Here is a 66417-nt window from a genome sequence, read left to right on the forward strand (position 1 = left end):
ACCCAGTGCACACCTTGTCCCCAGGTGTTCTTCAAGGCTGGGCTGCTGGGACTACTGGAGGAGATGCGAGATGAGAGGCTGAGCCGCATCATCACGCGCATCCAGGCCCAGTCCCGGGGCGTACTCTCCAGAATGGAGTACAAGAAGATGGTGGAACGGAGGTGAGTGATCATCTCACCTGGAGGTGCCCAACCTCCGGGGAAGGAGCCCCACAGTGCTTCACACAGACAGACAGACTCAGGGTAGGGCTGGAGGATGGAGATGGGGAAGAACCAGATGTGAAGGAGGCAGCAAGCCCTCTCAGCACCCCTCTTCCTCCTCTACCTCCTCCTGCCGGGCCCCTGCAGAGACTCCCTGCTAATAATCCAGTGGAACATCCGGGCCTTCATGGGTGTCAAGAACTGGCCATGGATGAAGCTCTACTTCAAGATCAAGCCGCTGCTGAAGAGTGCCGAGACAGAGAAGGAGATGGCCACCATGAAGGAGGAGTTCGGGCGCGTCAAAGAGGCACTGGAGAAGTCCGAGGCTCGGCGCAAGGAGCTGGAGGAGAAGATGGTGTCATTACTGCAGGAGAAAAACGACCTGCAGCTACAAGTGCAGGCGGTGAGGCCCCCCGGCCTGCCCTACCCCCAGCCCACACCAGATATCCCCTCAGAAGCAGACAGCTGTGGCAGCATACCTCAAAACCCTCTAATGAGGTCCCTCCAGAGGAGGAAAGAGAACAACTGATGTTTTTAAGTACAAGCTTTCCATCGGGTTCAATCTGGTGCCACAGTTCAATCATCAGGCCTTGTGCAAGCCATGCTTCATCTTGAAGCCTCCATCTCCTCATCTCTAGGCAGAAGTTGCCCTTTTCCCTTTCAGTGGGACAAGTGCTTGGGTACCTGTCAGCACACAGATGATTTCCCCTTGTCTCTGTGTTAAATAGATGCTTTTTTACAAAAGCTGTCCATCTAACTAGGTTGAAAATATGCAAAGTGTAGGCATCATCAAATGCATTTTCCTTTCTTTAATTGAGGAAAAAACCCAAATAGACATCTGGTTCTCTTCTTTGTCCCTGTCCTTAATTCTCCATCCCCATCCTTTTAGGGGTTCTTCTCCCCTGGGGGTATCCTGGAGCTCCCATGCTGTTGGAGAGGATGCCCTTCTCCCTTGCTCCACCTATAAGGATGAGGACCTGGTCCCTTGAACACTGCCTCCCTCCCCGTTCAGGAACAAGACAATCTGGCTGATGCTGAGGAACGCTGTGACCAGCTGATCAAGAACAAGATCCAGTTGGAGGCCAAGGTGAAGGAGATGAATGAGAGGCTGGAGGATGAGGAAGAGATGAACGCTGAGCTCACTGCCAAGAAGCGCAAGCTGGAAGACGAGTGCTCTGAGCTCAAGAGGGACATTGATGACCTGGAGCTGACACTGGCCAAGGTGGAGAAGGAGAAGCACGCCACAGAGAACAAGGTGAGGGCGGCTTCCTCTGCCTCCAGCCCTGGCTCACTTGAGGAGGCCACAGCAGCATGCAACCCTGATCCTTGATATGGACAGCTGTCCCCAAGGTAGGGACCTTGGGTTCTAAGGGGCTGGGGTTCTTGGCTGGCAGGTGAAGAACCTGACAGAGGAGATGGCTGGGCTGGATGAGATCATTGCCAAGCTCACAAAGGAGAAGAAAGCACTGCAGGAGGCCCACCAGCAGGCCCTAGATGACCTTCAGGCTGAAGAGGACAAGGTCAACACACTGACCAAGGCCAAAGTCAAGCTGGAGCAGCAAGTGGATGATGTGAGTAGATGAGAGTTATATAGCCCAGCTGTCTTGTGTCCTTGTGTCCTGCTGTTCTCAGAGGATGTGTGTATGCACGTACATGTGTGTGCATTTGGAGGTGGGTATGTTGGAAGATGTTCATGTTCCTGATAGCTCCCTATAAGCAAGTTGAGGAACAGTAAGGTGGGGGATGAATGGTCCATTCTGCGCAATGTGTCTAATGCCTGGATGCAATGGTAGCAGAGAACGGCTTGCTTGTTTCAATTTAGGTTCAAGCCAGTATGTATCTGCTTTTGACCACAGGAATTAGAGGGTCTCTCCTAAGAACAGGAAGCATTGCTGTCAGCACTGGGTGGGGATGCTTAATGAAGACCTTTGAACCTTGAGGGTTTGAGACAGGACCTGGTCCTGAATGATCCTTGTTCCCTCAAATGCAGTCACCTTCATGTACCCACTTAGCATTCTGTGTTCTCCTAAGTTAGTAACCATCTCAGCCCTAACACTGGGCACTCCCTTCACACAGAGACATGGATTTATTCCAGTTTGTGTCTGTGGTGCTTTAGTGTGGAGCTTGGTATTAGTAGGTGCTTAGAGGATGCTGAATGAATGAATGAATGAATGCAGCCTCGGGGTTCCATCCCGCTCTCATTCATTCATGTATCAGATATTTACCGAGCTGGTGGTAAATACTTTGGTCTACTCTGGAGTAGATTCCACTCGGGTGAAGACTTTCCTGGGATTCCTCAGCCCTGGAGGCACCGAGTATAAAATCAGCAAGTCAGACACTTAGCCCCACTTGGTGTGACTGGTCCTTCTCTCTGCAACAGCTCGAGGGATCCCTGGAACAGGAGAAGAAGGTGCGCATGGACCTGGAGCGTGCCAAGCGGAAGCTGGAGGGCGACCTGAAGCTGACCCAGGAGAGCATCATGGACCTGGAGAACGACAAGCAGCAGCTGGATGAGCGACTGAAAAAGTATTATAGTCCCTCCCCAAAGACCTTCCCCTCCCTATCCAGCAGTCTGTTCTGCCCACGACAGCAAAGCTGACCCAAGACAAGGAGCCCACAGCGGGTGACTGATGCAGCTGCCATTAGTGAAAGCTTGAAGGGCGGATGTGGTCCACCAGGAAGAGAGCCTTTTGGGCTTCTCTCAGAGAGCCCGGAGGACCACAGAGAAGCAGGTGTGCCCTTGTGCTCGCCAAATGGAGGGGTCAGGCCAGTTTTTGGTTCTGATTCACCTGAGATTGCCTTTTTACAACACCTTTCCTCCACATGACTAGACCCATTCCCAGACTCAATGGAGAGTGAGCTTGCAGCACATGATATGGTCATGGAGGATCTTTCAGATCTCTGAAGCAGCCTAGTCCAGCCCCCTCATCTTCCAGATGAGAAAACAGAGACAAGAGAGGGATCAGGCCTACAGAGCCCAGGTCCTGCCGCTCTGCCTCCATGGCTCTTCCCTTTACCTTCTTGTTGGACTGCAGCCTAGGGCAGGGACTACACCTCGGGAACTCTGAGGCTGTTTTCCTGGTAAAATCCTACTTTTAATTTTATTACCATCTCTAGTTGCTGGTGGACCCTCTGGGCCAGTCCAGCCTCCTCTTTCCCCTCAGCCTCTCTCCTTCCCTACAGGAAAGACTTTGAACTGAATGCCCTGAATGCAAGGATTGAGGATGAGCAAGCCCTGGGAAGCCAGCTGCAGAAGAAGCTCAAAGAGCTTCAGGTAGAGTTTGGGAGGCCCAGGCTGGGTCCTGGAGCCCTTGGGTGGTCCTCTGCTCCCCTGCAGGGCATTTGTCCCCCAGCATCACGGGAGCTTGCTGTGTGTACCAATGGAAGGTACAGAACTATCACAGTATTTAACCTGAGCCTCCAAGAGGACCAGGTGAACTAAGGAGAATGTAGAAAGAGACCAGGGAGAAGTTTATAGATCTAGAGGGTACAAGTCCCAGTTTCCTGTCTAGGGGCTATTTGGCTTCAGAAGAGGGACCCGCTGCAGGTCTTGGGGTCTTCATTCCTTGTCTATTACCAGTAACTTTAAGGGATGGTCAGCAATTCAGTTGGTCAATTCTCTGGTCATTGTGGTAGGTTCCAGTCTTCCAATGTCTGATTAGATGGACATGAACTTCACGTTTTGTATTGCTGGCTTTTTTGATCCTCACCATTACATTGCTTGAAATATGCCTAGAACACATCTTTTGGTCTCTCTTCAAAAGCAAGTTGCAAACACTCTTCTGCCAGAAAGAGAAAGATAATGACCTGACCTACAGGAAGGCCACTTTGGCTGCCCAACCCACCATCCCAAGGCCTTCCTTTGCCCCCTCTACACTGGTAGAAGGATATGGACTTGTGCTCAGACAGGCAGGAACTCTGAAGCACCCTGGGGTGGGGACTCTAGGGAGGAGCATGGGCAGGCAGTGCAGGGCTCTGAGTGCTCTGCCACCCGGGACCCCAGGCTCGCATCGAGGAGCTGGAGGAGGAGCTGGAAGCTGAGCGCACCGCCAGGGCCAAGGTGGAGAAGCTGCGCTCTGACCTGTCCCGGGAGCTGGAGGAGATCAGTGAGCGGCTGGAGGAGGCAGGCGGCGCCACATCCGTGCAGATCGAGATGAACAAGAAGCGCGAGGCTGAGTTCCAGAAGATGCGGCGGGACCTGGAGGAGGCCACGCTGCAGCACGAGGCCACGGCCGCTGCCCTGCGCAAGAAGCACGCAGACAGCGTGGCTGAGCTGGGCGAGCAGATCGACAACCTGCAGCGCGTGAAGCAGAAGTTGGAGAAGGAGAAGAGCGAGTTCAAGCTGGAGCTGGATGACGTCACCTCCAACATGGAGCAGATCATCAAGGCCAAGGTGGGCCCAGCCAAGCCTCACCCCTGCTTCCACCCCCTCCACCCGGCTACCTCCACTGGCGGTTCACATCTTGTCAATTTCCCACTTCCCTGTGTCTACCAGATCATGCAACCCCTACTTCTCTTCTGCTTTCATTGCTCCCTTTGCCCTCCTTCCAGCCCCTCCTGCCCCACGGTATCACCCTCCCTCCTCTCTCAGGCCAACCTGGAGAAGATGTGCCGGACGCTTGAGGACCAGATGAACGAGCACAGGAGTAAGGCTGAGGAAACCCAGCGTTCGGTCAATGACCTCACCAGCCAGCGGGCCAAGTTACAAACAGAGAATGGTGAGCCTAGAGTCAGGGCCACCCCACTCCAGTCTTCCTTACCACCTGAGCCACCACCCCAGCTTTGAGTGCTGGCACGTGCACACACACACACACACACACACACACTGGCTCTCTCTCCAGATGTGTTGGGGGACAAAGAGGAGGGTCTGATCACCAAGAATTGACTATTCCTTGGTGCCTCACCAGGTGAGCTGTCGCGGCAGCTGGATGAAAAGGAAGCGCTCATCTCCCAGCTGACCCGAGGCAAGCTCACCTACACGCAGCAGCTGGAGGATCTCAAGAGGCAGCTGGAGGAGGAGGTGAAGGTGAGACCTTCACTGGGGACAGCTCCCCCGCGCAAGAAGCCCACCACCTGGCCTTGTGTCTTCATCGCTTCGTTTCCTAGACCGAGTCTTGCTGTCTGGCCATGATTCTTCGAGAATCACAGAAAGAAATAAGAGCACAAACCCTAGCACAGACCTCCAAAATCTATTCTGTACCCCATGAGCCCTCTGCCTTCCTGCTGTTATCCTGGGTGGGAGATGGAGAGTGAGGAGGAAGAAGAGAGGAAATGTTCTAGGGAGGCACAATGTGGCCTTTTCCAGGCACTGTAGGATCTGCAGAGACTGCACACACAGATCCTGGGAGTAGCAGGTGCACCTGAAAACTGGAGAAAGAGACAGGAATCTAGTCCATTTGTTGCCAGACTTCTCAAACAAGAGGGAAGAAACATGAATTTCAAATAACAATGCAGGAGCAGGTGTTTAACATAGATGTGAGACATATTCATCCCATATCAGGACCTGCTTCCTGGCTCAGGCTCTTGACTCCAGCTTCCTGCTAATCCATCCTTTGGGAGATCACAGGTTTCCTGCCCCTCCCATTGGAGACCTGGATGGAGTTCCCATCTCCAAGGACCTCCCAGCCCAGTCCTGACCCCTGCAGGCATTGGTGGTAGTAAACCAGCAAATGAGATAGCTCGCTGTCTCTCCCTCAAGTAAACAAACAGTAAATGCCAGCACTCAACACTAACCTGCCTCTTGTAGACTGTGATTTTGGGGACTATTAACCACCATTGTAAATGGGTGGTGATGGGGGCCAGAGGACCACATCCAGGGGCATTCTTGGTGCTTAGTGCTTAGTTGGCAGCTTTCACACTGGGGACATAGACATAGGTCAGGAAAAAGAGGATGTGGAGATCCATGGCCAGAAAACAGGCAAGGCCTAGAACTGCCTCTGCAGAAATCTAAGCCCGGCTCCCGGTGTCCATCTCTCCCCAGGCTAAGAACGCCCTGGCACACGCACTGCAGTCAGCCCGGCACGACTGTGACCTGCTGCGGGAACAGTATGAGGAGGAGACAGAGGCCAAGGCGGAGCTGCAGCGGGTCCTGTCCAAGGCCAACTCAGAGGTGGCACAGTGGAGGACCAAGTATGAGACGGACGCCATCCAGCGGACAGAGGAACTGGAGGAGGCCAAGTGAGTCCCAGGCACTGTCTCTAGCTGAGGCTCTGGGTGCAAGACTGGGCCCAGCCACATCTTGGTGGATCCCCCACCAGGGGTGCTTAGTTAGGCTAGCCAAGGCAGGAGGCCTCCCGCCCTGGCCCCACTTCCTTCTCCCCTCAGGGAAGCTTTTTGCTCGCATTATGTTTCTCATCCAAATATAAGACGAACAAAAGGTTTGTCTGAGAGCAGACAGCGCCCACCAGGGGCAGGGCAATGCAGCTGAGGGAGGGTTAGCACAGAAGGCCACGCCTCTTTCAAACCATAGCCCTCCTGGTGTCCCCAAAAATGCTGCTTGGGCCTCCCAGCCTTGTCTTCTGCAATGCTCACAGTGTCTCCTGTCCAAATCCACGTCCTCCCTCCACCTCACCCTCCAACACCCCACTTCACCCCCACCACCCTGGGCAGGAAGAAGCTGGCCCAGAGGCTCCAGGATGCTGAGGAGGCCGTGGAAGCTGTCAATGCCAAGTGCTCATCACTGGAAAAGACCAAGCACCGGCTACAGAACGAGATCGAGGACCTCATGGTGGATGTGGAGCGCTCCAACGCTGCCGCTGCCGCCCTAGACAAGAAGCAGAGGAACTTTGACAAGGTGAGGGCTGCTGGCCAACAGGGCTGGGCCCTGGGGTTGTGGGAGCATCTCCCTGCAGGCAGGGCAGTGGGGGGTGGCTAGGCCCTGGGGTTGTGGGGGGCATCTCCCTGCAAGCATGGCAGCAGGGGGGTGGCTAGGCCCTGGGGTTGTGGGGGGCATCTCCCTGCAGGCAGGACAGTGGTGAGGCTGGGCCCTGTGCTGGGGGACAAGGTGGGGCCTGCCCAGTGAGCCCAGCTTCTTGGGCAGATCCTGGCCGAGTGGAAGCAGAAGTATGAGGAGTCGCAGTCAGAGCTGGAGTCATCACAGAAGGAGGCGCGCTCGCTCAGCACTGAGCTCTTCAAGCTCAAGAATGCCTACGAGGAGTCTCTGGAGCACCTGGAGACCTTCAAGCGAGAGAACAAGAACCTCCAGGGTGTGTGGCTGGGTTGGCCCCCCTCCCACCCCGAGGGCCTGGGAGGCGCTGGTGACTGGGAGGACCAGGCAGGTCAGTGGCAGCCAGGCTCTGAGCTTCCTGTCCCTCTGATCCGCAGAGGAGATCTCGGACCTCACAGAGCAGCTGGGGTCCAGCGGGAAGAGTATCCATGAGCTGGAGAAGGTCCGCAAGCAGCTGGAGGCTGAGAAGATGGAGCTGCAGTCGGCACTGGAGGAGGCTGAGGTGTGTGCCGATCACTGCCTGTCATTGCCACCGATCTTTTCCCAGAACCTAGCACACCATGCCAGTGACATTGGAGGCGCTTAGCAACACTTGTGCAGTCAACGAATGAGCTCCCTTCCTCCAAACATCCCCCTACCCGCCCCCATGGCTCCTCGAGGAGTGCTGGCTTTCTGCTCCCCTGCTCTGCCTGTCCCTTGTTCCCTTGGCAACACCTCTCCCAGCATTTTTCTCTTTGTCCTCCTAGCCTGCTCTCCCCAATCAAATTCTCTTGGGCCTGTGTTTATTTTCTTTCTCAATACTCCCCTTCTCCCACACCCTTAACATTTTGCTCCACACTTATGGCCAGACAGACTCCTGCCCCATGTCCCAGATTAACCTCCACCCTCCTCTCCCTATCTCTTACAGGCCTCCCTGGAGCATGAGGAGGGCAAGATCCTCCGGGCCCAGCTGGAGTTCAACCAGATCAAGGCCGAGATTGAGCGGAAGCTGGCAGAGAAGGACGAGGAGATGGAGCAGGCCAAGCGCAACCACCTGCGGGTGGTGGACTCGCTGCAGACCTCCCTGGACGCGGAGACGCGCAGCCGCAATGAAGCCCTGCGAGTGAAGAAGAAGATGGAGGGCGACCTCAACGAGATGGAGATCCAGCTCAGCCATGCCAACCGCATGGCTGCTGAGGCCCAGAAGCAAGTCAAGAGCCTGCAGAGCCTGCTGAAGGTACACGAGCAACCCTGAAGTCAGACCCCTCCACCCAGAGTGCAAGCTGATGATGAGTCTTAAGTGACATTTCTGGCCAACCTCTTCCTGAGCCACCATAATGAGCTTGCCACCCACATCCACACAAGAGTCTTAGGAGGGCACCGCTGCCAGCTCCCTAGCTCATACCCTTTCCCCTGGTCCTCAGGACACCCAGATCCAGTTGGATGACGCAGTCCGGGTTAACGATGACCTGAAGGAGAACATCGCCATCGTGGAGCGGCGCAACAACCTACTGCAGGCTGAGCTGGAGGAGCTGAGGGCCGTGGTGGAGCAGACCGAGCGGTCCCGGAAGCTGGCTGAGCAGGAGCTGATTGAGACCAGTGAGCGGGTGCAGCTGCTGCACTCCCAGGTGAGCAGTTCTTCCTGCACCTTCCCAGAGGGCTCAGCAGGTGAAGTCTGGGAGCTCCTCATGCAAGCTCATGCTTCTGCCCCTCCCATCCCAGAACACCAGCCTCATCAACCAGAAGAAGAAGATGGAAGCAGACCTGTCCCAGCTCCAGACAGAGGTGGAAGAGGCAGTCCAGGAGTGCAGGAACGCTGAGGAGAAGGCCAAGAAGGCCATCACGGATGTGAGACCTCTCCCCATCCTCCCTACCCCAGCCCCAGGCAGTGAGCCTGGCAGGACCTGACCAGTCCGGGTGCCACCTCTCTCTCCCACGCAGGCCGCCATGATGGCAGAGGAGCTGAAGAAGGAGCAGGACACCAGCGCCCACCTGGAACGCATGAAGAAGAACATGGAGCAGACCATCAAGGACCTGCAGCACCGTCTGGACGAGGCAGAGCAGATCGCCCTCAAGGGCGGCAAGAAGCAGTTGCAGAAGCTGGAGGCCCGTGTGCGAGAGCTGGAGAATGAGCTGGAGGCCGAGCAGAAGCGCAATGCTGAGTCAGTCAAGGGCATGCGCAAGAGTGAACGGCGCATCAAGGAGCTCACCTACCAGGTGCGGGCAGGGCCATGACTTACCGTGGCCAGAGCTCTTGGCCTATGATGAAACCGGAAAGCCAACCCACCCCAGCAAGGAGAACACAGGGTCTGCTCATAGTATCTTCCAGGACATATTGGGAGAGTGACTGCTGACTCTTGGAGCCTTTCCTTCATGCTCCAACCTCAACATCCACCTGCAACCCATCTCTTGGGGACATTCACCCAGAACTCCATCCTGGCTCCCCCAGAACAGGTCACTAGCAGGCAAATTTGTGGCCAGGCTCAAGATGCCAGAGCCCTGCCTGTGCAGTGTAGATTCTAGCTCTCCGTGGCATTTTCTAGAATCAGACTCTGGTGAGAACATGTTTCTGTTCCAATCTAGGATGTCATTGTCCCTCTCAGTACACTTTGTCCTCTACCTAGATCAAGTTCATGTCATCTCCCATTGCAGCCCAGGAAATTCCATCACGCTCATAGCCCCAGAGCCACCCCCAGCACGTGCTGGGCTCCAGAATAGTGGACTTCATCCTCCCTGTTGATGCCAGGATGCTCTAGGGGTTACTCCCTGGCAAGGTGCACACATATACACATATACACACACCGTTGTGTGCATAATTGCAAGAACCCTAATCAGCTCCTGCTACGCATTATTTAAAATATTATACTTTGAGGGCCTAGAACTATAAAAAGGGGTCAAGTATTTGGTGAGGACTATAAAGTCGAATTGGGTTGGGATATTGGATTCAGTGGAGGGAGGGAAGATGCTGAAGGGCAGGGGGCTGCCTCTTCTGGCTGGACCATGCTCAGTCTTACCCACCCCTGACCGCCCTAGACGGAGGAGGACAGGAAGAATCTGCTACGGCTGCAGGACCTGGTGGATAAGCTACAGCTGAAGGTCAAGGCCTACAAGCGCCAGGCTGAGGAGGCGGTGAGTGACCCTGCTGAGCACGAGGCCTGGGGGAGGGAGGCACAGAGAAGAGTCAGGGGTGACTGTGACTTGTACCCCTCTTACCTCACTTTCTCCCATCCCCTCCAGGAGGAGCAGGCCAACACCAACCTGTCCAAGTTCCGCAAGGTGCAGCATGAGCTGGATGAGGCAGAGGAGCGGGCCGACATCGCTGAGTCCCAGGTCAACAAGCTGCGGGCCAAGAGCCGCGACATTGGCACCAAGGTGGGCTCCGTCCCTCATCCCCACAGTAGGCACACCCCCTCCATGGGCCTCAGGCACAGCACCCAACACTGGGGTGGTCTCCTCACTGAAGTCCCACCGAGGGATCCACAAAGCCCCTCCAGGGACTTGGCCAGGTCTCTGGTTGCTGAGATTCCTGCAGCTCTCCCTCTCTGCATGAGTCCTTGCAACCCTGAAGGATCTCGGTTCATCTCCATCCAGGGCATTGCAGCGGTCGTCCAACTGCTAATGTCCACTCTCCTCCCCAGTTATGGCCTGCAGCCTTATTGCTCACACCCAGAGTGGACCTTGTTCTCACGCAATTTCCCTCTGGATGACCCCCAGAATGTGCATCCCCCACCCCAGTTCAGACCCTGCCAAGACCAGGGAGCTCTTGTCAGGCCTTGCAGCTGGGCTCCACCCCACCTCAACTCTGTCTTCCGTACCTCAGTGCTCTGCTCGTCTGAGTCTAACTGGACCCTGTTTCCTTCCCAAAGGGCTTGAATGAGGAGTAACCTGGCCACGCCTGGAGGGGCCCAACACTGAGGTCAAGCTCAGCAAAGGCCTTTTCTGGGAGCCCAGGAGAGCAGCCCCCACCTTGGGAGGAATCAGAATAAAGCAATTTTCCTCCAAACCTTCAGATGCTGCCTTCAGAGTCTTCTTCACCACCTGCCAGCCCAGGGGTGGGCCCTTAGGGTAGGGAAGGTGGGAGAGGTTGGGAAGTAGGTGTGTCTCAGGGGAAGAAGGACACCTTCTAAGGGCAGATCTAAGAGCCCCCATGCTGGGGATTTGGGGACTCTGTAGGCTGTGAGCCCCCTGGGGAGCAGGACTGGCCTACTGACCCCCTTCACCCCTCTCCAGCACCAGACAGCAAAAAGGTGATGCCTCTCCTCCCAGCCCTCTCCCTGAGTTTAAGGAGATTGAGGCACACCCAGTTCTCCCTACCCTGGACTTCCACCCTAACCCCTCACTGATAACATCCAAGGGCTGGACCCTGGGGTATAGGTTGGGTGTGGCAGGGCTCAACAGTGCCCTTTCTGAGACCTTAGAGATGTGACCCACAAGGGCAGGTGAGGCCCAAGTCCCAGGAAGCCTCAGAAAACACAAACCCTTCCAGATACAGCCTCTACTACCTCCCCCAACCATCCCTGGAGGCCAACACCCACCACCACCACTACAACCGGAAGCAACACCCAGCCCCCAACCCACTTTTCTGTGCCCCGGGGCACCTGCACCCCTCTGGGCAGGGTGCCCCTTCCTCCTGCCTCATTACATCCATTCCCAAGACCTTCACCCTCCAGGCTTGCAGAGAGGTGGAGTTCTGTGGTCCCTGCATGACAAGATAGGCAGGAGAGATTGGGGAGGGTCAATATGTGAGCAGGAACTAGGGCAGGAGGGGAAAGGACAGGTCGCTAGAGGCTGTGGCAGGGATGCAGAGGCGAATGGGACAGAAGAAAGGGCAAACCACCCCCCAACACAAACTCTCTGTGCCAACTCAGCCCCTTGGAGTGGCTGCCGCAGCTAGGTTATTAAATATGAGTCAGGGGCTGTGGGCTGCAGAGGGCAGAGGCTTAGGAGGTCATGGGACTGTCTCACCCCACTGGGAACCTAGGGGACTTTGGATGAACCCTTACGTGAATTGCCCCTCAATCCCACCCCACATATCCAGGCAAAGCCCAGCTCCCACTTCACACCCCACTCTGAGCCCTAAGTTGCAAACACAGCAACCAGTGCAAGGGCCCGTGCTGGTGGCAGAAAGTAGCAAGAGAGGTGACAGAGAAAGAGGAAACAGGGGGAGCTGGGAGGAGAGACCCAGCGCAGGTGCAGTGAGGAGAGGGATAGAGAAATAGGCATGGAGTGACTAAGGAGAGTGAGGAAGAAGGAAGCTGCTGGGAGGTGCTGGTGAGGCCTCATAAGCCTGCCCCGGTCTCCCACCTCCCTGCATGTCTCGTCCAATTCCCTTCCCACACCACTCCTCTTCCCAGGACCAGGCTCAGTAGGCTAAGGAGAGATGGAGGTCAGAGAGGACACACTAACAAAAGGAACTGTGTAGGGACAGCCCAGGCACCTAAGCAACCATGGCATGCAGGAACAGCAAGAGGTAGGGGACAGCGGTGTTAGGAGAGGTCTGGAGAGCTGGTCCCTGGGGAAGGAGGGATGCTGAGAGGCCAGAGAGCCCAGGGGAGAGAGGCCGGGACTGAGGTGCCCAAGGGGTCAGAAGGAGGTGTGACACTGGGCAGAGGAGGAGATGCTGTGGCACATTCACAGGCAAGGACAGTCAGGAGCATGGAGGAAGCAATAGGTGGAAGAGGGAGTTGGGTGGCCAAGGAGCCCGGAACAAAACTAGACAGGGAGCTCAGAGCCTCGAGTCAGGCCCAAGGACAGGCACAACAAGCAGAGCAGGGGAAGTAGAGGGCAAGACTGCCTCAGGGGATCAGGCAGAGTTTAAAAGGAAACTGACCCAACGACGGACAGACTAGGGAAGTTAAGCACCATAGGGGCGGCCAGCGCCACCTCCCTGTACCCCTACCTGTGACTGGAGCCTCTGTTCCAAGCCCTCACGCTCCAGGGCCTCCTGCAGAATGTGGAGCTGATTTGGAAGGCAGTGGAAAAAGCGTGGCTGGCAGAGGGGTGTGTGAGTGCCAGGATAGGGGAGGGGGTCCAGGAAAGGAAGAAGGCAAATGGGGCCATACCTGGCCAGAGCCCAGAGCCATGCTCACCCCTGCCTTTCTGCCTCCTTCCCTAGGAGGCAATGGGAGCTGCCTGCCCACCCCTCTGTCCCGCCCCCTACCATCTTGCCCAAGTTTGGTCTGCTGGGGGGCACAGAGTTTTCTGAGGACGAAGCCTGGTTTTTGTCACCTGGACCTTACCCAGGCTGACCCAGTGTTCCCAACCCCTTATCAGGTCCCCAGGGGGGTGGGAACCAGGCAGGCAGTGACGCATGGGGACACCAAGCCATGGGCTAACTCCCTTCACCACACACGCGCACACACACACACACACACACACACACACACACACACACACACACATACACGCTTGCATACTGGGGCCTCAAGTGACCTGGAGTTGGAGACAGGTGGCCTGCATCCCCAGGGCCATGATTTGGCACATGCACGTGCCAGACAGGGAGATGCAGGTCAGCTAGGGCCCCTCCAAGGTCACTGAGTCCCCTCGAGAGCTGTGTGCCTGAGACCACTCTCACAAGGCAGCCAGTGTCCTCGAGAGCCTGCTGACCTTGGATGGGAGCACTGCATCTCTGTGGAAAGTGCTCCTCCCCCACCCCAGAAGCTGACCCCTGCCTGTCCTAGCCACCTCCACACCCGCCCTAGAGCTATATTGAGAGGTGTCAGTAGATGGGGTAGGAAGGGAGCTGGGGGAATGTTCCTGGGTGTGAGGGTGTAGGGGGAAGCCAGAGCAGGCTTTGTCTCCTGAACACAATGTCCACTTAGTCAGAACAGGCACGGCCTGCTGCAGACCCAACACCTACCGCCTCTGAGAGGTAGTAGCCTGTGGGATGGGGTGTTGGGTGGTGGAACCTCGAGGGCCTTGGGGTACTTGAAGACACCCACAAAGATGGGCTTGTGAGTGTAGATCCAGGAGGGCCAGAAGAGCATCACCAGGATTCCACAAGGGGGAGGGGAGGCAGAGTGCAGACTACAGAGCCCAGCCCCCCACCCCACCCCTGCTCCCCACAATCTCATGGAAGACAGAGCCAGAGTCCAATTGGTGTAAATCCCCAGGCCTGCCAGCGGCCCCAGCCAACCATCCTCGGCAGCATCTGCACCCTCTGGCACCCTGGAGAGGCGGAAGGGAGCTGCTCCCCCCTCCACCACCCCCACCCCTGCTCCCTCAGGCCCGGAGGATTAGAGCAGAGGGTGACAGCAGGTGGCTTTTGTGTGCAGATGTGAGCAGGGGCAAGCCAGCAGCTGCAGCAAAGCAAGCCGGGACCTTTCTGTCACTGGAGTGTGAATGCTGTATGCGGCTGAACATGGGCATGGATGTGTCTGCACATGAGGGTGCCGGTCCCAGGGTCTATGTGCACATCCACCCTCCGGGGTTTGTGTGCATATCCACCCAAGATGGCGTGGAGAATTCAGGCAAGGGATTGGTTTAGATGAGTGTCACTGGGAAGTAGTGGGGTCCTAGCTCTGTCCCCAACGCAAAGCAACAACCTTGGGTCTTTAGGGAGATACCTGCTTGGACACGGCGTGTGTGCACACAGGGAAACTGAGTCATGGAGCTGGCCATTATGCTCCAGCTGGCAAGGCCCTAGCATTGGGGAACTCTAAGCCTGAGTGTGCCAGGAGAAGTTTGCAGCCTGGCTGGTGTGATGCCAGGTAGGGGTACAGAGCAGAGGGAAAGGGACAAGCATTTGTCCTACACAAAAAGGTGACCCTCACCCAATGTGCTCAGTTCACCCTTCAGGTTAAAAATAACCGAGGTAAAGGCCTCTGTGGGGCGGGGGAGGCGGTGAGGAGGCCCTGTCTCTACACTATCTGTCCATCGACTGTTCTGGAGGGGCGGAATGTGACCAAGGACTAAAAAAAGGCTCTGGAGCCAGAGGGGCTGGGGTAGCAGACCTTTCATGGGCAAATCTGGGGGCCCTGCTGTCCTCTTGTCACCTCCAAAGCCAAGGGATCAAGGGAGGAGGAGCTGGGCAGGCAGAGGGGTGGGAGGGGGTCCCTCCGGAAGGGCTCCAAATTTAGGCAAGGGGGTGGGGGGGTGAGCTATAAAGGAGCTGGAGCTTCCAGGCCAGCCAGAGATTCCTGCAGCCCAGGTAAGAGCAGCTTGGACAGGCGTACTGCATGGCCATCAGCAGGGTCCCTGCCTGCCTAGGAGTATGCTGTTGCATGACCATCCGTGGGGCTGGAACTGCCCTTCTCTGGTCCCAATCCCTTGGCCCCTGCCCTGTTCTCAGTGCGTTTTTTTCTCCCTCTTTGGAGTGCTTTCCTGCCTTTGTCCCTGTGGTCGTTTGTCAGCCCTTGTCCCAGTCCTGGTTCTCTACCTCTCTTCGCTCTTCCTTCTTGACTGTGGGTGCAAACCTCCCCCCTCCACTGCCCACTATCTGTTTCTATCCCTTACTCCATACCCATGCCCATCCACACTCACTCATTTATCCTTTCCTTTCTGCCACTCCACCCTGCTGGTACCTGGATCGCTATATTGGGCATCCTTCTTGCATCACCACATCTCTATGATTCTTCTCTGCACTTCCGTGGCTCTTGCTCCTCCAGCAGTTCAGATTCTCCAGGATTCCCTGCGTGGAGGTAGCCAGGTGAGAAATGTCCCCAGCCCCCTCTTCAGTCAGCAGAGCAGTCTTCCTCCAGGAAGACGGTTGCTGGACCTGAGGCTGCCATGTCACCTGCAGGAACTCAGGGTCTCCCTCTTGGGCACTCCTACCCTGGGCTGACCACTGACTCAGATCCTCTTGACAGCCCCAGTCTGGGGATTCAAGGAAACAGAGCTCTGAAGGGGAGTGGGTGGCCCCAGGCAGGTGACTCTTGCTGGCAGAGAGAGCAGCAGATACTAATGGAGAGAAAGGGAGGCACGAGGCAGGAACAGGAAAGACAGGGCCACCTCCTGGAAGCCTGAGCCTACCTCTCAGAGTAACGTAACCTCTTGGCTCCAGAGCAGTGACAAGATGGATGACTCCCAGATGGCTGAATTCGGGGCAGCGGCCCAGTACCTCCGCAAGTCTGAGAGGGAACGTCTGGAGGCCCAGACACGGCCCTTTGACATCCGCACTGAGTGCTTCGTGCCCGACGACAAGGAGGAGTTCGTCAAGGCCAAGATCGTGTCCCGGGAGGGAGGCAAGGTCACTGCTGAAACCGAGAATGGCAAGGTGCGTGGGGCATGGGGGGAGCCTGGAGGGTGCCAGGGCCCAGGTATAGAGCTAGGATCACTCACAGCAAGAGCGTAGGGGCTGCAGAAGAGCAGGGGCTGGCAGCAGTGCTGGGATGCACTCCCTCGAGGAGCCCCAGCATTGGAACTTTCAGAGAGCTGAGTGCGTGCAGCAGGTGCAGCAGAATGCTGGCCCCACAAGCTTTTACCAGAGAGAAAGTCACAGAGGGAAACCTCAGCTGTTTCCCTCCGCTAAAAAGGACCTTAAAGACAAAGGGGGCAGAGACCCAGCCCTAAGTGAAGCTTCCATCCTGCCACTAGCACTTGCCTCACTGTGCCTCAGTTCCTCCCACGGATTTACTTCCTTAAGCCTGGAACAAGTACTCAAACCCAGATGAATGCAAAACAACAGGAACATGTGAGTCTGGGCCTCAAGTTCCGGCACTCAGAAGCCCATGGTCCCTGGGTCACTCATGGCAGTTATACAACTCAATGCTGTGTGCCTAGACTTCTTGGCCGGATATTGCAGCCTGCTGAGGTGTGGGATGGCCAATAATCCACTGTGGGCCTTGACTCTGATTGCAGCTTCGCCACTAGCTGTCCACTGTGGGCAAATCATGATCATTTAGAAGCCACAGCTACCCTCTACTTCCAACTGGCAGGCTCTCATGACATCAGGGCATGGTGACAAGTGCCAATCAAACCACATGCCAGGGACTGATGGGGAATGCAGGTGGATGGATAAACTCCTCTTCCAGTAGACTGTAGATCTGCTCTGAACTAAGGATGTTCTCAAGGCTGGCCCCAGGGGGAGAGCCTGAGGCCTGGCCCTAGTTGCAGGCAGAGGAGGGTCATGGGCACAGGGTCTGGGGAAGCGGCAAGAAGAAGGGGCCTGAGCATATTTTGTAGCATGGGAAACACGGCAGCAGGTAAACTACCTAGGAAAGTGTCCTGGGGGAGGGGGACATGGGAGAAGGACAGTACTGGGGGAAGAGCTGAAGCCCAGCTAGGCAAGAGCAAGGCCCAGCTGGTTGGGAGGGGGTCAGTGGGCCAGGCTGATAAAGGCTTGGGGACAGGCATAATCAGTGCTCTCCTGTCCCTGCACCCTCTCCAGACTGTGACCGTAAAGGAAGACCAGGTGATGCAGCAGAACCCGCCAAAGTTCGACAAGATCGAGGACATGGCAATGCTGACCTTCCTGCATGAGCCCGCGGTGCTCTTCAACCTCAAGGAGCGCTATGCCGCCTGGATGATTTACGTGAGTGCTCCCACACCTGCACTCAGCGTCTCCCCACCTGGGAGGGAGGCCAAGGTAGCCCAGAGGAGAGGGACTTTCCCAAGGACAGGAGAGCTATCTTCCCAAGAGCCCTCTCACCCCATCCCTGATCACCTGCAGGAAGAGAGGTGCTGGCTGCCAGGGAAGCCCCTGCCTGCCCACTGCCCTCCCAGGCTCCCCATGCCCTTCACACTGTCTTACACCCAGCCCTGTCTTACGCTCCAGACCTACTCAGGCCTCTTCTGTGTCACCGTCAACCCCTACAAGTGGCTGCCGGTATACGATGCCGAGGTGGTGGCCGCCTACCGGGGCAAGAAGAGGAGTGAAGCTCCTCCCCACATCTTCTCCATCTCCGACAACGCCTATCAGTACATGCTGACGGGTGAGCCCAACCCCATGATCCCATGATCCCATGATCCCATGACCCCTGACCTGGGCCCTGATCCTGACACCTAGCTGGGCCCTCTGCCATGACCCCATTGTCTCATCTCCTTTCTCTTCCAGATCGGGAGAACCAGTCCATCCTCATCACGTGAGTGACCACTCTTACCCATGATGGGGTGGGGAGCTGGCAGACTCTTGCGGAGGTGTGGGTGGGCAGCACGGTTTTGAGAGTTTGAGGCTGTGACGGTGGGGTACTGGGAGGCAGGAGGAGTTGGCAGGGGCTGAGCGCCCTGGAGAGCACACGGATTCTGAGGCCCTGTGGTCCCACAGCGGAGAATCCGGGGCGGGGAAGACTGTGAACACCAAACGCGTCATCCAGTACTTTGCCAGCATCGCTGCCATCGGGGACCGTGGCAAGAAGGACAATGTCAATACTAACAAGGTGCTGTGCAGGCTGCAGGCTTTCTGGAGGGGAGGCCTGGGCAGCGTGATGTTGCATGGTACCCCTAGCCCCTCCTCTGGAGCCATGCTCCCTGAGCCCAGGGCACAGACCCAGGATCTGTTCATTCAGCCTTAATTCTTTCCTTCAGATCCGGGCAGCCCTCTGCCTGCTTCCCCGCCACCTCCAGGAAAAGGGACGCAGGATGACACCCTCACTGCTGTTCTGTTCTTCCCCTCACAGGGGACCCTGGAGGACCAGATCATCCAAGCCAATCCCGCCCTGGAGGCCTTCGGCAACGCCAAGACCGTCCGCAATGACAACTCCTCGCGCTTTGTGAGTACCCTCAGCCATTGCCATTACCTGCTGCCGGCCAGCGAAGGGGGCGTTGAGTTGCCCACAGTCAGAAGACCTGGATGATTGTTCTCTACCTGACCTTGACTTAGCCACAAGGACACATGCCCCCAAACCCTCCCACCCAGCCCAGCCTGGCTCCCTGAGTTCTGGAAATGCCCAAGCTGACCATCGCAGCCGGGTTTGCTCCTGTCTTGGGCGTTTCCACACCGGAAGTGGGAAGAGAGCACCTCTAGAAGTGTGACTCGAGCCCCAGCTCCCCAGTCTGTAGAGCAGGGCTGATGAACTTGCCCTGGCAGGCTGTTGGAAGAGGAGCTTGTCCTTCCTAGAGATACAGCCTGGGTTTCTACTCTGAGATCCCAGGGTGTGTGTGGTGGGGTGCGGAGTGTCCCCCACCCTTTTTTACCAATACCGAGTACACCAGGCCCAGGTACACATCTAAAAGCTTCTTGGGTATTCTGGGTTGACTTGAGGCCCAAGACTTCATTCTGTCACTTCAGGCCATATGCCTCAATGCTTCCCTTCTACCACAGGGGAAATTCATTAGGATCCACTTTGGAGCCACTGGAAAGCTGGCTTCTGCGGACATAGAGACCTGTGAGTGTCACACGTTGCCTGCCCTCCCTCGGGGACTCCCTCCCTCCTCCTTCCCCAGCTTCCTTCCCTGTTCCCTTCCTCGTCTTCTGTCTCCATGCATGCTGGTGTGTCCACCTGAGCACACGTCCTTGTTGGAATCATCTCTCTGCCTGTGCTCGTGCCATGAGAGTCTGTCTGCCGAGTCTCCACCCTTGCTTCTTCCTTTCTCCTCTCTGTCCTCAGACCTGCTGGAGAAGTCCCGGGTGATCTTCCAGCTAAAGGCTGAGAGGAACTACCACATCTTCTACCAGATCCTGTCCAACAAGAAGCCAGAGCTGTTGGGTGAGAGCGTAGCCCTCCCCAAGCCCACCTGCCTACCCCCTGCTCACATCCCCATCCCCTTGGTTCCTGGGACTGCCCACCCGGCTCCTGACCTCTGACAGGCTCTGTCCCACACCTGATCCCTCCTCCATGTCTCCCGGGAATCGTCTCTCCTTGACTTTCTCCTGGTCCTCTTTGCTCACCTCACCTCCCTGTGGGCATCATTCCCCTCACCATCTGCCCATTTCCTTTATCCTTGGGGTAGAGGAGGACCTTGCCTCTTCCCTCCCAGGTGCCCTTCTCCTCTCTCCTTGCCACTAAAGTATCTCTTTGGTGCTCACATATTATCTTCCTCCTCTCTACCTGCTTCCTCTCTGCCTCCTCCACTCCCTGCATCCCCACTCCCCGGGTCTTTCTCGCTCCTCTCCCCCGTGCTGCCCTGGCCCTGTCCTTGCCTGACGCAGACATGCTGCTCGTCACCAACAACCCCTACGACTACGCCTTCGTATCCCAGGGAGAGGTGTCTGTGGCCTCCATTGATGACTCTGAGGAGCTCTTGGCCACTGATGTGAGTGAGGAGGCTGGTGCTGGGAGGACAGGGAGGAGTCGGGGGACGAACACTAGGGGGTTCACTAGCCAACTCTGCTGTCCTTCATTGCTTCTGTCCCTGTCCTAGAATGCCTTTGATGTGCTGGGCTTCAGCCAGGAGGAGAAAGCCGGCATGTACAAGCTGACAGGCGCCATCATGCACTATGGGAACATGAAGTTCAAGCAGAAGCAGCGGGAGGAGCAGGCGGAGCCCGACGGCACCGAAGGTGGGAGGGGGACCCTGAAGACGTGTCCCTCGGCCTACCTTCAGGGAACCTTCCTCCAAGTCTAGGCAGATAAAAAATGACGAGCCTGGGTTTCATGATACCATATCAATAGTTACCACAAAATTGTTGAAATGAAATCCAACAAACCCCCTTCTAAATAGAGAAATCAGCATATTGGATGGCACATTGGGATGCTGGGTGTCTGGGAGGGCTTCCCATCTGCTGCTAGAGCCTTTATTTCCCTGCCTGCTCCAGGGGTCAACAGGTGTATGGAGGGCAGTCCCTGACTGGGTACTGGGATAAGGGACAGAAGAGATGGGATGCAGCAGACTCCTAGTCTGTCAACCACACCCCTGCCCAGCAGAGTTCATAGTGGACTGACCCAGAGACACCCAGTAGATGACGAGGCAGATCTGGCCCGCAGCTTGGAAAAGGACCTTATAGCACAGCCTGGCTCCAGCATGTCCTGATTGCATCAACACAGACAAGCCTGGTGACCTTCTGGCTTTCAATATCCTCCTCTTCAATGAGAGGAGGTTGGATCAGAGAATGTTACAAGTGCTCACGTTTTCCTTCCCTTCACACCCAGATGCTGACAAGTCCGCCTACCTCATGGGGCTGAACTCGGCTGACCTGCTCAAGGGATTGTGCCACCCCCGGGTGAAAGTGGGCAATGAGTACGTCACCAAGGGGCAGAATGTCCAGCAGGTGTACTACTCCATTGGGGCACTGGCCAAGGCAGTGTACGAGAAGATGTTCAACTGGATGGTGACACGCATCAATGCCACCCTGGAGACCAAGCAGCCACGCCAGTACTTCATAGGGGTCCTGGACATTGCTGGCTTCGAGATCTTCGATGTGAGTTGGGGGAGCTCCCAAAATGGAGAAAATGATCCCTCACTCTCTGGCACACTCAGTTGTCACTCAGGGAAGACAGTGGGAACAGAACCATGTCAGAGGCAGTTGTCCCAGTCTTCTTCCCTGACCTGGAAGGCCACACCCTATGCTGTCCCCTGTGGCCACCGGGACAACCAGCTTCCTGACCTGCTCCTCTACCTGCCTTCCCTCCTCTGCAGTTCAACAGCTTTGAGCAGCTATGTATCAACTTCACCAATGAGAAGCTGCAACAGTTTTTCAACCACCACATGTTCGTGCTGGAGCAGGAAGAGTACAAGAAGGAGGGCATCGAGTGGGAATTCATCGACTTTGGCATGGACCTGCAAGCTTGCATTGACCTCATTGAGAAGGTGTCCCCTGGGCCTCATGGCCTATGTCCCCCCTCTTCTGCCAGCCCAGTCACAGGGCAACCGCATACCTTCTCTACTTCAGATACCAGAGTCCCCAGCCTTCCACATCACTCTCCAGACCCATCTTCTACTCTGTGAGGTCAAGGGCATTCCCAGCATGAGCCGCTCCCTTCTTTCCCACAGGACTGATACCTTGTCCCCTGTATCATGATCACCACCTGGGGTTTTGGCTCCTCTGAGCTCCTGTAGGAGGCATCATTCATGGAGTGATCCCAGGCTCAAACTAGAAATGTTTGACTTCCCATCCCTTTCCCATTGGCTGAGAAATAAGCCTGACCCCTACCCATCTTCTCTCTAGGCATTCTTCAGAAGGGTCAGGGACTAGAGGGAGCTCCCCACTGTGCAGATGTGGCCTTGCCCTTGCAGGACATAGCCCAGCACCCTCAGGATCAACCTTGCCCCAAGTCACATTGCCTGCAGAAAAATGATAGCTTCCTTATAAATTCTGAGTCATTATCCATAGCACACAAAGCTGTGTGCCCACATGCACCTGTGCTTTTCTAGGGAGTCAGTCTTTGGTTTCATCACTTCCAAAAAAACCTGTTTGTCCCGAGGCTCTCAAGGGTACAGCATTGCACCAACTCTGAATCCCTCCATGTTTTTATTTTTAAAGAGCTGTCAGCATCTTACAGACAGGGGTCTTAGTTACCCATATGATCTGATACCCCAGACACACATCTGCCCCTGCCCTGGTACCTCTGGGGCCATGAGCTATCAGGAGTAAGGGACCTTGTGGCAAGGTGCTGCCAGTCCTAAGGGGTGTTTAGGAGTGACATGGATCTTTGCTGGGTCCATGGGGGCAGAAAGAGGTAAATAGATCAGAAACACCTGCATTTAGACTAACCTAAGGAATTTGGGTTTCCTGTCCTGGGACAAGAGGAGCCAGTACAGGGTATCTTGTTCACTTCTGTAGTACTGGCCTGCACAGTATTATCTGTGTCAAGGTCTAGGTCTCTAGAAACCTGCAAGCATGCTCAATAATTCTCTCCCCCATTCCCTGGCCTGCCTGCAGCCCATGGGCATCATGTCCATCCTGGAGGAGGAGTGCATGTTCCCCAAGGCCACCGACATGACCTTCAAGGCCAAGCTCTACGACAATCACCTGGGCAAATCCAACAACTTCCAGAAACCACGCAATGTTAAGGGCAAGCAGGAGGCCCACTTCTCCTTGGTGCACTACGCTGGCACTGTGGACTATAACATCCTGGGCTGGCTGGAGAAGAATAAGGACCCCCTCAATGAGACAGTGGTGGGTCTGTACCAGAAGTCCTCCCTCAAGCTGATGGCCACACTCTTCTCCACTTATGCGTCTGCCGATACTGGTAAGACGGCCCGCTACACTGAGTGAGGGGTGTAAGGAGTTAGGGTGCACAGGCAGTGCTTCTGCGCTTCTCACGTCCTACTGCTGTTTTTCCACTTTTTTCTGCCTATGTTGGTCTTTCCTTCCTCGAGGCTGTGAGTGACTGAAGGTCAATGGGGTGACGCATGCATGGTGTTGCAGACCTTGTTGAGTTGTTAGAGAACATTGAGAGGATTCCCCCCATAAGTGATAGATCAGTTACGGGAAGGGAGAGAAAGGGTGTGGGTTGGAGAGGACCAAGTCTAAGAAGTGATGGAGGGTTAGAAGAGGGTGGGATGAAAACTCTAACATCAGGGCCTCCAGTGTGGCAAGCAGTGCTGAGCTGCCTGTCGTGCCATCCCCAGTCCATGCCTTTTACCTGGGCGATGACCCACTCCCAGACCCCAGTCGCTAAGTGTCTCCTTTGTCTCTGAGTTTCTACTCACTGTCCCTTCTTCTTGCTGTTAGCGGACACCAGCAAAGGCAAAGGAGGCAAGAAAAAGGGCTCATCCTTCCAGACGGTGTCAGCTCTCCACCGGGTAAGCAGGGCCCCAACTGCCCTGACCCAGTCTTTTGACTCTGACCTGATGCTCCAAGCTGGCAGAGGGAAGAAGCTAGAGCTTCATGGCCATTTCTTTCTTTCTTTTCTTTATTTCTCTTTCTTTCTTCCTTCCTTCCTTTCTTTTTTTCTTTTCTTCCTTTCTTTCCAAGTTCTACCAGCTAGATCTGACCTCATGTCATCCCCTTGCCCTTTGCTACTTCCAGGAACAGGGCATCTGGGGACCCAGGTCTTAGGGTCTCAGGAACCTACCAAATGGTCCTTGTATCTGCTGATTCCTCTCCCTCATCCACACACAGGAAAACCTGAACAAACTGATGACCAATCTGAAAACCACCCACCCTCACTTTGTGCGCTGCATCATTCCCAATGAGCGCAAGGCTCCAGGTAAGCCACGGGGAGGCTTTCGCCTGGGGAAGATGCCTGAGTTCTACTTATCCTGAGGCTGACCCTCCTCCCTCCCTCCTCCTATCACAGGAGTGATGGACAACCCCCTGGTTATGCACCAGCTGCGCTGCAATGGTGTGTTGGAGGGCATCCGCATCTGCAGGAAAGGCTTTCCCAACCGCATCCTCTATGGAGACTTCCGCCAGAGGTGGGTCCAGGGCTGCACAGAGGCTCCAGGGTACAGGGCCAACCTGAGCCAGCCCAAGCTGTCCTGGGGGGAGAAAGGGGAGTCCATTTAAGGATTGGTTCTGGGTGACCTTGGGCATGTGCATCCCCCTGGCAGGTATCGCATCCTGAACCCAGCGGCCATCCCCGAGGGTCAGTTCATTGACAGCAGGAAGGGGGCAGAGAAGCTGCTGAGCTCCCTGGACATTGACCACAACCAGTACAAATTCGGCCACACCAAGGTGCGGAAAGGCAGGCAACAAAGGAGAAGTTCATGAACTGTTCATGGAACAGGCAACCCAATGTCCTCATCCCAGCCCCACTCCCTGCTGCACTGACTGCCCCCTCCCACTGTCACCCTCTCTGCCATCTCATGTTCCTTCATGCTCACACCCAGTGCACACTTTGTCCCCCAGGTGTTCTTCAAGGCTGGGCTGCTGGGACTACTGGAGGAGATGCGAGATGAGAGGCTGAGCCGCATCATCACGCGCATCCAGGCCCAGACCCGCGGCATGCTCATGCGTGCTGAGTTCAAGAAGATGGTGGAACGGAGGTGAGGTGGGAAGCAAAAGGACAGATGCCCCAGAGATGTGATCCAAGGCAGACAAGTAGTGCTAGCAATTGTGGTCCCCCAAAGACATGGTTCAAACCCTGGTGCTGCCCATTCAGTAGCCTGACCTGGGCCTCATCTGAATTCTTTCAAATAGTGACTCCAATGAGATACCATTGAAAACACTAGATTGAAAACAGTTAAGAAGTCTGACCCACTGCTTCCAGGGCTATACACCAATACAACCTCTATAGAAAGCGATTCATCACAAAAATTGAGCAATGATTATTCAGCACATTCCCATGGAAAAACTCTTACATATGTGCACAGTGAGATGAGAAGAAATCTTCAGAACAATACCACTCATCAGAACAAACATATGGAGACAACCCGGATGCCCACTCCCAGGAGAAAGGATAGCTAATGTCATAGTGACAATTTCTATAAAGTTCAGAAATGATCAATTCTTTAAGGATACGTATGTGTATGGTTAAAGCGCTTTTTTTTTTTTTCTTGCCAAAGTAATGTTGTGGATAACCAAATGCAGTGTAGTGGTGGCTTCTGGCAGGTGTCTGTACTAAGGTTCACATAGGCAGATATAAAATTCCTGGCTCCCACTGGAGCTGTGGGCCCATGGCGTGCTGCTTTGTTTCCAAGCTCTATAACTGACATGTATACTGGGCATTCTTCCACCTAAAACACTACATGATATTTTACCTCACTGAGGTTCTTGTGATGATGGAAACAGGGAATCCAGTCAACAGCATATCAGCAGGAGCTTCCACTACTGTCATAGCCCTAGTAGGGATGATAAAAACTGCCCTTTGGTTGGACTGGCTAATTAAACAGCTCAGCCTAGCCAAGCAACTCCAAGTTCAGTGTCGAGAGGTGGGGAGTGGACGTGTATATAGTGGGTGTATTAGTAGGCTTTTCTCCATGCCTACAGACTATCTGGGCAGGGGAAAACCCAGCCAGGTGCACTATTTGGTCCATGACTAGAAAGGGCTTTTACACAGTGTCTCTCCCTGTCTCTACATTTCCCCTCCAGGGATGCCCTGTTGGTGATCCAATGGAACATCCGGGCCTTCATGGGTGTCAAGAACTGGCCATGGATGAAGCTCTACTTCAAGATCAAGCCGCTGCTGAAGAGTGCCGAGACAGAGAAGGAGATGGCTAACATGAAGGAGGAGTTTGGGCGCGTGAAAGATGCACTGGACAAGTCCGAGGCTCGGCGCAAGGAGCTGGAGGAGAAGATGGTGTCATTGCTGCAGGAGAAGAACGACCTGCAGCTGCAAGTGCAGGCGGTGAGGCCTCTTGGTCACCTGTTCTGTCCTCTGTTCTCCTCCCACAGATATCAGCCCAATTCATCTCCTCCAGGGGCTGGGAAGCCGTCAGTGCCTACTTGGCTTTGGTCCTCAAATTTGTTCTCTCCTCACATGTCAGCTTCCTCCTTGTTCTCTACTTCCAGGAACAAGACAACCTCAATGACGCTGAGGAGCGCTGTGACCAGCTGATCAAGAACAAGATCCAGTTGGAGGCCAAGGTGAAGGAGATGACTGAGAGGCTGGAGGATGAGGAAGAGATGAACGCCGAGCTCACTGCCAAGAAGCGCAAGCTGGAAGACGAGTGCTCTGAGCTCAAGAAGGATATTGATGACCTGGAGCTGACACTGGCCAAGGTGGAGAAGGAGAAGCACGCCACAGAGAACAAGGTGAGGGCGGCTTCCTCTGCCTCCAGCCCTGGCTCACTTGAGGAGGCCACAGCAGCATGCAACCCTGATCCTTGATATGGACAGCTGTCCCCAAGGTTGGGACCTTGGGTCCTAAGGGGTTGGGGTTCTTGGCTGGCAGGTGAAGAACCTGACAGAGGAGATGGCTGGGCTGGATGAGATCATTGCCAAGCTCACCAAGGAGAAGAAAGCACTGCAGGAGGCCCACCAGCAGGCCCTAGATGACCTTCAGGCTGAAGAGGACAAGGTCAACACACTGACCAAGGCCAAAGTCAAGCTGGAGCAGCAGGTGGATGATGTGAGTATTGAGAATCCTGCTGCATCTCTCCATGGCCTCCGAGACCTGAGGACCCTGATGCCTGGAATGAACTTCTACTGTCCCTAGGCGCTTTTGGCACTCCCCCACAATAGTCTGGGTCTCTCCATTCTCAGTGCTTTCAGAATTTCCCTGCTGGGTTGACTTCCGATCCCTGCAGACTTCAAGTGAAGAGGGCCAGAGAACATGCATGCACTGTGATTCTTGGGTTTTCTGCGCTTTGTTCATTCTCTTCTCTGCAACAGCTTGAAGGATCCCTGGAACAGGAGAAGAAAGTGCGAATGGACCTGGAGCGCGCCAAGCGGAAGCTGGAGGGTGACCTAAAGCTGACCCAGGAAAGCATCATGGACCTGGAGAATGACAAGCTGCAGCTGGAAGAAAAGCTCAAGAAGTAGGAGGCTATTCAGGGTGGAGGCTGGGGAGGCTGGGCCTGGCTTCATAGTTACACCACAGGGTCACAGTTGCCCTGGACAGGCTGGAAATGAGGTTCCTGGTACCCCTTCCCCTTCCCTCCTTGGGAGCTGCGGGGGGACACTGGTTCTGGCAAAGGCAAGGGAAGAGGATGAACCCAGAGGAAGGATGACCACTGCGTCCCCCTGCCCCATTCTCCAGGAAGGAGTTTGATATTAATCAGCTGAACAGCAAGATAGAAGATGAGCAGGCACTGGCCCTGCAGCTGCAGAAGAAGCTGAAGGAAAACCAGGTGAGACTCTCCCCAGGAAAATGGGGAAGTAGAAGCCTGCTGAGCTACGCAGCTCTGACTCCCAGACAAGCTCTGCGACTCCTAGGTACACGTGAGCACCAACCTTCCCCTGCTGCCAGCACAGCAGAGTGAGAATGTATTATCTCAGCAAAATGACTGTAGATGGGGAGATCAAGCTTTGACCCCAGGCTTCAGCGCCACAGGGGCACCTTAGGAGCATGTAGCCCCACAGTGGCTGAGCAGTGAGCTTGTCCAGTTAAACAGATGCTTACTCTTTCTGAATCTCAGGTTCTTACCTGTAAAATGGAAGTGACAGGACCAGAGGACATTATACACACACACATATTCATTCTTTGTAAGGCAGAGACAGAGAACGAGAGCTCTTCCATCCACTGATTCGCTCCTCAAATGGCCACAAGGAAGCTAGCTGCTTCCAAGGCATGGGCCCAGGCTCCTAGATCATCTTCTGCTGCTTTCCTTGGTGCATTAACAGGGAGCTGAATCAGAAGCAAAGCAGATAGGGGTCGAACTAGCACCTGTATGGGATGCCTGCATCATAAGCAGAAGTATAACCAGCTGTGACACAATCCTGGCGCTTGTATCCCAGATTATAATGTGCTTTTACTCTTGGGTTTGTCCAAATAGCCCAGAAGCCCTAAGGCAAGTGATGTCATCCCCATTTCATATCTGTGCAGGTGCATAGCCACGTCTGGATGTAGTGACCCCCAGGGTAACACGCCTAGACTATTGGGAGCAGGAACTCCCATTTTCTAGGCAGAATATAGATGGCAAGAACTGGGCTCCCCTCCACCACGGCCCAGGCTGCCAATAACTGTCAACAAGATTCCCCTGCCCAGGGGCTGTCCTGCCTCCTGTGATAAATTACCCTCACATCTTGGATTCCTCTTCTTGGTTCTACAGGCTACAGAGCCATTCTAATTCTCCTACCTCTTGGCCCTAGAACAGCATGGCTGTTAACCTCCCCAGACTTTGGCAGTGGGCCATGGCTCCTGCTTATTCCAGCCCCAAACCTTGCAAGCAAGTCCCACCTCATCTGCCCTGGCAGGCAACAGAGGCAAGGAGGGGTCCTCTCATGCTTACAGTTTCCGCCAGGCAGAGCACAGGAAGGTTGGCCCTGAGCCTGGATGGAGGAGACCCCATGGAGCATTCCTGTGGCTCCTGGCTGAATAGGCAACAGCTCAAAATGGCAGACAGAAAATCCCCACAGTGTGGTCCAATGTGCAGCTAATGTTGCAGTGATGATAATCTTGATGAAGGGGAGGGCTTAGAGCACCTGTACTCTAAGGTTTGTGTTCTCGTGGGTCACAGGATCCAAAGCTGTGGCTGCTCAGACTGAATCTGTGCTGTCCTGGCCAAATACCTCAAAGGTCTGGTTCCAAGCAAATTCACAAAGGACAACCTATATATTAGGAAATGTTGAGGAGGCAACTCTGGACTCTACCCACAAGATACACATAGCAAGTCCCTCAACAAGTTACAGTTCTCAAAATAGTCTCCAGACTTTGCCAGCCATCCCCTAGGGCTTGTGCCTGTCCAAGAAGAACCTGAGTGGCAGGAAGTCACCAGTGCCCTGGTTGAGGGGTTGTAGGACAGGGGGCTGTGGCAGAAAGATGGGTACAGGCAGCGGCGGGCTCTGAGTGCTCTGCCGCCCGGGACCCCAGGCTCGCATCGAGGAGCTGGAGGAGGAGCTGGAAGCTGAGCGCACCGCCAGGGCCAAGGTGGAGAAGCTGCGCTCTGACCTGTCCCGGGAGCTGGAGGAGATCAGTGAGCGGCTGGAGGAGGCAGGCGGCGCCACATCCGTGCAGATCGAGATGAACAAGAAGCGCGAGGCTGAGTTCCAGAAGATGCGGCGGGACCTGGAGGAGGCCACGCTGCAGCACGAGGCCACGGCCGCTGCCCTGCGCAAGAAGCACGCAGACAGCGTGGCTGAGCTGGGCGAGCAGATCGACAACCTGCAGCGCGTGAAGCAGAAGCTGGAGAAGGAGAAGAGCGAGTTCAAGCTGGAGCTGGATGACGTCACCTCCAACATGGAGCAGATCATCAAGGCCAAGGTGGGCCCAGCCAAGCCTCAGCTTTGCCCTCAGCTCTCTCCCTCACAACCACCTTCTTTCTCTCCCCTGTCATCACCCTCTGGCCCTTGCCTACATCTGATCTCCCTCCTTCCCCTCCTCCTTCAAATCCTGTCCCTCCTGCACTCCCCTTGCCACTCCCTACCTCTGCCTTCTAACCCGAGCCCCTCCCACCCTAACCTTCCCTGTGTCCCTTTGCCACCTAAAGGCAAACCTGGAGAAGGTGTCCCGCACACTGGAGGACCAGGCCAATGAGTACCGCATGAAGCTGGAGGAGGCCCAGCGTTCTCTCAATGACTTCACCACTCAGCGGGCCAAGCTGCAGACTGAGAATGGTGGGTGTCTCTGGCCAGCCCGTGATCCTGCCCAGAGCAGGGCATTGGTCTCCTCTGTAGAAAGGGACATGGAGGTTCACACAACACCTGCTTTCCTACTTGCAGGTGAGCTGTCGCGGCAGCTGGAAGAGAAGGAGGCATTCATCTCCCAGCTGACCCGAGGCAAAATGTCCTACACGCAGCAGCTGGAGGACCTCAAGAGACAACTGGAAGAAGAAGGCAAAGTGAGACTGGGCAGGTGCACAGAGGGGTGATGGGCAAGGCTGGAGAGATGCCACAGGAAAACAGAGACCCTCACAGCTGAGCTTGCTACCCTTCAGCTCAGTAACATCCCAAAGCCAGTTAATGCCTCTGTCCCTCCTTTGTAAGGACTTTACAAACCGGCCGTTACCTAAGCATCCAGGCTGGAACAGATAGTTGAAGGGGGCAGGAAGAATTGGAGACAAGGATTCCCCATGACTTCCTGGTGCCCACCTCTCCCCAGGCTAAGAACGCCCTGGCACACGCACTGCAGTCAGCCCGGCACGACTGTGACCTGCTGCGGGAACAGTATGAGGAGGAGATGGAGGCCAAGGCAGAGCTGCAGCGGGTCCTATCCAAGGCCAACTCAGAGGTGGCACAGTGGAGGACCAAGTATGAGACGGACGCCATCCAGCGGACAGAGGAACTGGAGGAGGCCAAGTGAGTCCCATCAGCCTGACTCAGAGGATGAGGCGTAGGGACTCAACAGTGGCTGCGAGAAAGCAGCTTGGGAGGTGAGAAGAGAGGAGAGTCCAAGAAGCGTGCAGAGACGGTTGGAGGAAAGTCTGGTTCCTGATCTCTTGGAATCCCGCCTGGTCCTGACTCACTTCCTGTGACAGGCGAGCTTTTGGCCCGGGTTATACCTGATGCTCACGTATAAGACGAGCAAAAAGCTTGTCGGTCGGAGGAGCTACCATCGACCAGCCTGGTGTAGGGAAAGGGTGCCATGGCTGCCTGTAGGGAAATGCCTGGGCAGCCTGGGTGGGGGCTCTGCCCCAGCCCAGCCCACCCCCACCCCAAAGCCTGGCTTCCTTCAGGTTGGGGATTCAGTAGACCCCCCCATATTGAGAGCAAAGGGAGGCAGCAAGTCCCAGCAGGAGAGAGAGGGGTCCTCTTAGCCCCATCACTCCCAAGTGGAGTCACGCCCATCCTTCTCCCTATGCCGGGCAGGAAGAAGCTAGCCCAGAGGCTCCAGGATGCTGAGGAGGCCGTGGAAGCTGTCAATGCCAAGTGCTCATCACTGGAAAAGACCAAGCACCGGCTACAGAACGAGATCGAGGACCTCATGGTGGATGTGGAGCGCTCCAACGCTGCCGCCGCCGCCCTGGACAAGAAGCAGAGGAATTTTGACAAGGTGAGGGCTGCTGGCCAGCAGGACTGGGCCCTGGGGTTGTGGGAGCATCTCCCTGCAGGCAGGGCAGTGGGGGGTGGCTAGGCCCTGGGGTTGTGGGGGACATCTCCCTGCAGGCAGGACAGTGGTGAGGCTGGGCCCTGTGCTGGGGGACAAGGTGGGGCCTGCCCAGTGAGCCCAGCTTCTTGGGCAGATCCTGGCCGAGTGGAAGCAGAAGTATGAGGAGTCGCAGTCAGAGCTGGAGTCATCACAGAAGGAGGCGCGCTCGCTCAGCACTGAGCTCTTCAAGCTCAAGAATGCCTACGAGGAGTCTCTGGAGCACCTGGAGACCTTCAAGCGAGAGAACAAGAACCTCCAGGGTGTGTGGCTGGGTTGGCCCCCCTCCCACCCTGCGGGCCTGGGAGGCGCTGGTGACTGGGAGGACCAGGCAGGTCAGTGGCAGCCAGGCTCTGAGCTTCCTGTCCCTCTGACCCGCAGAGGAGATCTCGGACCTCACAGAGCAGCTGGGTGAAGGAGGTAAGAACCTGCACGAGCTGGAGAAGGTCCGCAAGCAGCTGGAGGCTGAGAAGATGGAGCTGCAGTCGGCACTGGAGGAGGCTGAGGTGAGGACCCCGCCACCCAAACCTAGGTGTACCCACCCGGCTCGCCTGGGATTGCCCTGCACCTCCCAGGCCTAACCTCTGCTCCTTTTTCCTAATTCAAGGTCACCCATGCCTTCCCCAAATGCCAAGGTTGGGACAGTGAGAAATGTCATGTCATGTCTTCAAAGTCGAAATCTGGCATCCTGGCCCTTCTCTAACAGTAGACAGGCACATCAGCCTTGGAGCCCACAGCCCCAAGTATGATTGAACACAGTCGTTTAGCTCTCCAGGTCTCAGTATTCTCATCTGTATGATGGAATGAACTTAATATATACCCAGAAAGAGTTCATGAAAGCTCATCATTTTTTGCTTTTTTTAAAAAAGATCTGTTCATCTTTATTGAAAAGGCAGATTTACAGAAAGGAGAGACATGGAGAAAGATCTTCCATCCACTGGTTCACTCCCTAAATAGCCACAATGGCCAAAACTGAACCTATCTGAAGCCAAGAGCTTATTCTGAGTCTCCCAACCAGGTATAGGGTCCCAAGGCCTTGGGCTGTCCTCAACTGCTTTCCCAGGCCACAAGCAGGTAGCTGGATGGATAGTTCTGCAGCTGAAACATGAACTGGTGTCCATATGGGATCTTGGGATTGCAAGGTAGAGGATTGGTCAATTGAGCCATTGCACCAGACCCCTTTTCTTTACTTTTAAGAATCTAGAAATAGGGCCCGACGCAGTGGTCTAGTGGATAAAGTCCTCACCTTGAAGTGCCAGGATCCTATATGGGTGCCATTTCTAATCCCAGCAGCTCCATTGCCCATTAAGCCCTCTGCTTGTGGCCTGGGAAAGCAGTTGAATATGACCCAAAGCCTTGGGACCCTGCGTGGGAGACCTGGAAGAAGTTCCTGGCTCCTGGCTTCGGATTAGCACAGTACCAGCTGTTGCGGCCACATGGGGAGTGAATCATCAGATGGAAGATCTTGCTCTCTTTCTCTAAAAAGAATCTAGAACTAGTCCTGCATTTGGGGACTACTATGTTTTCTCATAAAGGGGTGAAGACTTGAGGACCACAGATGTAGCTGCCTTTGTGGCCATGGCAATCCTTCCTTTCTTCCATGAGATTTTATGTTTAAAGATTTATTTATCAGAGAAAAAGAGATTTCCCCATATGCTGGTTCACTCCCCAGATTGCCACAGTGGCCAGAGCTGAGTCTATCAGAAGCCAGGAGCCAAGAGCTTCTTGCAGGTCTTCCATGTAGGACAGGGATCCAAAGACGTGGGCCATCTTCCACTGCTTTTCCATGCAGAAAGCTGGATTGGAAATGAAGCAGCCAGTACTCATACTGGTACCCAAATGGGATGCAGGCACTGCAGGCACTGGCTTTACCTGCTGCGCAATGTTGGCCTCACCCATTTTACATGGGTCAGAAATAGGCACAGTTTCAGCGCTGGAGGGTCTGGCAGGTGTGAGGTCCCTCTGTTGGATACGGATAGCCAAGGGATTCCTGTCACCAAGAGCACCAAGTAGTCTGGGGGCCTGGAGTGCATTTCCACCTCATCCCCTCTTCTTGGCTCTTCTCCCAACCACAGCCCTAGCTCACCTCTTGCATCCTCTGGGCCTCTCTGCTCCATCCTTCCTTGGGCCCTGAATGTCTAGCCCCACCCTTATCTCCTCCCCTCTCCCTTCGCAGGCCTCTCTGGAGCATGAGGAGGGCAAGATCCTCCGGGCCCAGCTGGAGTTCAACCAGATCAAGGCTGACATTGAGCGGAAGCTGGCAGAGAAGGACGAGGAGATGGAGCAGGCCAAGCGCAACCACCTGCGGGTGGTGGACTCGCTGCAGACCTCCCTGGATGCGGAGACGCGCAGCCGCAATGAAGCCCTGCGAGTGAAGAAGAAGATGGAGGGTGACCTCAACGAGATGGAGATCCAGCTCAGCCAGGCCAACAGGACAGCCTCTGAGGCCCAGAAGCACCTAAAGAACGCACAAGCCCATCTGAAGGTAACACACGGAGGCTCTCTGGGGTGAGGTGAGTCTGAGGATGAATGGGGTTACTCAGAGGAAGGAAGAAAGCCAAGCCATGAGGTATTGGGTTAATACATATTCTAGAATGGGATTCACCTGTTATTTGGGTTGGAAGCCAGAGGGATGGAGAATTGGCCAGCCCCTAAAGTATTTGTCTGAACCAGCCCAGCCTCCAGCCTAAGGCATTAATGGAGGTGTGCCTCTTTGCCCTCCAGTCGACAAGGGTGGCTGAGCCATGCACACGGTACATGTGTCAGACCCCAGACAAAAGGTCACAGTGGTCTGGTGTCAGCATCAGCCCTTCTCCGGCAGGATACCCAGCTCCAGCTGGATGACGCAGTCCGGGCCAATGATGACCTGAAGGAGAACATCGCCATCGTGGAGCGGCGCAACACGCTGCTGCAGGCTGAGCTGGAGGAGCTGAGGGCCGTGGTGGAGCAGACCGAGCGGTCCCGGAAGCTGGCTGAGCAGGAGCTGATCGAGACCAGTGAGCGGGTGCAGCTGCTACACTCCCAGGTGAGGGGGACAGGGCCCTCCACAGGGAAGTGTCCAAGCCCAGGATAGCCATGGAAACCAGATGTTCTGGGGGAGCAGGTCCAGCCAGCACTGCTCCATCTCCTATCTGCCAGAACCACTTCCTTGATAAGGAGGTCTAGACTTATAACAGAATCGTTAATGATGGGTGATGCCTGCCAAATGGGATCGTGGAGTACCTGCTGGTACTTGATATCCTTGATCTTGAATTCAGCCTGCGGTTTGCTGTGTGAGCTTTGGAGCTGGGGAGGTTAAAGCAATACAGCCACATCTGCTTGTGAGCCAACCTCTGGCCAGAGCACCATTCATTTTGAAATCACATCCAGACTGTTTGCAGCTACGCTCTATAGCGAGATCTTGTGCCCATCGGTTGCCGTGCCTTGCGGGCTTTGCTCTGCAGTCTAGGATGTATGAGGGTGACATCAGCCTCTGGCCTTGCCCCCTTTCTCTCTTACTCCACTACCTTCTTGCTACGACCATAATCATTCCCAGAACACTGCTCTCTGGTAAGCAAGTTGTTTCCACTTTCATGTGTCCACATAAAACTGTGACTAAAGAGCCCAGGAACTTGGGCCACTTGAAGACTTTCTTCAGGGCTGAGTCATTACAATAGAACATCCAAAACACGGCATTTTCCTAGCAGAGCACAACACAGGTGCAAAACAAGGACTCTCCTAAATACAGTACTTGGAATTTAAACAATATAGCACCACTTTTTAAAAGATCATTTATTTGAAAGAGTTACAGAGATAGGAGATCATCCTTCTATTGGTTCACTTCCCAAATGGCTATAACAACCAGGACTGCACCAGGCCAAAACCAGGAGACAGAGCTTCTTCAAGGTCACCCACATGGGCACAGAGGCCCAGGAAATTGGGCTGTCCTCCACGGCTAGCTGAGTGGGAAGGGAGCAACCGGGACACAAACAAGTGCCCATATGGGATGCTGGCACGGCACCTGCTATGTTAGGATGCCAGCCTCAAGTGACCCCTTTTAATTCTCCTTGAATAAGGGAATGGAACAAGGTGACAACATACATGAGTGAGTGTGACCCTAGTCTCTCCTTGCGTAGAACACCAGCCTCATCAACCAGAAGAAGAAGATGGAGGCAGACCTGACCCAGCTCCAGTCAGAGGTGGAAGAGGCAGTCCAGGAGTGCAGGAACGCTGAGGAGAAGGCCAAGAAGGCCATCACGGATGTGAGACCTCTCCCCATCCTCCCTACCCCAGCCCCAGGCAGTGAGCCTGGCAGGACCTGACCAGTCCGGGTGCCACCTCTCTCTCTCCCACGCAGGCCGCCATGATGGCAGAGGAGCTGAAGAAGGAGCAGGACACCAGCGCCCACCTGGAACGCATGAAGAAGAACATGGAGCAGACCATCAAGGACCTGCAGCACCGTCTGGACGAGGCAGAGCAGATCGCCCTCAAGGGCGGCAAGAAGCAGCTGCAGAAGCTGGAGGCCCGCGTGCGAGAGCTGGAGAATGAGCTGGAGGCCGAGCAGAAGCGTAATGCTGAGTCGATCAAGGGCATGCGCAAGAGTGAACGGCGCATCAAGGAGCTCACCTACCAGGTGCGGGCAGGATGGGTTGAGAGGCGCCTCCCCCAGCCCTACCTCCTGGCACACTGAGTGCCCCTGCCCACCCAGCCTCTAAGAATCCCGGGCCCCAGCACCTGGAGATAACTGTCTGTAGACAAGTTTTCCTTCTTAGGCTTCATTGTGGCTTGAGTCAATGGATTTTTCTAGCAAATGGAGAATCTACTTCTATTTCCTGAAAGCTCTTCTGTAATAACTCCAAGTACCACCGTGATGCTGTGAGAATAGTCCAAAGGTTCTTCTCCCTCTGTGTGGCACATTAGGGATGAGAAGCAGGTGGCAGGAAACGAGTTGGAGAACTTATGCACAACCAAGAGAGGGGCTTACAGAAACAAGACCCTAGAATGTTCCAAGATCTCTGCCTGCTTAGCTTGGAGCTTTTGCCCTTGACCTATAATGGTCATAGGATCCCTGGGAAAGAAACACCAAGGACCTGGGGGAACTAGTGCATTTGACAGGTGGACACTAGAGAGCAGAAAGAAGACACAGTTGTAGATTAAATGTGTCATGGACAAAGTAGAATAGAGCATTCTAGCACGAACAGTAATGTGGAGACAGGAATGATCATGGTATTGAAGCCCGTGGTCCTGGTCCCTAGCTTCTGCCTCTCTATGACACTAGTGTGTTAGAATACTGAGCTGTGATAGATGATAGATGAGAATAGTGTGAACTATGATAGATAGTACCCTTCTTTTGCATTCCTCATTACTCCTCTTCTAACCATTCCAGAACCACAGGCCAGAAACAGCTATCCACACAGGGTGAAGCTGGACCCCTCCCCCAACACACAGAGGTTTACACACACAACACTTTCAGTTCAAGACCACAACCCTCAAATGCTGCACGGAGCCTCTACTGAGACCCTTGACCTTCAAGGAGAGTCAGAGATGGACTGTCCTTCACCACTCTTTACCATTGAAAGGCAGGCAGCTGGGCATAGCCAGGTGACAGAGTGATGGGAAAGAGAAAGGTGACAGCACTCACCCCCTGAAAACCTGCTTCTCCCTGTCCCCCCAACCACCACCCCACCAGACAGAGGAGGACAAGAAGAACTTGCTGAGGCTACAGGACCTGGTGGACAAGCTACAGCTAAAGGTCAAGGCCTACAAGCGCCAGGCCGAGGAGGCGGTGAGTTCATGGTTTCCGTGGTTTTTCCTCCATGCATCTTCTGTATGTGAACATTCATGTGTGTCCAGCATGCTTGGCAGGGCTAGGACAAAGGATGGCTCTCAATGTAATTGTAATCAGGCAGTTGAACTCCACAGAAGTGAGGCGACTCCCCACTATTGCCTGTAAGCAATGCACCATGAATCCCTGTGAAGGTACACAGAGATAGTTCCTTAGGCCAGGGGGTAGTCAGTGCATTAGACAGTCATGTGGCCATGGAATCAGGTCCAGCAGACACCTTCCTCCTCAAGGTAGAAGACATGGGGCTGGTAGAAAACTTAATGGGGCTAATGGGGCTGCCCATGCGGGAATCGGGGTTCAGGGAACCACCCTCTGAGGCATGCTGGACAGATGCCATGAGGCTGCCTCCTGTGGCCACCTCCCAACCAGGCAGAGTAGGATTCAGTTTGGCCAGTGGATAGTGGCCATGAAGGTCACTGGGTGCTGGCAAAGTATGAGAAGGGTCTACCCAATCCCTCCAGGAGGAGCAGGCCAACACCAACCTGTCCAAGTTCCGCAAAGTGCAACACGAACTGGATGAGGCAGAGGAGCGGGCCGACATCGCTGAGTCCCAGGTCAACAAGCTGCGGGCCAAAAGCCGCGACATTGGCGCCAAGGTGGGTCTTCACCCATTCTCCAGTCTTCATCCCCACAGCAGGTTCACCTCCTGACGTGAGCACCATTCACGCTGCGTATCCTCAAGCCCTGAGGGTTCCAGAACATCTATAACATAAAACTCCACCCTCCCACCCAGAGCAGTCCCATCCTCACCCCCTGGCAGCCTGGAACCTTTGCAGAAAGCCCTCATCATTCCTCTAAATCACAACACCTTGTTAGGGGACCCCAAGGTCCTGGCAGGCCAGCCTGTCCCTTGCTGTGGGTGTCTCCCTTCAGCCTCAGGAAACCCTCAGGACCCCTCCCTCTGGCCAGCTGCCACTCTAACCTCTCCTTCCTTTTGCAGCAAAAAATGCACGATGAGGAGTAATGCGGCCTCCAGCAGCTGGCTCTTGTTAACCCGTAATAAACACGCGTGCCTGACTCTGCCTGCTCCCATCTATCCTTCCCACACCAGCCGGCCATCCCAAAACAGGAGCAGTGTGGGTGGTCCCAGCCCCTGGAGCTGAAGCTCCCACATCTGTAGGAGGGGAAGTGGGAGGGGAAATGAAAGCCCAGAGAAGTGAAATACCCCCGCCTGGGGCAGCACAGCCATCAAGCTCGGTTCTGCTAGGAGAGGGGAGGGAGACATTTCTTTTTTGTTTTAGATGATGTTTACGTAGTTGATCAGAGTAAGAAGGATCCAAGGTTAGGCAAAAGTGAGTGTGATCTTTGTTTCTGAACTTATTTCTTCTTCCTGTTTTTGGAAGTAGGAAGGAGTTAAGGGGAGAAGCCACACCCAGCCTCCCAACCACCCCAGTCACCTGGGGATGGAGAACAGTCACCCAAAACCAACTTGGGGTTCCAATGTGGTACACATGCCAAGGGTTCTGCTCAGGTGCTTGTGATAGTTCTGAAATGCTGTCGATCTTGCTGATCTATGGATGAGGAAACCCTTCCAATGTCCGTGGGCCGACACAGTCCACCTTGGAATCTCCATTCACCCATGTATTTGCTGTCATCGTTTGACTGGGGTAGTTGTTCAATTTATTCTGTTCTCCTTTCTCTGCTCTGATACCAGATGTCCTCTGCAGGCCCCAGTAGGCTGCCATATCCTCTATGTGCACCAAGGCCTGCCATCCAGCCTCAGACCTTTACATTGAGGAGGACCAATTCTCATGGGTGGGCCCCTGTATCTGTGCCAGGCAATCCAGGCCCCACTACACTTCCCGTTCCCAGAGCTCACAGACCCTGTTCCCACCACTCAGGCAGGCCCAAAGACCTGGACTAAGTGACCTGGGCCCCTCCAGACCCCAGCAAGGAGACATTTCAAAAGCAGAGAGCAACAGGACATCTCTGCTAGAATTTGGGTGTCAAGGCTGCCCTCCACCTGTCCCACTTGAGGTTGTAAGGGTTCCAAGTGTCTGGGGACCTCCAGTCACCCGGAGAGGTTTGATACATGAGGACAGAGGTGCAAGGACACGGGACAGGTTCCAGCCTGACTGCTCCACAGGGAGTCCCTGGCTCTTGGTTCATATCATGATGGCTGCTTAAGACTAGGAACTAGGGCCAATGTGCAGTGGGCAGCAAGCTGGGCTGTGCTCCTCTCGTTCGAGCTCTCAACCAGACATACAGGCCCAGGAACATGGACAGATTCACACAGCTGGCCATATTCTGCTCTTTCTTGAGTTCCTGTTGGGACAGGCCAGCCCCAGGGACCAGGGCTGGATTTTGTATAATCTGATCCCTTCACCTGACACCCCACTCACGACCTCCCTCTTCTATCCCTCCTCTGAGGCCTTGCCCACCGTGTCCCACTCACCAAGACCAGTCTGCTAACCTGCAGATATATGGGGTACAGAGCCCTGAGGGCTTGAGTAGACACCTGGGAAACACAGACTCCAGGAGGGCTGCCGACCCAGGGCTTGAGAGCAGGAAATCAGGGGCAGGATATGTGCACTGTGGTGGGAAGCAGGGGATGAAGTGGTGGAAGCCACTGATTAGAACACCCACATGCTATATGAGGGTGTCTGGTTCAAGACCCAGACTCCACTACACTTCCAACCCACCTTTCAGCTTGTGTGCCTTGAAAGCATCAAATGATGATGGCTCTAAAGTATGTGGGACCCTGACACTCCATGGGAGACCCAGGTGGAATTCTAGGCTCCTGGATCCAACCTGGCCCAACTTCAGCTCATATGGGGATTTGGGAGTAAAGCCCCCAAGCCCCAGAAGAAGGATCTCTTTTGGAAGATCTCTCACTCTCTCTTTTCTGTTACTCTGTCTTTCAAATAAACTTTTTTTTTTCCTTGTGGGGGCTCAGGCTGCACCTGGTAGGAGCTCTCCAGAAGAAGAGGTAGAAGGCATTTCTGAGCATGAGTAACCAGCACTGTAGGGAGGGGTTAGCAAGTCAACTTGATGGTGCTGCTGGCTGAGGCTGGACCAGCACAGTACCCAGAACACCTCTCCAGGTGTCAGGAGAGCTGGGTGCCAGTCCATTATCTCACTAGTAGGAAGTTCACGTCCCATGACCCCCCAAGGGATTGAGGGCACGGAAACAGTTGATATTTAACAGTTCCCTTTCTGGTAACAGCATATTGGGAATTTCTCCTTCTGATAGCTCAGGCTGTACCTCCCCTAAACTCAGCCCCACCTCCTGTCCTGGACCTCCAGGCCAAGTTCTCCCCCACAACACCAGGGGGAGCTATGCCCATGCCCCAGACAGGCACCTCAGCTCAAGTTCATGGACAAAGCTGTGTGCCCAGGTGCCGGATGGGCCCCTAACATTGGGAAACTTCAAATTGTCTCAGGGGCACATCACTCCAGCCCTCGACCACTACAACATGACAGAATGGCCAAGATCTTAACTTATGACGTGTTTTTTAAAGATGGGTTTTTACGTATATGAAAGGGAGAGAGAGAGAGAGAAATCTTCCATTTGCTGATTCACTCCCCAGATGGCTACAACAGCTGGGACTGGGCCAGGTGGAAGCAGAAGCCAGGAAGTCTATATTACTCTCCCACACTGGTGGCAGGGACTGGATCAGAAGTGGAACAGCCGAGATTGGAAGCAGCGGTCATATGGGATGCCCATGTCACAGGTGGCAGCTTAGCTTGCTGCAAATGGCCAAGTTTTGTGTTATAAGGAAGGATATCTTTGTCTTCCCTGCTCAGATCTGGCCCCAGGGAGGGACAGGGACCTGGACTGGGCATTTTTGCCAAGAACTTCTTGGCATCCCTGGTCCACCTGCTTTCTAGGCAAGACAAGACTCAGCAGTAGGATTCAAATCTTTTAATTTGGGGCTGACTTGGAGGACCAGCTCCCATTACTCTTTCCCCTTCCTTCCCTAAGTCCCCCTCTCTTCTGTCCAGGGCTCCATCAAGGGCCAGAATCCAGAGCGCGAGGCTCCACAGATGCATGTCCAGGGATGTCTCAGACAGGCACCTCTGCAGGTCTGAACTCCAAGAGAGATATGCCTAGACGTCACCATCTTGGGCCTCACTGCAGCAGGGGGCCACTTAATCCCAGAGTCACTGCGGATCCCCTGTGAAGAAGGAACAGGGTAGGGGAAGCAATATCAGAACCAAGTGGCTAGGACAAGGGAGGGGACACAGCCACTTGGAGCACAGCACTCACCTTGGGTGGCCCTAGGCGCCAACTCAGTCCGGTAGGTCTTAAAAGCATCATAGGCAAAGACAGAAACCAGAATGATGCCAAAAACCTGCAAGAGAGCACAACAGGGGCTACTACTGGGCCACTGGGTTAGGAGTCAGGGAGGTGGGTGACCCAGGAGGGCAAGGGATGAGTCAGGGCCTGCGTGAGGTGTACACACACCAGCCAGAGACCTGGGGTTGGGTGGCAGAGCCCCACAGGTGGCAGAGCCCCACAGGGCTAGACTCACAAAAGCAGCTATGGCAGCTCCATCCCGGGATGTCACAGCAGCAAAGGACACCACCAAGAAGATGATGATGGCACTGATGCAACGGAGGAAGTCCTAGGGGGGCAGTTTGGGGGGTGAGGATCACAGAGGTACCATGAGGCAAGGGTAATGCCCTGTGTTCTCCAAGCATTCTGAATCCCTATGTACAGACACCACTGGACATGCCATAGAACACTCCTGAGAGCGCGAGACCACACTGCTACCCAAGGTATGCAAGCAGACGGACCCAAGAGCCACCAGGGGGAGGAACTAGGGACAGACCCATGCACAGCAGCTTGAGGGAGGTAGCAGGGCAGGACTGGCTGGGGGTGGATGAACCCTGCTGAGTGGACCCAAGGGATTGCCTCTTGCCCCCAGTGGCTGAGAAACCAGTGTGGACCCCGGCACAGTTCTGAGTGCAAGGTACAGTGGCATGGGGCAAAGCCAACACACATAGGTGTAGAACAGGAGGGCTGGGGGAGGAGGAGGCAGTCCCTGAGTCCAGAGGGAGGTGGGCCTGGTTCCTCACCAAGCAGGGCCAGTTGAGCCGGTCAAAGCGCTGGTAGTACTGGGTGGCATAGAGGAAGAGGAAGGCAAGTGTGATGAAGAACTCCAGCAATGCAGCAGCCATGTAGGCAGAGATGGAGGCCGTGAAGCAGATGAAAATGATGAAAGTCAGAGCCTGCAAAAACAAGTATGGTTTGGCAGGAGGGTGGTGCCAGGAAGGAGACATGGGTACCAGCCAGCCCAGGCCTCGCCCACCATGAGAGCTGTCCTGCCCCCTGCCTGGCCCCCACCACCACCCATCCTTGGAAAGAGGAAAGAGCCTGGCAGGTGTCCCCAGCCCACTGGCATCAAGAGCCACCATCTAGGCTGTCGCTCAGCGGAGGTCCCAACAGAAGTTGCAGTTTGGGCCAAGCTACCTGGCTCCAGGAGTCTATTCCAGAAGGATTCCCAGAAGCAAGAAACACCATGTGCTCACCTGCCACAGGACTTGCACCCATAGCTGCCCTATACTCCAGTCCTCTATAAGGACTATTCCCAGAAGCCTCCAAACTTTCTCCTATCAAGGCCAGAGAAGGCTTAGAAGGCAGGCGCCTCCCGGTGGGTTCCTGGGGAGTCCTCAGCCCTGGGCATGTGCAGTGTCTGTGACCTCACGGTGTCTCCCCAGGGATTCACAGGCATGGGCAGCAGACACCAGATAAGCTGCGGCTACAGGAAAACTGTTCACTCTGATAGCCAGACCCCAAGGTCATGGTAAGAAGCAGCCCTGTTAGAGGGCAGGGGAGGGCTGGCAGGCACCATAGCCTCCCATCCTCCATCTCCCACTTACTCAGTGTCCCCAAAGGCTGTCCTCAGTCTAACTTCAATCCTTCCTGCTGCAACTGAAACCTGGAGGTGAGGGCTGAGCAGCCAGGGCAGAGGGAATGTTCGAGGGAACTACCACGCGGGAGAGGAGGGATAAAGGCATGGAGGGTCAGGGAGGCAGCTGTTACCAGCTCGATCTCCAGCAGGATGCCTTTGAAGGAGGACAGGAAGGTCTTGTCCACGGCGAAGCCCTGCAGGGCAGCAGCTGCCCCCTCTTCAGGGGGCCGGTCTCTTCTATCCCAGGCACCTAGCATCTCTCCACAGGAGGCCACAGGGTACACTTTCGCCCCCTCTCCGCCACCAGCAGCAGCTCAAGAACCCCCAGCTGGCTAGCTAAGGTAGCAGACAGGAGTGAGAAGGCACTTGGAGAAACCTGCGAGTGAAGCAGGAAGCCTCCCCCCAGGGGCCTTCACCCCACTGTTCCAGATCTTCAGTGTGGCCACACCAGCCCAGGGAGAAGAGGAGAGACAGGAGAAGGAAGGGAGGATGTGGGAGTGGCCAATCCCTCCCCTTACTCAGAGCCCAACCCAGTCTGGAGAAGGGCAGAAGGAACTGGGAGAGGGTGGAACCTGGAGGTAAGCCAGAAATGCAGGTGAGGGGGGCAGGACCAGGAGTCCCCTAGAGACCTAAGTCCGAAGACGTTTATGTCCCCTTCCTCTAACCTTAGCCCCCTTCCTTGGCCAATCCTGTCCCGGTTTTCCTTTTAGAGAGGGTGGGACTAGAGCCCAGCTCAGGCCCAAGTCAAGCCATAGCCAGGACCAGAGACAAAGACGGATTGTTGGGGGTACAAGGGGGTGCTGTGTGTCTACTGCGGTGCCTCAATAGTCCTCTGTCTTCAACACCCTGGGAGCGCAGCCTGATCCCCACCCTGGGCCTGGGAGGGATGCAGCAGGAACTCTGGAGGGCCAGAGAGTGGGTGATCAGGAAACCCCAGGGGTGGGTGCATAGAAGGGACCCAAGTAGGAGACTACTGATGCATGCCAGAGACAAACCAGACCCTTTTTAAATACAGCTGTTTATTGGGAGGAATCTGCCTGTGTGCAGCGCTTAGAGTCGACAGCAGTAACTATACAGGGAGTGTGGGAAGTGGGTCTCATGGGGTGTCTGATGCCTGCATGAATGAGGGCATGAATAAACAGATAAAATGAGGGGCTCTCTCCTGGCCAAGGAGGAGAATATCAAGAAAGTGCCTGTGCTGGGCCAGGGCAGCTGGAGCGGGGAGGGAGGGTTATGGGGATACAGGGACAGGAGCATGTTGGCCTCCAGCAATGGGCTGAGCAGTGACAGGCAGGGCCAGGATAAGGCTTTCCACAGCAGCAGCGGCAGCCGCCGCCACCATCAGCAGCAGCTGCCTCCTTCACAAAGTGCTTCCAAAAAGTGCAAAAGTGTATGTGTTTCTGCCAACCACACCCCCAGCCCCACCCTTGGCATGCTGAGTCAAGATCCCTGTTGGTCCAGGGGGTGCTTTGGAACCACATGGCCAAGCGTTCAGGTGTCCTGGCCACCACCACCACCGTGGTAGGTGATCAGAGACCTGGCTTCAGTTCTTTGTATAAGGGTGGGCCTTGCTCAGACAGAGGGACTAGGTCATCACCCGGGGCCGAACGCACACACAGGCCAAGGAAACTTGGTACAGCCGGCTCTCCAGGCAATAGCCCCGGGGGGCACCATGCTCCCGGGAGCATGGTCTTCGATAGAAGACAGTCTGGTTGTGATAGAGCAGCTCTGAGTTGCCCAGGGGGTCCATGTCGCTACCCGTCTGGAGGCTGACACAGTGCGGGCACAGGCAGCGGGCGTGGTACAGGTCCTGGGGCAGCCGGTTCAGGTCTCTGTCCAACCTGCATGGGAGGCACTGGTCAGGCCCTGCAGAGAGCCTGAGAGCCTGGTTTCCTGTCTTAGTCCTGACACCTGCTTGCTATGTGACTTGGAGCCAATCACCCTCCCCCCAGCTCCTCCCTGAGACCCCCACTGGAAATGGGGTAAGAGATGAAAGGACAGTATTCCAAATGGTCCCTTAAAGATGGGGAAGGGAATAGGTGCCTGCTTGGGCTCAGCTCCCATAGGCCACATACTCAGGGCTATGGCCTGAGCATTAGTGTATCACTACACTCCTTATTTGCCATTACTACAGAAGTAAAAATTGCTCCCACAGGCAAGTATAGCTATCCCAAATCCCCAGAGGGTGCCATCCTCAGACACTGCCCAGGTGTAAGCTAGAGGTACATTTGAGAGTGCATGAGGCTAGGACTTATTCTGGAAGGCTCTTTCATGGTAAACAAACAAATAATTAAATAAATACATAAACAAACAAACTTGAAAGCCACTGAAAAGTAGATGCTCCAGAAATCTGCAGAGCATGCGCCCCACAGACCCTGGCAGAGTGTGGTTTGACTAGCACAGCAGTTCTCAGAGACATACTCTGCAAGAAAAGGGCTCTGTGGTCCAATGAGCTTGGACCACAGAATTCAACATACTGAGGACACTGGGAATCATCAGTGGGTAGGAGCTGAACCAGCCTTTCCTAAACCTACCAGGCATCATCACATTTTTCTGAGTGTTCCGTGGGACACATTTTGGGGAAGACCAGTTGAATGGGAGTCACAACCTCCCAGTAAAGGAGTCTGGGCACAGCTGGGTCAGCCATTTGGTACCCAGCCAGTCTTCTGGGACTGGGACATCCCAAGCTTTGGGACCTGGCGTGTTCACCCTGGGTCTCACCTCCTCTAAAGCTGACTCCTTCCCTAACTCCAGTAAACTCCATCCCTCCCCAAAGCCAAGGCTAAGTAGAACTGGATTTACAGAGTGTGGGCAGCTGGAAAGCTGGAGACAGAGATACTGAATGGGATTCAGAGCATTCCGTTCACAAAGTTGCCCCCAAGAGTTGAGACCTTCACTGTCTTAATGCACCTGTAACCCTTCATCGCTCAGGCTGGGAGCATCTGATATGTGGCTGCTCCATGCCCATGTCACAACAGCACTCCCCAGCATTTTAGTGAGAAGAGGTGGGTTGTTGTGGGGATGAATAGAGAAGGAGAGAATTGACTTGTATCTATCTTCCTCCCTTTGAGCTGCCCATTAGCCTACTGGATTGTATCTCACTCTACAGATGGAACCAAACCAACCAACCAACACTGAGTTTGGAAAACTTGAGGCATTGGACTATACTCACACAATAAGAGTCAGAGCTGGGATTCCAAGGCAGGCCTTGAGGAGGTCCCAAATCCTTGGGCTGTCCCAGATGGGAAGGGGCAGTTGTGCTTGAATTGGATGGGCCTCATACATGCCATGGGGACACAGTTAGACAACAGGGAGGGGGCAGCAGACTCACTCGTATCTCCAGGGGGAAATGGCCCTGCTGTTGAGGGGTCCATCTTCACTGGCCCTGCAGGATTCTTCGGAGAAGGGGATGCTGGCCGATGCTGGCTCTAGCACAGGCGTGGGCACTGGGGACCACTGCAGCCACTCCCTAGGAAGGTGTTGTCCTTGACTGGAGCAGCAGGTCGGCCAATAGTGTGCCTGACTGAGGGTGTGGGTCCCCATGGCCATTGCCAAGAATGCCACCACCTGTGGAAAAGGCCAACAACAGGACAGCAGTTAGTTCACCCCAGCCTCTGCTCCCAGCAGCTCCACCCAGCTGCAGCCTCACACCTGAGGCAGCTTCAGCTAGGTCTGTGCTCCACCCCGCTCACAGGGGCCCGTCTGTCACACTCACCTGGTACATGCTGGATGCTGTGCCCTCTCCGCAGCTGCTGTGCTGATGAGCAGGGCCTTCCAGGCAGTCTGGCAGAAGCAGGTTTGGAGTCCTGGTTTTATTCTCAGCAAACCTGTTTTGTATATTCAAATTTATTTCCACTATCTCTTGTAGGGAGGGACTAGAGATTAAAAATACCAAACCCAAAAAACCTGACCGCCTTTCCAAATGCTATCCAGGGAGATGTTGATCTCAGGACAGTTGGAATGACAGCATCATAGGCCTAGTGGCTGATTGGGTACATTCTACTCTTTCCTCTTCCGCTCCTGTCATCCACCCCCTCTTTGGAGGCAGGAGGTAGAGGTCAAAATAATTAAGTTCTATTATTTTTTTACACCTTGATGGACTGGTATCATGGAGATTTCTCTAGTGGCATAGGCCACTCCAAATTAGGACTCTGACCTTTTTGTAAGAAATGTTCTTTCCAACCCAAGCATGACCTCTCCGATGTCCCACCCATCTATATATGATGCCCTTGACTCCTGTGATAACATAATATCCTGTGATACTGTGATTCCACTCACTGTATATACTTCTGGCACTCATCCTGGATGACTTTTCTCCTGCTATCCCTTCACTATCCATGGCCCTCTCCACACTTTCCCTGACCTTCTCCTTGCAATAGGATTGCTGGTCCAATGCCACACAGTAGCCAGGCAAGCTCTGATTTTAAGAATGTGATGGTAGATGGACCAAGTTGGATGGGAACAGCTGGGTGGACCCAGCACAACGGCTCAATTGGTTACTTCTCCCTTTATGAGTGCTGGGATCCTGTATGGGTGCTGATTCATGTCTCAGCTGCTCCACTTTCCATCCAGCTCCCTGCTTGTGGCTGGAAAAGCAGTACAAGATGGCCCAAAGCCTTGGGACCCTGCACCCACGTGGGAGACTCAGAAGAAGCTCCCGGCTCCTGGTTTCTGATCAGCTTAGCTCTGGCCATTGCAAGATCTTTCTTTCTTTCTGTTTCTCTTTCTCTCTGTAAATCTGCCTTTCCAATAAAAATAGATCTATCAATAAAAATAGATCTATCTGTTTTCTAAAGAAAATGGTGAAGTGAGGACCAAGAGGAGCAAGACAGCACCTAAAACCCAACCAGCAAGAGACCTTGGTGCCAGGACTAACCTGCCGCACCCCACACAGGACCGTGAGGCTAAGCTCCAGGACAGGGACCACAGCATCTTCAGCATCATGGGCCACTGTCAACCCCAGAAAGACCCAGAGCTGAGTCTAACCCCAAAGACATGGGCCAACTGGGGCCAGTTCACTTGGGAGATACTGGCTGGCAACAGGCCAGAGCCCACTTCCCTCTGGGTGTTTCTCTTCGTCCTAGCACCCAGGGGTGCCCCTCTCCTTCCACCCTCAGCCTCACCCACAGACATTGTTTACAATGTGGCTTCCTGCTTTGCATGTGCTTTCCCTCAGAAAATACTGTTCTAGTAACCAGGGACTCGGGAAATAAACAGAAGGAGCCAGGAATAACCCAAACAGCAGCAGGAATGGGGAATCCTCAAGGCTCCAGGGGCCAAGCAGCCCCAAAGGAGAGAAGCAATGGAGGGGCTGCTCTAGTGGGTCCCTGGAGGCCTGGGGCCATGGGATTAGGTGGGAACGGGGAGGTTGGCAGGGCTCTCTAGGAGAATGGGCAGTGGCTAGAACAGAGATGCTTAAATAGCAATAAAGTCATGGGACTGGCATGGTGGCAAAGATGGTTTAAGTCTTGGCTGCTCTGCTTCCAATTCAGCTCCCTGCTAATACTCTTGGGAAAGCAACAGAAGATGGCCTAAGTGCTTGGGCCCCTGCCACCCATGTAGAAGACCTGCATGGAGTTCGGGCTCCCAGCTTCCATCTGGCCTAGCCACTATAGTCATTTGGAGAGTGAACTAGTAGATGCAAGATATTCTTTCTCTCTCTCTCTCCCTCTCCCTCTCTTTCTTCCTCTCTGCCACTCTCTCTTTCAAAGAAACAAAGCAATGAGGCTGGGAGTATCATCATCCAACTCCCACTGCCCATCTTTGCCCCAGAACCTCTGAACTTCCATTCACTGTATATACTTCTGACACTCACAGGTGCCAGATGTGGTCATGAGCTCTGGACCAGCCTCATCTTTACTCTTATAACAAACCGGATATGGAGCCATTATCCCAATCCTATAGATGAGAAAACTGAGTGCAAACAACATGTAGAAACTCACCCCAGGCCACACAGTTAGAACAAAGCTGAACCCTAACCAACACCAAATCTGAGTTCCAGGCCTGAAGATGTCACACTTCACTGACCGCAAATGGAAAGGGAACCCCCGCAGTGTGCACTTCTCCCATTCACCTGGGCTGGGGCTGGACCAGTCTTGGCTACACCTGCTTGAGGTCACATAGCATTCCTTCCCACTTAGACATAAGCCCTGCTGGCTGGGATTTACCTTTCTGGCTTTCTGTTCCCCAGCCCTGGGCCTCGTGCATGACCTCCAGCTGGCTTCCGGTGTTCTTTGGCAACCCCCAACCCCAGAACAGACTCTTAGGCAACACTGGTTCAGGAGAATTGAAATCCTACAGATCTCCCTCCTAAACCAATGCCAAGGTAGCAGAGCTGGAGCCTGACCTTGGTCAGATCTGCTGATCTCCTGTCTTAGGTAAGAGGTAGTTACCAAAGGAGCTGGAAGTGATGCCAGCTTCTTGTTTGCTTTGATGATGTTGCAGAATGGACACTGGCCTGGGTTGTGGGAAACATTGCCATTCCAGCGTGGCCTTTGGTGAACCTCCCTGCCTTGGCAGCCCAAGGCAGAGGAAATCTGTGACAGGCTCAGGGAGGACCCCTCCAAGCATACCATCTCTCCACCACCACCCTATTTGCTGACGTGTCTTGACCTGGGATCCCGGGCTCTGGGCCACATGCTCCACCTGCATGCCCGGCAGCCCCGCCTCTGCCCTTATCTCTGCAGCGGTTTTGTGGGACTCCCTTCCATGAGAAACATTTTCCAGAGGGTTTTCCTCCTGGGGTAATTAGTTTTGGAATCCCTGACTCATTTCAGCTTCCAGGGAATCCCTGGGGGTGTGAGACATGGGGGTGGCCACCAGGAGAACCCCTGAGGCTGGGAGCAAAGGAAAGTCTGCCCAGCACCTGACATCAAGGCTACTGTGCCGACACATCCCTGCCTGGCTGGGCCTGAGCTGGCAGCCAAAGAGGATTGCTGGGATTTCAACTCCTGGAACCCCTGAAAAAATAAGTCGGTAGGTACCTCCCAGGAGAGACGGGGAAGTTGTCATGGAACATTCCTCCTTTCCTTTAATGTGGACCTGTTCCTGGGGCTTGCAGGTTATCAAGCCATTGCTGCCCTGCCCCTCCTCAGAAAGATCTTCAAGTTCTTGCCTGCTGCTTCTAGGTTCAACTTCTAACCAACTCTTGACCTAGGGCCTTCTCTCTACTCCTCCTCCACACGGATAGAAGTGTGTGTGTGTGCGCATCTGGGCAGGTGGGAGTGGCAATGATTGTATAGCCAAAGGGTGCCAAAGGGCTTGGGGCTCTGAATCTCAGCTCCTACCACCATCCTGGGACCACAGGACTCAGTAGGGTCTGCCACAGCTTGTCTGTACCATCCTCATCTGAGGCAGGGATGTGGGATGACACAAAGATGTTCCAGGGGCTTCTGCACCTGCTGCCAAATAGATGCTGCTCAGTTTAGTGCACCCTGTAAATTGGATACACTCCCTGTATCCAGTTACTGGATGATTGCTGCCTGGCCTAGCTGGGAGCCTCCAAAACCTTGCTCTTATGTTCTGACTGGGAGCCACCATGGGACTGGCTGTTTACTTGTTTTGTTTCGTTTCGTTTTGTTTTGTTTTTTAAACCACATTTATTTCATTTTATGACACAGTTTCATAGACTCTGGGATTCCCCAACCCTTCCCCTCCACATTGAATTCCTCCACATTGTTACAGTAGTACAGATCTTAACGAGTCATGATTCCTTCATTGCGGGCATGGACCATGCAGAGAGTCCAGCATCTTATTGTCCAGAAAAATCAACAGTTTCATTGGAAAAGGGTCTGAGGTAAGAGTGTGCAAAAACAAGTACCAGGACATGCAGAACCCCCAAGCTAGGAAGCAGGGAGCAGTCCAAGGATAAACAGGAGAGAAGGCTGAGATCAGGTGGAAGAGGGTATCAGGGACCGGATCACTCAGGATCTAACAGGTTCTGATACAGCCTTTGGATTTCACACAAGGTCATTTGGAAGGATCAATCGGATTCAAATAGGATTGGCATGATGGGAGTTTCTCAAGGGCGGATACTGTGTCCATGACTTTCTGGCATCCCCACAGGGATGGTGCCAAATCACAACATCGTTAGTTGCTTTGGTCCAACACTTGACAAGGTCATGAGCCAGACCCTGTTCTCAGGATTCTATTAACCCTTACAACAGCTCAGACAAGGAACCCAAGGGTTCCAAGAGGTCCTGTGGCTGACCAAGGTCACGAGCTAGTGTCAGAACCCTGACACCCAGGGTGCTGTGAGTCCTAAGAGAACCAGGAGAACTTAGCACTTGAAACATTTGAGAAGAGGCCCAAAAAGTCTCAGCTGGAAGGAAAAGAAGAGTTGGTTGGATAATGCTAGAAAGGGGAAGAGATGACAGGAATCTGGAGCGCCAGGTGGAAGGTTCCTTGCTTTCTGTTTCCTGAACACACACAGGCAAACCCCGAGGTCTTGGCTGCCAACTGCTCGGCCTGGATCTCTCTCCAAGCAGACTACAGCCCAGAACTCTCCTGGAACAAAACAGACCCAGGAATATTGAAGGAGGGAAGGGCGAAAGAAGGAAGAGTGGGACCTGTCCAAGGCCTCAAGCTAAGTTAGCCGGGCCTGCTGTAACCTCCAAGTGAACGAAGTTATGCATGGTTATCTTCCAGCTTATATACTTGAAATTTCCATCTGCTCAATATAAACACTAAGAATCTACTACAGCTTTGCAACCCTGTCTGGCATCCTGCTTTTCGAAGAGGAGCAATGCCCAAAGTAGGACACAGGAGTCCCTCCCATTTCTGACAAGCTCTGCTCTCAGTCCCAAAAAGAACGGGAGGAGGGGTGACTGGCGCGAAGTAGATACACCAAGGAGTCATCATAAGGAGAGTAGGGAATGGGAGGCCCAGCGTTGAAGCCAAGGTTGCTGGAGCTACATGCCATATCTTCCCTTGGTGTCCACTGTCTCAATCCTGCACCTTGCAGTAGGGCTGACCCAGGCTGGGGAGAAGAGCAGGCCCGGGCTGGCAGAGGCAAGCAGAACGCTGCCCCGCCCGCCACTCCGGAGCCAAGCGCTCCACACTTCACGTTGCTCCCCAAGGCCACAAGTCCGATCCAGCGCGCCTGGCCCAGGCCAACCCGACCGCCCCAAGAACGGCTGGGCCGGCCCTGCCACCCCTGCCACGGCTGCACCACGCCACAGAGAAGCTAGCTCGGCGTTGGACCCTCACGGCGGAAGAAGGCTTGCGCTCCCTCCTGCCCAGACAGGGACAGAAGTGGGGCCGCTGAAGGGGAGGCTGAGAGCCCCGCGGAGCCGGGGCCGGAGCGAACCACGCCACGCCGCCCGGGAAAGGCAGGGGGTGGCCGCCAAGTCCCGAGGAAGAAGGCACCAGGCGGGGCCGAGTGGCGGGGCTAGAAGGGTCCGGGGCTGAAACCCAACACCGGCCGCGGGAAAGCTCGGCCCCCTTTCTCCTCCTCCCCCTCCCCTCCCTCCTTTCTCTTTATCCCCGGGACGCAGCCCCGCGCCGGAGAGGAGAGGGCCCGAGGGGAGGAGGAAGGAGCTGCACCGCGGGGCGGTGGGACCCCGGGAAGAGGAGCGGCGATCGCCGGGAAGCCTGGTGACCTGGCCAGCGCGCGCTCTGCGCCCCCATCCCGAGCGAGCGCAGCGGCCCCGGGCCCCTACGCCCCCTGCGCCTAATCGCTGCTCTTTGCCTTGACGCGTGGCCTTTCTCTTCTTCCCAGAGGCACCTGCAGCTCCCCCGAGGGGCCCTGCCAAGGGTGCATGTGAGCGGCGACGGCGGAGCGGAGGGTGGGCGCCAGCTCCTGGCTCTGCGCTCCTGGGCCAAAGGCTACAAAGGGGCTGGGTTCCCCTGCCACCTTTAGAGTGGGCGGCGCGCGGGGTAGGTCGAGGGCCTCTTTCAGGGGTACCTGCAGGACAGTTGGGGTCCGTCCGCGGCCCCCCACGAGGAGCCCAGGCACTACCCGCAGGCCGCGGGAACACGCTGCAAGCCCCGCGGGCGGGAGCGCGAAGCTGCCTCGCCGCCGGGGAACAAGCGCCTGGACAGAGGGCAGTCTCTGCGGCCATCCCCACCTCAAGGGACTACGCTTTCCGAGGCTCCCGGAGCCAGCCTGGCCCCCTGTCGCCCACTTGGGCTAATTTGAAGAGAAACGCGCATCATTCCTCCCCAGGTGGGCCGGCCGTTGTGTGCCCGGCCACCACGATCACAGTCCCGGGAGCAGCGCTCTCCCGGCGTGTCCTGCGGGCGGACGGGCGGGCTGGGCCGCCAAACTCGCTCGGCCGGCCCAACCGCCTCGGCGGCTTCTGCTAGTCTTCGCGGCTGCTCTGAGCGGCCTGGAGAGACGTCGAGCACAGCCCAGCTCCTGCCCCTGCGCCGCCCCTGGGAGGGAGCTTGCGGGCCCAGGGAGTCTGGGAAGTCTAGGTCGACCAGCTGCGGGGGTCCTGGCGGTGGCCATAGGTCTCGGGAAGCCAGTGGGCCAGCACAGAGCGCGCGCCCTTGGATGCGCTCCCGCAGCGACGCCCCAGCCCGCCTCGCTCCTCCTTCCTGCCTAGGCAAGCTGCCTCCCATTTGGGAAGCTTTTGGGGCTTTTTTTTCTCCTCCAACCTCAGCGGAGGCCACTGATCAAGAGCCACGACCTAGGGCGGCCTCGTCGCGTGGAGGCCGCGGACCATGCTGCGAGGCAGCCACCGCTGAAATCAGCAAAACCCAGCCTCGCCTGAAGCGGGCTGCGCGCGGGAGGCCAAAGCCATGGCCATTGCCACGTCGGTGAGTCCACCAGCGAAAGCAGGGTGCGCAGCAGAGACCTCCTGGCCTGCCCTGCCCTGCGTTCCTGTCGCTTTTATTTCTGCCCTCTCTTTGTCCCTGGCCCTAGCTCCTTTCTTCAGGAGGCTGTGTCCCCCTCCTCTCACTTTTGTTCCCCTTCTCCCTCTCACTCTTTACCCCTGCTCCTCCAGATGCTCCTCCCCGCCCCCCTTGCTCCTTTTTTTTTTTTTTTTTTTTTTCTCTAAAGACTGCCTGGCTGGAAGGGAGGGGGTGAGTGTAGTGCGAGTCCTGTCCGCACCCTCTGGGCCAGAACAGATGGTCACTGGAGGCTGACGGGTTTATGAAGAAGGCAAGCAAAAGATTGGGCCCAAGTGGCTCCAGGGGCCTTCAGAGGCGGGTCTGCGATGAGTCCATCCTCCCCTTCCCCAGTCCCCACTCCACGGAGACTGGTGGAGGAAAGGGAGGAGCAGAGAGGAGGAGGGTGACCTGGCAGGGAGAAATAAAAAATAGGGGAAGGAGGGGGTGGTGATGTCAGCCAGCCTCAGGCCACTTTCCGGGGACTGGGGACAAAGGGAGGAGACAGCTGGCATGATGGGACAGTGGGAGGAGGTCTCCCAGGGTGGTTGGGCCCACTGCCACCCACATGAAGCCAGCCAACACTCCCCTCCTAAGTCAGCTGAGGCCTCTAGCGTGGGGGGTGGGGTGGAACAAGCATGGCCACACCCATCATCAATCACTCTATCATCAACTCTGGCCCTTGCAAGACCTAGAGATGTGGCCCCATTGGACAGAATTCAAACCTAGCACAGGGAGGAGCTCTCCACAGCCACACCTCTGTCTTCTGTGCTGCCCAACTGTAGCAGCCTGAGCCTGGGCCTCCTGCCTCCCTTCCCTAGGCCCCTTGCTGGGGATTCCCAGGGATGGGGAGGCAACCACCTGCTCTATACTGTTTCCCTGTAGAACTAGTGAAGGTAGAGACAGGCTGGTGGCCTCCCTGTAGTTCCTGCACTGTGTGATGGCTCAGGGCCAGGAAGGGGGAGGCCCTGGGGGGGAAGTGGAGGGCAGTGCCTCTGACCTGGAGATGCTAGCTCAGGAGTCAACTGGTCCACCTTGTGTCCCAGGAGGTAGCTTTTCTTTCCTGCAGAGGAAGGGAGCTTTTGTTATCCAGCTTGCAGAATCCTAACAGCATGAAGTATTTATTGAGCATTTACTATGCCTGGCCCTGTGCTAAGCTTTGTTACTTTTTTTTTTTTTTTGAAAATTTATTTTATTTGAAAGGCAGATTTACAGAGAGAGACAAAGCACTGGTTCACTTCCCAAATGACCACAGCAGCCAGAGCTGAGCTGCTCAGGAACCAGGAGCTTTCTCCAGGTCTTCCACATGGGTGCAGGGACCTAAGAGCATGAGCCATGCTCCACTGCTTTCCCAGGCCATAAGCTAGATCAGAAGTGGAGCAGCCAGAACACAAACAAGTGCCCATATGGGATGTCAATGCTGCGGGCAGATAATTACTTTGCTATGCCACAGCATCAGTGCCTGTTGTAATTTTTGGGTTGGCCTGACAACCTTGTGAGGATAACAATGTTACTATCCGAAATATGGATGTTCAGGTATGGATATGGAAATGGAAGTCTACAAAGGAGGACATCGAGGCTCAGAAAGGTTAATCAACACACCCAAAGACACCCAGTTTAAATAGGGGTGGCGGGGAGACAGAGTCAGGGTTTGGCACCAAGTCTGCTTTGCCTCCAGGACTGAGTACCTTTAACCCCTGGCCAGGTCCAAAACCCCAATTTAGGATTTGAAAGACAAGCACAGAGCAAACCAGGAATGTGTGCCCTCCAGTTAGTATGTTTCCTTTTGGTGGGACAATGCCTCTTGGAAGCTGAGTTTTATGGGTGGGAAAGCAGGCAGGAGAGCTCCGTGGCTCATTAGAAGCACTCAGTCATGAAGAGCTGGCACATGAGCCCGCCACCAGAGGGAATCAGCGGTCAGGAGACCAAGGGCATCGTCTGCCCGAGCCTACGAACAGCCTACCAAGGGATCCCTGGCCTCCTGGCCTGGAACCAAATGAATCCACATGGCTACATGGCCTGCCATGCTGCACTTCAACCCCACCACCAGGGACGCCCCCCCAGCAGGCATGGACATTGAGCAGTCGCAACTGAAACAGAAGCTAATTTGATGTATGGAGTAGTTTAAGCTTGAGTCTATCCAAAGACCTCTGGGACAGAGAGCCATGGAGGGTGACAGCAAAGGGCTGGGGAGTAGAAGGAAGGCCGCCCACATACCTCACTGTCTCTACTCTGGGATGTTCTGTGATTGTTGGGAGACCCTAGAGCGAGAGGCTCAGAGTGCAGGCTCTGAACTGAGCAGCCTGGAGTTCAAATCATGCTTCACCCACTGCATGGACCAGCTTGTGTATCATTTGCCAGCGTGGGGAAAAATGATGGCTCCTCTCACAAGAGTCTTAGTAAGAGTGAAATGGAATGAGCCAAGACTTGCATGGTAGCCAGAGACATCTTCTGCACTTGCTGTCAATCACCCACGCGTGGAGCCCTCGAGGGAGAACGCTTAGCTGCTCTGGCCACACTGCAAATAGGTCGATGAGCATTTGATCTCGCTTGCACACTCACACACATGTACACATGCACTAGTGGGCATACGCTTCTCTCTATGGCGACCTGGGCCTCCTATCGTGGAGCCCTATTCACTCAGACTGACAACAGAACAATCTCTTCAGTTTCTGTTTTCTCAGTCAGCACTCACTCCTGGATCAGGTACCCCCCGCCCCCAACCTCTGAGAGGGTCTCTTTGTGAGGAATGATGGCTTGGTGGGCGGGACAAGAGGAAGGCACAGAGTGTAATTGGGGGAAGGAGGAAGAAAGGACCTGTTTGCGAAGGAGATATTGTAAATGGCACAAAAGGACGCAGGGAAGTGTGCTGTAAGTACAGGGAGTAGTAAGTGCAAAGGCTCTGTCTGGGTCAGGAAGAAAATCTGTCCAGTTCAAGGAAGAAAAAAACATGGGTGATGGCCCAGAGACAAGACAGACCACAGTGCAGAGTTCCTGTCTTGGACCAGAAGCACCTGAGGGTAGGCAAGGACAGAGGGCAGCATCAGCTTGCACATGGGTGAAGAGCTCTCTCCTCCACAGGCCCAGCTGGCCCGGGCATTGTACGACAACACAGCCGAGTCCCCGCAGGAGCTGTCCTTTCGTCGAGGGGACGTTCTGCGTGTGCTGCAGAGAGAGGGTGCCGGGGGTCTGGATGGCTGGTGCCTATGCTCCCTGCACGGCCAGCAGGGCATTGTCCCCGCCAACAGAGTGAAGCTCCTCCCCGCCGGACCCACTCCCATGCCCGTCCTCTCCACGGGAGCACCAGGGCACAACCAAGAGGACCAAGAGGTGAGAGCTGCAGCCTCCCCAAACCCCAGCCCCGGCCAGGACACCCCTTTACCCCTGGACCCTGTCTCCCCATTGACCCCGTGCTGCCCCAGGCCCGTCCCTACCTTCTCCAAGCTGATGCTGATTTTCTGGCCTACCTACTTATCTCGATCCCTAGGTGTACGTGGTGCCACCCCCAGCCCGACCCTGTTCTGTCCCGAGACCTCCAGCTGGAACTCGCCCACCCTCCCCTGACCCCATCTACAAGGTGCCCAGAGGCAATGGGACCCAGCCGGCCACCCTAGGAGGGAGTGCTTTAGAGGTGAGGCCTGGAGGCCTACGTATTTAGTGGCTGGTCCTCGGTGGGCTGGGGGTAGGAGGTAGTGTTGGACAGTCCTAGGACAATGTTCCACCTTTTCCCTGCAGGTCTACGATGTGCCCCCCACTGCCCTCCGGGGACCCTCCAGTGGCCCCTACGACTCACCCACCTCTTTTGCCCACCTCCTGACCTGGGGCACTCCAGAGCCCTCTAGAGAGGACGAAGCACCCTATGATGTACCACTGGCCCCCACATCACCCACAGAGTCGGAACCTGACCTGGAGTGGGAGGGGGGCCGAGAGCCGGGCCCCCCGCTCTATGCTGCCCCCTCCAACCTGAAGCGGGCCTCTGCACTCCTCAACCTGTATGAGGCACCTGAGGAACTGTTGACAGATGGGGACACCAGGGACACGGAAGAGGGCATCTACGACGTGCCCCTACTGGGGCCCGAGCCGCCCCCTTCACCAGAGCCCCCGGGCACCTCAGCCTCCAAAGGCCTGGACACCTTGTCCCAGCTTCTGCCCAGAAGCCCCCCACCCCAGCCCAGGCCCCGGCTGCCCTCAGCTGAAAGCCTGTCCCGCCGTCCCCTGCCTGCCCTTCCTGTCCCAGAGGCCCCCAATCCCTCTCCAGCTCCCTCTCCTGCCCCTGGTCGCAAGGGCAGCATCCAAGATCGGCCCCTGCCTCCACCCCCACCCCGCCTGTCTGGCTACGGGGGCCCTAAGATAGAGGGAGACCCAGAGAGCGGGGAGGCGGAGGACAACCTCACAGGACCCCAAAACGAGTATGAGGGCATCCCGATGACTGAGGAATACGACTATGTCCACTTGAAGGTGAGCTATGAGGCTGCTCCCCCTACCCCTACCTCCTAGCTTTCCATGCTGCAGCCTGGGCCCTTCACCCTCCCAGACTCAGCCTAGCAATCCACCAGGACTCTCAAATGTGGAGTCAGAAGTCTGAGGGCCTGGAGAGGGGTGGAAGAGACCACACAGACCACCCTGCCTGGCTCCCTGCTTCTGCACTGAAGCCTGCTCCCCTCTGCAGGGCATGGAGAAAGCTCAGGGATCCAGGCCCCAGGAGAATACCTTCCCCGGGGAGCCCAAGCTGCAGGAGCAGCAGGTAACCCCTGGCGTGTGGGGCTGGACTGGGGGAGGAGGAGCAAGGAGGGAATTTGACTAGATGAAGGGGAGAGCTGGCCTGGTCCTAGAGAGGAGTTAGAACTAAGCAGGAGAGAGCTGTAACTTGGAAAAGAATGTTAGAAATTCAGAAAGACAGGAAAGAATGTGTTGGAAAGGAGTCAGGAAAGCAAGCAGTGAGGAGCACAAAGAACCCCTGGGCTGCTGGTCAGACTTCTGGGTCTCACTTCAACTGCACATTCCTGGGGCCCTGAAGGACCTGGCTCCTCAGCCCTGCTCCTCCGCTAAGAAGCCCATCAGTTAAACTCGCTGGGCCTCAGGGAAGCGAGGTGCTTTCCTTGACCCCTGTCTCCAGCAGTTGGGAGACAATAGCTGCCATTTATCAGCTGTTTACCAAGCAGCAGGCCCTCCGTGCACTGCATGGACCATGTGCCACGGCAGCTCCTACCGCATGTTCTCTCGACCCCTGCACTGCAGCCCTCTGGGGTGCACACTGGACATGCACTAACGGTGCACTGGCCACTCACTGCACCCACCTGCTGAGTACTTGACGCGTGTCTCGCCAACTGCAACAGGCTGCAAATATACTACTCATCACAGCCTTTGCAGGTTTCCCCAAAGGGAAAGCTCCATAATTTCCCTACTGATTACTTATGGAAAACATTGCCCATTCTACATGTTCAGGTAGCTAAAATGTGCCCATTCCTTTTCACTTGTCTGAATGTGGATAAGTTTTCAATTTGCCCTGTGGTTCACCTTACTTTGGGAAGGACGGTACCCGGCTTGGGCGCTTAGGAGAGAAGGAAGTTCAAAGGCTTGCCAGAAGTCAAGGTTAAGCTTATTTGAACCCAACTTACTCTCTTGCTAGCATTGAGTCTGGATTCTGAGAATTGCAGTTTTCTGAGCAACTTAGTTATGAGCTAAAGAAGTTACCTTTTGGGAAAAAGGAAGGCAGAGCGAAAGGAGGGAAGGGGGGAGGAAGCGAGGGAGGAAGTAGCAGCAGCAAGTACTTCCCCACTGACCCCTCCTCTTGCCCCTCAGGAGACCCTGTGCCCAGGGGAGCCGCTGGTTCTGTCCACTGGAGACCTGCAACTCCTACAGTTCTACGCAGGACAGTGCCAGAACCACTACACAGCACTGCAGACGGCCATGGCAGCCCTGGTGGCCAGCACCCAGGCCAACCAGCCACCACGCCTCTTCGTGCCCCACGGCAAGCGAGTGGTGGTGGCCGCTCACCGCCTGGTGTTTGTTGGGGACACCCTGGGTCGGCTGGCAGCCTCGGCACCTCTGAGGGGACAAGTTGGGGCTGCAGGTGCAGCGCTGGGCCAGGCCTTGCGGGCCACAGTTTTGGCAGTCAAGGGGGCTGCCCTGGGCTACCCCTCTGGTCCTGCTGTTCAGGAGATGGCACAGTGTGTGACAGAGCTGGCAGGGCAGGCCCTGCGATTCACCACTCTGCTCACCAGCCTGGTGCCCTGAGGCTCTCCCACAGCACAACCCTGCCCCTCCCTGCCTGGAACGCCCCTCCAGGTCTGGGGGCATGGGCAGCCAGAGGGCTCTGTTTTAGGGGCCAAGAGAGTGTGTTGGGGGTATCTTTCCAATCCCTTCTGGCCATCTCAGCCTGTTCAAGGTGTCTGTTGTTCCCCTCAGCTGCAGCTTTTTGTATGAGCCATTTTGTATAAATTATTTATATTTTAAAAATATTCTTCCCCTGCTTTGTCAGGGGTAAACACCGGGTCTTGCTTCATGTCCCCAGCTGGTGGCAGAGGTCATACTACACTGCCCTTCCACAAGCCTTGGGAAGTCAGGTGGCTGGAAACATTAGGGAGTGGAGCCCAGGAATGAGGTCCCCAGAATGTGAAAGTCTAGGGGAGACTGGATCACTCCACTGCAGGCAGGAGAGCCGGGCATGGGAGCACACTCCAGTAAACCCTGATGTCTAGCTCCCCAGGTTTACTTCTTGGGACCCTTCTGGTAGGGAATGAGTAGGCCCAGCACCCTTCCATCATATCTGTTGGACCCACAGAACTTGAGGCAGGTGGGGCTCTTGCTTCTTTCTTCAACACGATACACCAAGGCCAGGTGCACAGGTATGTGGTAAGCAGCCATTCAAGCAAGAATGGGACAGATGCCGCCAAGGGAGTAACAATAAGCCCCTGAAAAATCAGCCATCCCCAGACTGCAGCGGTGCTGGTGGCTGGCAGAAGGGAGCACCTGGGTGAGGGCAAAGACTCTAAGCCAGTCAGTCGGTCAGTGGAGAAGTAACATGCATGCCAAAGTCCGGAGCAGCTAAGACCTAAGGTTACCAAAGTAGACCCAGATACCGATGACCAACCTGGGGACCTCCCTCTACTCCACATGTGGTGCCTGGAAATTCAGACCCCTTACAGTCCACTTACAGGCTTCCTTCTGGCCATCCGTTTGCAAAAGCATCTTTCACAGGGCCTGAGGCCACAGACAGATGCAAAGTGTTAGCCTTCCATAGGCCTCACGAGCCAGGGAGAATTGATGAACCCCTGGCTTAAATGGGCAAGGGTCTCACCCAGAGAGGGCCAAAGTAAGCTTTAGGCAGGAACACTGGGGGCACCCAAATTTCAATCCTAATCTTAGTCCCTGGCACCCCAGTGCATCTTCACCTTGCATGCACCGGGATTCCATATGGGCAACAATTCATGCCCCATCCAGCTCCCTGCTTGCAGCCTGGGAAGCAATCAAGGATGACCCAAAGCTTTGGGACCTTGCATCCACATGGGAAACCTGGAAGAAGCTCCAGGCTCCTGGCTTCAGAACAGCTCAGTTCTGGCCATTGCAGCCACTTGGGGAGTGAGTCATCAGACAGAAGGTCTTCTCTGTCTCTCCTCTCTGTATATCTGACTTTCAACAAATAAATCTTAAAAAGAATAAAATGAAAAGAGAAATGGAGCAGCCAGGACTCAGACCAGTGCCTATATGGGATGCCACTATGCCACAGTGCTGGTCCCCAGTAAATGTTTTTACAAAATTGGTACAAAGACCTTAACATGACTTCATATGAATAGCTAAGACCACATAAAAGTAAGGGATTCTATTTCAGTTTAGAATGATAGGAATAAGCACTCCCAAGGAACGTTACCTGAGAAAATCCCAAAGAGACACTGAATGAGTTGGACAATGGGAAATTGTGTGATGCATTAAAAAAAAAGAAGAAGAAGAAGAATGGGCTTCTCATATTTGGGGATAGTTTTCAAAATGTATTGCTTTATTTGAAAGGCAGAGTTACAGAATCTTCCATCTGATGGTTCATTCACCCAAAGGGACAAAGCCAGGAGCTTCTTCTTAGTCTCCCATTTGGGTGCAGAGGCCCAAGGACTTGAGCTTTCTCCATTGCTCTCCCAGGCCACAGGCAGGGAGCTGGATCAAAAGTGGAGCAGCAAGACATGAACCAGTTCCCATTTGGGCTTTACCCACCACAGCACAGTGTCCTGAGAAACTTCTGTGTAAAGGAGACAAATTTAATATGGTTTCGTGGACTTGCTAGCTTAGACTGGCCAGGCACCCCTTACCAACCATCCTTTGACCTTAGAGCAGAAAGTCGGGTGCCAGGTGTGTTTCTTTTTTTTTTTTTTTTTTTTTATTTATTTATTTTATTTTTTTTTTTATTACATTGCATCATGAGACACAGTTTTACAGGCACTGGGATTCCCCCCTCCCCTCCCCAAAACCCGCTCCCCCCCCCATGGTGGATTCTTCCATCTTGTTTAGAGCCTTACAATTTTACAATTCTTTGATGTAGATCAGAAGCAGTCTACTCATATCGATTATTGATTCCTTGATTACTTCACAATATCTTACTGCATGAGATACAGGTTGTTTGGGGTTGAAATAATATTACTGTTTCAGATTGACATCAATTTATAACAACCACATCAACAACAACACTAACAACATCGACAACAAAGTATATCACCCTGAAAAAAAGTAACACCACTGAATAGCCAACACATGCATGACAAAAAGAAAACACAGAAGTCTCTCGGGAAAAATGGTACGATTTATTTATTTATTGGAAAGTCAGATATACAGAGAAGAGGAGAGACAGAAAGGAAGATCTGTCTGATGATTCACTCCCCAAGTGAGCGCAACGGCCGATGCTATGCCAATCCGAAGCCAGGATCCAGGAACTTCTTCCGGGTATCCCACATGGGTGCAGGGTCCCAAGGCTTTGGGCCGTCCTCAACTGCTTTCCCAGGCCACAAGCAGGGAGCTGGATGGGAAGTGGAGCTGTTGGGATTAGAACCGATGCCCATATGGGATCCCGGTGCATGCAAGGCGCGGACTTTAGGTGCTAGGCCACTGCGCCGGGCCCTACCAGGTGTGTTTCTAACTAAAGCACATGCACCTGTAAACATTAGGCACTAATTAAAATATGGATTCCAATTCAAGCCTCAGGGACACATTGTGCATTTCCAACAGGTGATAAAAGGTGCTGCTGGTCCATGAGAGGTAGCTGAAGGATGAGACTTGCCGGCATAAGAACTAGGTTGGGACTGGCATTTGGCACAGCAGTTAGGCTGTCACTCAACAGTGCCCACACTCCATGCCGGCAGTGCCTGAGCTCCAGTTCCAACTCCAGCTTCCTACTGATGCACATCCTGTGAGGCATCAAGTACTGCTACCTGCTATCCCTGGGGAAGAGCTGCATTGAGTACTGAGCTCCCAGCCACGGGCTGGCCCAGCACTGGCTGTTGTAGGCACTTGGAGAGTGAAGCAATGAATGCAAAATACCTCCTTCAAATAAAGTGAAAAGAGCTGATTGTTTCAAAAGAGCCAGGTCACACAGAGGTAAAAACTGTTTTTTTTTTTTACTCCCCTGCCCCCCAGACTGACTGTAGTATAGAGTGAGAATGAGAGGAGTAAGATGGAGCTGCTGAGAGTGTATGCCCCAGAACTACATATGGGGGGGGGGGGTCTTGAATGTTGCTATTTTGCTTGGTGGTGGGAAGAAAGCCAGCGCAGGCAATGAAGTGGGAAAGGGATGTGATCGGATCCTCATTGTGAAAAGAGCGTTGCATTTGCACTATAGATACCAGATGAGGGAAAAGGGGAGAAGGAAAGTGGATGCAGAACCCCAGGCCGGAGTCAGAAGCCTAACATGGCGTGGCACAAGGCAGCTTGATAAAAGGGTCACCACGGAGAGGAGCAGAGAACTGCAGGGAGATGGAGGTAATCGCATGGACAGTGTACTGTAAGGGCCTCAGCAAGGAGGGAGCCTCTGGCCGTAACTGAATGATGGTGGTGCCACGCGCTGTCGAAGGAAGCATTTGCAGCAGGCAAAGGCGTGAGTTTGGTCTGAGGCATATTGAGTTTGTGGTCCCTACACATCAGCCAGGCTAAGAGATCCAACAAGAGCTTGGTGTTTCCTGGGTCTGGCAAGGAGACAGCTGCATGTGTCCTTCTGGGAGCCTGCTTGGTGCTCTCTGCTCAGGTCGTGGCAGTGGGCATAATTCCAAGGTGGTGATAAAAGGGTACACTGAGAAGAGGGCATCCCAGGAGCAATCCTCTGAGGACTGCAGACATTGGGTACAAGGACTGGGCCCCAGGCGAAAAAAGGGAGGAGAACGGAAACCAGGGTGGCATGGCATCTCACAGCCAAGGCGGGGCTCAGGGAAGGGGTAGTCAATAGTGCCAAGTGCCATTGAGAGCTGATGGGAGTGGTGGGACCCAGAGAAGGGGTCTCTGCAGAAGCCTGAAACTAAAGCTGCCCAGAAATGCAGGTGTCCCCCAGTAATCTCCTCCAAGCTGGTCATGTCCACCCTGTTATACCACCAAAGTCTATCTAGCACAAGGCCTAGGACACAGTGAACAATTTCACTAATAAAGGAGCCAGCATTGTGGCATCACGGGTGAAGCCCCCACCTATGATGCCAGCATCCTTTATGGGTGTCAGTTGTTGTTCCAGCTGCTCTACTTCTGGTCCAACTCCCTGCTAATGCACCTAGGGAAAGCAGGAGAACATGGCTCTAGTATTCTGGGCCCCTGCCACCTATGTGGGAGATGCAGATGAAACTCCTGGCTCCTAGCTTCTGGCTGGCCCAGCGTTGGCTATTGCAGCCATCTGGGCAGTGCACCAAGCAAATGCAAGATCTCTTCCTGTGCAATCCTGACTTTTAAAAATAAATGTGTCTTGGGCCCGGCGCGGTGGCGCAGTGGTTAAGGTCCTCGCCTTGCATGCCCGGGATTCCATATGGGCACCAGTTCTAATCCCGGTGGCCCCTCTTCCCATCCAGCTCCCTGCCTGTGGCCCGGGAAAGCAGTTGAGGATAGCCCAAAGCATTGGGACCCTGCACCTGCGTGGGAGACCCAGAGGAGGCTCCTGGCTTCGGATCGGCATAGCATCGGCCGTTGCGCTCACTTGGGGAGTGAATCATTGGACGAAAGATCTTCCTCTCTGTCTCTCCTCTCTGTATATCTGCCTTTCCAATAAAAATAAAATCTTTAAAAAAAAATGTGTCTTTAAAAAAAATGAAAAGGAAATTTCGTGAAGAAATGAGTGGATGGACACAGGAGCAAGTGAATGGTAAGAACTCTGTAAAGCAAGGGGCATATCTGGTATCAACTCCCTGGGATGTTTTTCTTCAGATTTGGGGGGTTTTGTTTGTTGTGTTTTGTGGGTTTTTTCCTCCTTTTTACCGCAATGGCTTGCAGACCTGGGGAACCCACAACAGAGCCCCAAGACCCTCTCTGCCCTGGGCCCAGGGACACACACAAACACACCCTCTCTGACGAAGAGTCTGGACCCAAGGTTTTGCTGACGTGGGAAGGGGAGGAGAGTCGGGAGGAAGGGGAGGGGAGAGCAGCGCAGAGCTCGGGGAGATCGAGGAGGCGCCCGCTGCTGCGGAGCTGCGGAGTGGGTTCCCTGCAGGCTCTCAGCCCCGCGTCGGCCTCGACACCCGACTGGGCCAGCGGACAGTGCATCCTTTAGACGCGGGCCTGCAGGGCCCCTGCGGTTGGCAAGCTGGCTCCCCGGGTGGCCACCGGGACCCCCGAGCCGAATGGCGGGGGCGGCAGCAAAATCGACAGCACTGTAGAGATCACTCCCAGCACCAACGGGGTGAGTGCCCGCACCCCCTCCGCCCCCAACCCCAGCCTGGATCCCTCCTTCCACGCCCCGCCTCTGCCATCACCCCGAGCCCTGGCTTCCCCGCCGTCCCCTCCTCTTGCTCTGCGGTTGTCTGTGCTCCAGCCTCCTGCCCACCTCTCCCTCCCGCCCCGGCAGGTCGGGACCCTGGGAGATGCGGTGCCAGCCGAGCAGCTGCAGGGTGAGCGCCAGCGCCAGCGGGAGGGGGAGGGCGCGGCGGGCGGCGGCGGCGGTCTGGGCAGCAGCCTGTCGCTGGCCGTTCCCCCAGGCCCCCTCAGTTTTGAGGCGCTGCTGGCTCAGGTCGGGGCGTTGGGCGGAGGCCAGCAGCTGCAGCTCGGCCTCTGCTGCCTGCCAGTGCTCTTCGTGGCGCTGGGGATGGCCTCGGATCCCATCTTCACGCTGGCGCCCCCGCTGCATTGCCACTACGGTGGCTTTCCCCCCAACGCCACTGGCTGGGAGCAGCCCCCCAACGCCAGCGGTGTCGGTGTCGCCGGCGCGGGGTTAGCAGCCAGCGTC

General features: G+C 55.0%; 6 protein-coding genes across 13 annotated transcripts in view; 4 read left to right on the top strand and 2 right to left on the bottom strand.

Moving 5' to 3' along the window:
• Positions 1-11009, top strand: part of LOC121148623 (myosin-7) — an 18301-nt gene extending 7292 nt beyond the window's left edge. The window contains exons 19-38 of the mRNA XM_040968806.1: positions 25-161; positions 348-603; positions 1213-1455; positions 1595-1771; positions 2581-2726; positions 3384-3474; positions 4204-4593; positions 4792-4918; positions 5108-5226; positions 6181-6377; positions 6810-6993; positions 7240-7405; positions 7524-7648; positions 8054-8362; positions 8550-8753; positions 8848-8973; positions 9067-9342; positions 10159-10254; positions 10363-10497; positions 10992-11009. Of these exons, the coding sequence (XP_040824740.1) occupies positions 25-161; positions 348-603; positions 1213-1455; positions 1595-1771; positions 2581-2726; positions 3384-3474; positions 4204-4593; positions 4792-4918; positions 5108-5226; positions 6181-6377; positions 6810-6993; positions 7240-7405; positions 7524-7648; positions 8054-8362; positions 8550-8753; positions 8848-8973; positions 9067-9342; positions 10159-10254; positions 10363-10497; positions 10992-11009 (3522 nt within the window). The remainder of the gene's footprint in view (positions 1-24; positions 162-347; positions 604-1212; positions 1456-1594; positions 1772-2580; positions 2727-3383; positions 3475-4203; positions 4594-4791; positions 4919-5107; positions 5227-6180; positions 6378-6809; positions 6994-7239; positions 7406-7523; positions 7649-8053; positions 8363-8549; positions 8754-8847; positions 8974-9066; positions 9343-10158; positions 10255-10362; positions 10498-10991) is intronic.
• Positions 11010-15739: 4730 nt separating this feature from the next.
• LOC121148622 (myosin-6) lies at positions 15740-38347 on the top strand. The gene is made up of 39 exons (XM_040968805.1): positions 15740-15772; positions 15970-15973; positions 16127-16339; positions 17453-17596; positions 17840-17996; positions 18119-18146; positions 18329-18440; positions 18681-18773; positions 19325-19388; positions 19611-19709; positions 20153-20256; positions 20365-20503; positions 21093-21361; positions 21580-21750; positions 22823-23132; positions 23618-23688; positions 24008-24095; positions 24186-24303; positions 24439-24562; positions 24737-24873; positions 25919-26174; positions 26339-26581; positions 26721-26897; positions 27161-27306; positions 27528-27618; positions 29301-29690; positions 29917-30043; positions 30149-30267; positions 30528-30724; positions 31235-31418; positions 31609-31774; positions 31893-32017; positions 33688-33996; positions 34333-34536; positions 35627-35752; positions 35848-36123; positions 37180-37275; positions 37797-37931; positions 38276-38347. Exons 3-39 carry the CDS (start codon positions 16139-16141, stop codon positions 38297-38299), a joined length of 5820 nt encoding a protein of 1939 aa, XP_040824739.1. The 5' UTR covers positions 15740-15772; positions 15970-15973; positions 16127-16138; the 3' UTR covers positions 38300-38347.
• Positions 38348-41192: 2845 nt separating this feature from the next.
• CMTM5 (CKLF like MARVEL transmembrane domain containing 5) lies at positions 41193-43605 on the bottom strand. 3 transcript variants are annotated; one of them, XM_040968808.1, is made up of 5 exons: positions 43325-43605; positions 42358-42510; positions 41811-41903; positions 41546-41630; positions 41193-41453 (listed from the first exon to the last, which is right to left on the bottom strand). In XM_040968808.1, exons 1-5 carry the CDS (start codon positions 43448-43450, stop codon positions 41440-41442), a joined length of 471 nt encoding a protein of 156 aa, XP_040824742.1. In that variant the 5' UTR covers positions 43451-43605; the 3' UTR covers positions 41193-41439. The 3 variants fall into 3 exon arrangements, with proteins under 3 accessions (XP_040824742.1, XP_040824741.1, XP_040824743.1); XM_040968807.1 differs by having other exon boundaries at positions 41744-41903; XM_040968809.1 differs by lacking the exon at positions 42358-42510.
• A 1173-nt stretch (positions 43606-44778) lies between these two features.
• On the bottom strand, positions 44779-48982 carry IL25 (interleukin 25). Its single transcript, XM_040968391.1, has 3 exons — positions 48903-48982; positions 46525-46764; positions 44779-45034 (listed from the first exon to the last, which is right to left on the bottom strand). The coding sequence occupies exons 1-3, from the start codon at positions 48980-48982 to the stop codon at positions 44779-44781; spliced, it is 576 nt and encodes a 191-aa protein (XP_040824325.1).
• Positions 48983-53936: 4954 nt separating this feature from the next.
• On the top strand, positions 53937-60263 carry EFS (embryonal Fyn-associated substrate). Of its 5 annotated transcripts, XM_040969795.1 has the most exons (7): positions 53937-53954; positions 57108-57356; positions 57514-57657; positions 57762-58484; positions 58696-58770; positions 59595-59618; positions 59829-60263. In XM_040969795.1, the coding sequence occupies exons 1-7, from the start codon at positions 53937-53939 to the stop codon at positions 60261-60263; spliced, it is 1668 nt and encodes a 555-aa protein (XP_040825729.1). The 5 variants fall into 5 exon arrangements, with proteins under 5 accessions (XP_040825729.1, XP_040825728.1, XP_040825732.1 ...); XM_040969794.1 differs by lacking the exon at positions 59595-59618 and having other exon boundaries at positions 58696-58766; positions 59795-60263; XM_040969798.1 differs by lacking the exons at positions 57108-57356; positions 59595-59618 and having other exon boundaries at positions 57762-57878; positions 58107-58484; positions 58696-58766; positions 59795-60263.
• A 5660-nt stretch (positions 60264-65923) lies between these two features.
• Positions 65924-66417, top strand: part of SLC22A17 (solute carrier family 22 member 17) — a 5742-nt gene continuing 5248 nt past the window's right edge. For both annotated transcript variants that reach the window (XM_040969063.1, XM_040969064.1), the window contains exon 1: positions 65924-66417. This exon is cut by the window's right edge and continues 126 nt beyond it. In XM_040969063.1, coding sequence (XP_040824997.1) covers positions 66277-66417 — 141 coding nt within the window. In that variant the 5' untranslated portion in view covers positions 65924-66276.

The sequence above is a fragment of the Ochotona curzoniae genome, unplaced genomic scaffold (genome assembly GCF_017591425.1).
Source record: "Ochotona curzoniae isolate NIBS_2020 unplaced genomic scaffold, NIBS_Ocur_1.0 scaffold_4701, whole genome shotgun sequence".
Lineage (NCBI taxonomy): Eukaryota > Metazoa > Chordata > Mammalia > Lagomorpha > Ochotonidae > Ochotona > Ochotona curzoniae.

What these genes read in the sequence shown, in the direction of transcription:
- LOC121148622 (XM_040968805.1), top strand. Translation starts at nt 16,139, where the DNA reads ATGGATGACTCCCAGATGGCTGAATTCGGGGCAGCGGCCCAGTACCTC. An exon ending in CAAGCTGCAGACTGAGAATG is followed by an intron (nt 30,044 to 30,148) that starts GTGGGTGTCTCT and finishes TCCTACTTGCAG; the next exon opens with GTGAGCTGTCGCGGCAGCTG. An exon ending in AACTGGAAGAAGAAGGCAAA is followed by an intron (nt 30,268 to 30,527) that starts GTGAGACTGGGC and finishes ACCTCTCCCCAG; the next exon opens with GCTAAGAACGCCCTGGCACA.
- CMTM5 (XM_040968807.1), bottom strand. Translation starts at nt 43,450, where the DNA reads ATGCTAGGTGCCTGGGATAGAAGAGACCGGCCCCCTGAAGAGGGGGCA. An exon ending in GGCTCAACTGGCCCTGCTTG is followed by an intron (nt 41,904 to 42,357) that starts GTGAGGAACCAG and finishes CTGCCCCCCTAG; the next exon opens with GACTTCCTCCGTTGCATCAG. An exon ending in CAACCCCAGGTCTCTGGCTG is followed by an intron (nt 41,631 to 41,743) that starts GTGTGTGTACAC and finishes GCTCTCTTGCAG; the next exon opens with GTTTTTGGCATCATTCTGGT.
- IL25 (XM_040968391.1), bottom strand. Translation starts at nt 48,982, where the DNA reads ATGGAAGTTCAGAGGTTCTGGGGCAAAGATGGGCAGTGGGAGTTGGAT. An exon ending in AGCCTCATTGCTTTGTTTCT is followed by an intron (nt 46,765 to 48,902) that starts TTGAAAGAGAGA and finishes TTGGCCTTTTCC; the next exon opens with ACAGGTGGTGGCATTCTTGG. An exon ending in ATTTCCCCCTGGAGATACGA is followed by an intron (nt 45,035 to 46,524) that starts GTGAGTCTGCTG and finishes CCTCCCATGCAG; the next exon opens with GTTGGACAGAGACCTGAACC.
- EFS (XM_040969794.1), top strand. An exon ending in ACAACCAAGAGGACCAAGAG is followed by an intron (nt 57,357 to 57,513) that starts GTGAGAGCTGCA and finishes CTCGATCCCTAG; the next exon opens with GTGTACGTGGTGCCACCCCC. An exon ending in TAGGAGGGAGTGCTTTAGAG is followed by an intron (nt 57,658 to 57,761) that starts GTGAGGCCTGGA and finishes TTTTCCCTGCAG; the next exon opens with GTCTACGATGTGCCCCCCAC.